General features: G+C 33.7%; 6 protein-coding genes across 7 annotated transcripts; 2 read left to right on the plus strand and 4 right to left on the minus strand.

The window, feature by feature from the left end:
* The first annotated feature begins 1,694 nt into the window (after positions 1-1,694).
* On the plus strand, positions 1,695-9,099 carry LOC147398683 (proline transporter 1-like). Its single transcript, XM_086447942.1, has 8 exons — positions 1,695-1,973; positions 2,224-2,448; positions 3,638-3,732; positions 6,768-6,954; positions 7,243-7,367; positions 7,479-7,694; positions 8,384-8,614; positions 8,733-9,099. The coding sequence occupies exons 1-8, from the start codon at positions 1,859-1,861 to the stop codon at positions 8,880-8,882; spliced, it is 1,344 nt and encodes a 447-aa protein (XP_086304068.1). The 5' UTR covers positions 1,695-1,858; the 3' UTR covers positions 8,883-9,099.
* A 13,018-nt stretch (positions 9,100-22,117) lies between these two features.
* Positions 22,118-28,335, plus strand: LOC147398684 (proline transporter 1-like). The gene is made up of 8 exons (XM_086447943.1): positions 22,118-22,380; positions 22,628-22,852; positions 23,609-23,703; positions 26,032-26,222; positions 26,576-26,699; positions 26,800-27,015; positions 27,671-27,901; positions 28,026-28,335. Exons 1-8 carry the CDS (start codon positions 22,266-22,268, stop codon positions 28,173-28,175), a joined length of 1,347 nt encoding a protein of 448 aa, XP_086304069.1. The 5' UTR covers positions 22,118-22,265; the 3' UTR covers positions 28,176-28,335.
* A 2,722-nt stretch (positions 28,336-31,057) lies between these two features.
* LOC147398685 (Pentatricopeptide repeat (PPR) superfamily protein) lies at positions 31,058-47,569 on the minus strand. The gene is made up of 13 exons (XM_086447946.1): positions 47,311-47,569; positions 47,073-47,208; positions 46,787-46,949; positions 44,794-44,859; positions 44,610-44,707; positions 43,101-43,218; positions 42,799-43,005; positions 41,485-41,561; positions 37,788-37,878; positions 36,493-36,558; positions 36,275-36,352; positions 35,979-36,080; positions 31,058-31,456 (listed from the first exon to the last, which is right to left on the minus strand). Exons 1-13 carry the CDS (start codon positions 47,333-47,335, stop codon positions 31,352-31,354), a joined length of 1,332 nt encoding a protein of 443 aa, XP_086304072.1. The 5' UTR covers positions 47,336-47,569; the 3' UTR covers positions 31,058-31,351.
* A 3,923-nt stretch (positions 47,570-51,492) lies between these two features.
* LOC147398686 (glycosyl hydrolase 5 family protein-like) lies at positions 51,493-54,823 on the minus strand. The gene is made up of 4 exons (XM_086447945.1): positions 54,334-54,823; positions 53,631-53,878; positions 52,722-53,242; positions 51,493-52,166 (listed from the first exon to the last, which is right to left on the minus strand). Exons 1-4 carry the CDS (start codon positions 54,745-54,747, stop codon positions 51,634-51,636), a joined length of 1,716 nt encoding a protein of 571 aa, XP_086304071.1. The 5' UTR covers positions 54,748-54,823; the 3' UTR covers positions 51,493-51,633.
* A 4,179-nt stretch (positions 54,824-59,002) lies between these two features.
* LOC147398687 (glycosyl hydrolase 5 family protein-like) lies at positions 59,003-64,015 on the minus strand. 2 transcript variants are annotated; one of them, XM_086447948.1, is made up of 4 exons: positions 63,525-64,015; positions 61,515-61,756; positions 60,385-60,905; positions 59,003-59,836 (listed from the first exon to the last, which is right to left on the minus strand). In XM_086447948.1, the coding sequence occupies exons 1-4, from the start codon at positions 63,936-63,938 to the stop codon at positions 59,427-59,429; spliced, it is 1,587 nt and encodes a 528-aa protein (XP_086304074.1). In that variant the 5' UTR covers positions 63,939-64,015; the 3' UTR covers positions 59,003-59,426. The 2 variants fall into 2 exon arrangements, with proteins under 2 accessions (XP_086304074.1, XP_086304073.1); XM_086447947.1 differs by having other exon boundaries at positions 61,509-61,756; positions 63,525-64,013.
* A 1,133-nt stretch (positions 64,016-65,148) lies between these two features.
* LOC147398688 (putative pentatricopeptide repeat-containing protein At5g37570) lies at positions 65,149-67,540 on the minus strand. The gene has a single exon (XM_086447949.1). It carries the CDS (start codon positions 67,461-67,463, stop codon positions 65,613-65,615), a length of 1,851 nt encoding a protein of 616 aa, XP_086304075.1. The 5' UTR covers positions 67,464-67,540; the 3' UTR covers positions 65,149-65,612.
* Positions 67,541-72,089: the final 4,549 nt, after the last annotated feature.

Consider the following 72,089-nt stretch of genomic DNA (forward strand, 5'->3'; position numbering starts at 1 on the left):
TATATATATATATATAAAATGTATGTTTAATATTTCCATTTGGTTAATTAAATTTGTATAAAAAGAAAATGTTATTGTGGGTACTGTTAATTGATGTAATGTGAGTTTTAAAATGTTTAGTTGCTCATCCCTAGTTATATGTACCAGTTAATCGTAGTTTCTTCTATAAAATTTTACATATTTTAAAATGATTCAGTATGTTTATTCGTTCATGTCAGGAGAGGTTATTGGCAGAAATTGTTTGCTTCCCTACTGGGTAACTATTGTTACTCATCATTTCCTTCTTCATTTTTTAACTTAAGATCCGGAGTTCGACGAGACATGTGTGGAAAACGAGTGATGACTATTTGATAGGTTAGATAGACGACCAGAGTCTGTTACCTGGTAAGTATTGGGGCAATACCCCTTAGTAGTGTTAGTTCATTCAGCTAGTATTATGGGTCTTATATTGAGCGTTATGACTTTTGTTAGAGTGAAGAATATTTGTATAATCTTATATTTTATTTATTCTTCCGCACTCTGATTTATCGTATATTATTGGATATATAGGCTTCCGCTCGTATTATATTTTATATGTATATATGTAGGATAATGTATGTCGTTTATCAGTTGCATGTTGAACGCCTTAGAATGCTAACATAAACAGAAGAGACCATGTCAAAATTTCAAGACGCCATCTTATGCTTTAAGATCTGACATGGGACTTTGTGTTAGCGTTTGACGGGACGCCACAACAAATCTTTGACGAACTCAATCAAGTCAATAGGTGTATGAGCAATGATGAAAAGCAAAAGAGCAGAAGAGAGTGGAGATCAGAACAATGTTTTTGTGAGTCCAACTATGCAAAGAAACCCAACGGTTTAATGAATTAAAGAGAAAGAGAGACTTTGAGTCTTAATTGGCTCGTTTATAAATGTTGGATGATCCAAACGCTCAACAAAAATTAATTCTAACGGTTATATAGATCAATGATAGAGATGAGATTTTTAATTTTGAAATTTGCACCCTTTTGCACGCGCATCGCATGTGTACTAAGGGTTTTCGACATGTTGGCCCCAATGTGTGCCCATGTGCACGTGAAGCCTAGTCTCTTTCTCACTTACACTCAAACAAGTAGGAGAGTGATAATATTTATTAATTGAGTACAAGTTTTATATTTACACGATGTGAGACTAAATATTTAAAGAATTATCTCTACAACTCACAAGAGAAAGAAAATCAAAGAATCTCTAACTTTTCAATTATCATAAAAAAAAAAAAAAAAAAAATATTTTCTTAATTGAGATTTCACAAAAATAAAGAAACCCTACACCAACCACACTCACTCAAGAAACAAAAAAAGATCTTGAGTTAAATTCTTATACCGACAAAATCCAATAAATAATATTAACCTACACGTGCTTGGGTAACTCATCAGTACTTGATTGATATGACCTAAGTGGACCCCCTTAAAATTAACAGTGTTCTATCAGATAGAATTACAATTAATATTGAATTCTACATATGAATAATGCTGAAGTGATCTCAATCTCGATGTAAAGCGTCGTCTATGGTTACCGTCCACTTTCACTTCAAGATTGACGAAGTGCGATATGAGGTTCCCTCTGGAGTCATTCCAGCACGACTCTTAAGCCAGCATTGCGCATAGACATGCCACTAATGATAGATGGATGATTTAAGGACGTATGGTACACCACAATCACATGTGATTCATATGGGCTGACTCTAACAATGTCTCTTATTTGTATCTTCAACCAACACATGTTCTTCATTTGTTCTCCTATGCTCTCTCTCAGACAAAGAAGTGTGTTTGCTTTGAGTCTAAGATCGATCCAATCCAAATTGTATCCTCAAAGCAATGGATCTATCGGAACCCAAGGAAGGGCAGAATAATACCCACAAATCAGAAGTTTTTAGAGTTGAAGCAAGAGAAGTAGATGGTGGTCTCACCTCTGCACATACCATCGACCATGGTCAGTTTCCATCTTATCTCTCCTCTTAAATATTTTTAATTTTAAAAAGGTTTTGATAAAAAAAATCTTCATATGGGTCCTTCGAATTCTTTTACAATCTCTCTTCATGGGTGAACATAAATCTAATCATTCTTGGATTGTAGATTAAACTGGTCTCTTTAAGGGTACTAAATATTTAAGCAATATTCTTCCAATGTTTTTGTAGAGAAATATTTTTGGGTGGATTGATGGGTGTTTGATTATGTTTCAGATACATGGGTACAAGTGAGTCTCTTGTTGCTAACAGGCTTCAATTGTGCATTCATCTTCAGCTTTTCAAACCTTATGTTGGTGCCTTTGGGTTGGGCTTGGGGTTTGATTTGTCTCATAGTTGTTGGCTGCTTCACTGCCTATGCCAACTGGCTCTTGGCAGGATTTCACATAATTGATGGTCAGAGGTTCATAAGATACCGAGACTTAATGGGCTTTGTTTTTGGTGACTCTCTCTCTCTCTTAATAATGTTGTCACGTTGTTGAATTACTTTGGGTCACGTTAAAAATAAATCATTAATTAGGGTCTGGTCCACCTTAGATGCATGCCGTAATATCTCTCTCAAATCATATTTAAATTAGTTGGAAATATTTTTACAAATGTCTATGGTTAACATCAATGTAGAGAGAGACGAAAATTCCAAATAATATGTTAGCTAAAAGAGATCTGATAATATGACTCATCAGGTGGTACATCAATCTACTCCATGACGGGGACAATTTTAAGACTTATAGATCTGTACTTCTCAGAATACAAAGATCATTGGAATACACTTTGTTTTGGGGAAGTGCATTTGTGTATCCCAAGATGTACAGATCTATGATTTTCGAACTTATCACGTCAGGGAGTCAATTTAATATGCCACGTGACGAGTCACATTATCACAACTCTAGTTAAGAAAGGAAATTCTAGCCACCATGCCCTCTAAATGGGTCTGAGGGACGGTTTTCCCTATGGAGTAGTAGTCCCTGGAAGAATCTAAATAAAATTTTATTAAAAACTAAATTAGAATTACTTTAAATATGGGGTCAGGTTCAAGGGCCATATGAGAAAACATATGAGAAAACTTTCGCTTTTAATAAAATTTTAAAATATGAGTTAAAATTTTGGATTGAGCTGATTTTTTGTGAGGATGATCTCTATGATGGGAAGATCATCCAAAAAAAAAAAAATTCAGCTCAATCTGAAACTTCTAACCCCATTAAAAGTGATTTAGAATGTGGACCGTCGATTTTTTACCATTTTTTATCACTAATTTGTAAATCACTTTTGATGGATTTAGAAGTTTCTGATTGAACTGATTTTTTGTGAGGATGATCTTCTCATCATAGTGACCATCCTTGCAAAAAATCAGCTCAATCCAAAACCTCTAACCCTTATTTTGAAAAACGAAAGTTTTCTCATATGTTTTCTCATATGGCCCTTGAACCTGACCCTTAAATATGATGCTATTTATTATTTTTATGATATAAAATAGATAAATATTATTTATTTTAATTCAATGAAGAAAAAATCCCCCCAACTTGAGGAGTTAGTTTTACCAATTATTTATTAATAATGGTGAAGATGAGTGGTACTTTTTTATAGGGGATTCTAAGACTTAAGACCAACAAGGTTTGTTTTGTCGTGGCAGGAAGAGAAATGTATTTCATCACTTGGGTCCCCCAATTTTTGACTCTCCTTCTCGGAAATATGGGTTTCATCCAACTTGGAGGAAATGCATTAAAGGTATGAGTATACATTTTTAAAATATATATACATACATACATACATGTGTCCAAGTATGGATATAAGTCGAAGGACATGCCATATGGCATGCATTTTACATTTGGCCGGTCAAATTTGGGCCTTCGATGATAGTTCATTTTCAAACGTTTAATCATAATCAATTTTTTATTTTTTATAAATATGATTTAAACCATGAATTCAAGAGGACTGAGTTATTATTATTATTTTTTTAATGTGACGTCTATGGATTGTAGAACAAGTGCTACAGGAACCTATAAAAAAAAACACGTTATAGAGGATCTACTCCCACATACATACATGATGTACATGGATAAATATAAGTTAAATGGCATGCCATGTGGCATGCATTTGAGAATTTTCCTAGATGAAGTTTTTTATTTTTAAACATGATTGTTTTCATATCTATATAATATGAATTTAAATAACAAAAGTAATTTCTTTGAGATATAGATAGAATGGAGTCAAGAGAGCAGCCAAAATTGCTTCTTATTTAACTCATTTGTGTTGAAAATATTGGTAAAAACTACAAACATAATATTCATGGATTTAAGATTTGATCTTGATCAAAAACATAATAAGCGGGCCGAAAAATTATAAACATTAAAATATCTGGATTCGCTTTTCCGATAATTTGTGAAGAACACTTTGATGTCGATCTTGATCTGAGAAGAGTAGATGTGCTATCCCAACTTAGCCTACCCTTTGATGATGAGAATCTCTATCTTAATAATAAAGTAATCTGTGTTTAAAGAGAAAGGGGACGATCATGTATTTATAAAAAAAGGATACTAGGTTTTCTACTCATTGTAGAATTCTAGTATTAGGTGAATACCATTAAAATTTTGATATGATGTTAACTAACTCATCATATTTGATGTTGGTAACTATTTGCCAGATTATAAACATGATTTTCAATTTTACCCTTAATGTTTTAAACAAATTACAATCCAGTATTTATAGAAAATTTATATATGTGAAAGAGTCACAAAATAATTTTAATAATAAAAGTAATAATAATAATTCCAACAGGAAAATCTCAACTCCAATCATCTACAAGGCGTGACTTCTTCTTTGCTACAATTACAAGGAAAAATAATTTCAAATCTTACCACGTTTTTCCTTATGTAGATAAATAAAAATGACTTTAATGCCCTTGTTGTTATCAATTCATCATGCCATCATCATCACATCATCATTGTCATTATTAATTTGGTTTGGGAAGAAAGGACCAGGAAATTTTAGGTCATTTTCATTAATCATTATTAGTTTATAAGTGAAGATTGAACTCAAGGGGTATGTCATTGTCATGAGTTTGAAAATATTGGGGGTGTCTCTAATATCCACCAAAAGTGAAGGTGCCACATGTCATTAAAAAAAAACAAAAAAAACGAAAAAAAAGATGGTTCCTTGGGTAAGTCAAGGCTCTAATTGAAAACGCCATCTTTTCGATGATTTCTTTCTTGATAACTCGTTCGGTCCTTATTGAATGATTGAAGTACTTTTTGACAATTCTTGTAATGTATGCACTCTAATAATGTACATGATATGTGCCATATCATTGTTTCAGTGCATCTCATCACATATTAATGATTTGAGCATCTAAAGATTTTGAATTAAAATCAATCAAATTTAAAAATTACTTAAACCAATCATGGATAGTAAGCATCTGCCATAAGAATGGGGCCAATTATTCCTCGTTAAAAAACATGGACATGTCAACACTAATCATCTCTATTGAACTGATAATCATTATGCAACTCTTTGTTTTAAGTTCACACTCATCAACGGCAACTCAACTTACAAGATGATCATATTTATCATCGTATCAACAACCACAACATGAAAAATGCCAAATATGATGGTCCAAGGCCGTTAAATTTCATAAAATTCGATGGATCAAGACGTCAAAATTTTCATTATCGATTTTTTTTTCAACAAGTCAAAATCGTCAAATTAATGGAGGATGAGAGAAATTCGACGGTTCTAAGATGTGGAATTGGGGAACATAAATTTTTTTGATGGTCATGAGCCGTCGAAATTTGATTACTAAAATTTGTGGGCCTTCGCTCAATGAATTTTCCTATCAAAATTTTCAATTTTCATGTAGCGAACACAATGATTTATATATATATATAATGTTTTGGACGTTATTGATTACAACAATCTCTTAATGATTGTTAATCATCATAAGTTTGAAGTAAGGTGGTAGAGTATCATAGGATTTAATGTAATAAGATGGTTGAAGAATAAGATTAAGATTGTGATAGATCTGATAAGATTTTGAGTTTGCTTATATTTACAATTATTTTCTAGTATTTTAAATGAAGAAATTTCCCAAAATGTGATTAACTTTTGATGAAATTTCAATTCTGGCTCACAGTTCTTTTTAATTCCCAAATCATGAAGTGTGAGATTGCAGGTTTTTCAAGTGACGATCTCGTAGGTTTGAAGTTACCATCTCGCAGGTTCGCTACTTTTAGCGAGATTGTCACTATGTAATTGTCATTTTGACAAAAAAAAATAATAATATATCAGTGAGACTGTCACTTCAAACCTGTGAGAACGTCACTTGAAAAACCTGCGATTTCGTTGTTCATGTTTTGAGAATTAAAATGAACAGTTATCTGGAATCAGAATTTCGTCCTATTAGCTCACGAAATGGTAATTTACCCTTTTAAATATAATAAACCTTAGGACCCTTATAATTAAAGGAAAAAGAATCCATATAACTTCATTGTTCAAAAGTTTAGAGATGAACTTTGAAATGATTTATCCTTTTTTGGGCTTCAATTATTTTATTTGCTCTACATTCCTCAAGAAATTGTAGATTTAGATTGATTGATTGATTTGATCAAACGATACATTTTGGTGTACAATCCATTGAGGTAATGTAATCCTACCAACACAATACAAAGCACAAACATAACATTCTCTTATTGAAGAATGTTCATACATATTTCTACTATATCCATCTTCGTTCTTTTGAATTAAATTCAATATTCTATTATATGCAGGAGATCAATTCAGAGTTCAGTCTTTCCCCATTGAGACTTCAATATTACATCATTATGACTGGTGTAGTCTTCTTCATATTCGCATTTTTGGTTCCTACAATGTCAGCAATGCGACATTGGTTGGCAATTTCGGCCATCATCAGCTTAGCTTATGTTATCATCATCTTGGAAGTTTTAATAAAAGATGGTATGTATACATAAATGTAAGAAAATCGAAATAGCAAATACAACACAATAGCATAAAACACAGATTTACGTGGTTCGACAGTGCGCCTACGTCCACGAAACAAAACAAAAACAATAACTAATTTCTCATAAGTTTTACAGACTTAAAGATCTCTATTTATATAACCGAGAGCTGCCTCTACATCCTGCAGCTCTGCACTGCGTAGTGCAACAGAATACAAGACATTTACACAACAATACATACATATGCACATCCATATAATATTAACCTAGTATGCATTTTTTGTAGGAAGGTCTAACACAAATGTAGACTACAAAATTAAGGGAAGCAAATCAGACAAAGTCTTTAATGCATTCGGAGCAATTGCAGCAATCGTCGTCTGCAACACCGCAGGCATGCTTCCAGAGATACAAGTAAGGATTTCGGATCCACGATGGATCAAAAAAAAAAAAAAAAGTTGTTGAATGACCAATATAACTATATTTGATAATTTGTTCTAACATAATTTTGTCATAAAAAACTAGTCGACCTTGCGTAAGCCAGCAGTAAAGAACATGAGAAAAGCCTTGTATCTACAATTCACAGTTGGGCTTTTAATTTACTATGGTGTGAGCATAGTTGGCTATTGGGCTTATGGTTCAGGTGTTTCAGCGTATCTCCCTAAAGACCTAAGTGGGCCCAAGTGGGCTAAGATCTTCATCAACTCTACTGTCTTTCTCCAGGGTATAATCTCCCAACAAGTAAGGTTTTCTCTTATTTTTCTTCTTTAAACCTAAATTATTTCATCAGATACCCATTTTAGAATATTTAGCATAAAAGGTATATATACCCATTCTGATATTAATATTTTTTTTCCAAAATGGTGCCCGCATGTTTGAATTTATTTTTTATAAGCTTATTATGAATTTCAAATAAAGTACATTTTTATGAAATTCAAAAGATATACCATAAAAATGGGTATGACATGGTAATTTTAAAATTTTATGTGTCCCTTTATGTACTTTCCCTTGAGGACATATCCTGTTTGGTAATATAATTTTCTAACAAGAAATGGTACTTATTTTACTTGCATTTATTAAAATTCATTTTTAAATCCTTTCATTTGCATTTATTTAAAGTTGAAAAAGAAAAATTTAAGTAAATGGAAGTACAAGAGTTACCCTATTTGATATTTAAAAAAAAACATTACAAAACAGGAAATATCTCACATATTCTAATGTTGTGAGAAAATTTGGCTTCTCAAGTTCAAGTGTGATGTATCAAACATGTTGGCCACATCGATCCATCGTTCACATTTGACCTCTCAATGAGTAAAAACGAACATGGCCTTAGCCCAACTAAAAAAACAACCTTGCATATTATGGATGATAATTATATTATTTTTATTTAGAATCTCTAAATTTATGGTCTCTCCCATGGATGAATTCAGATATTTCTAGCACCAATAAATGAGGCTCTCGATACCAAGTTCTTAAAACTAGACGAGAAAATGTACTCTATCAATAACCTCAAGCGTCGATTCCTTCTACGTGCACTTGTCTTTGGAACAAACACCTTCATCGCAGCTGCATTTCCTTTCACTTTAGATCTCATCAACTTATTGGGATCATTTACACTCTTCCCATTAACCTTTGTGTTCCCAAGTATGATCTTCATCAAGGTAACTAATTACAAACCATAACATGCGATTTGAATCATATTGTACGTTAACAATCAAAATTAATTCCATGGATTTGAACTTAAAACTCTTCTTTCCATCTCCTTTTAATTTTCTACAGCTTAAAGGAAGGACAGCCAAAAAGGAGCAGAAGTTATGGCATTGGGCCAACATTGTTGTTTTCTCTCTCTTTACTGTGGCAACTACAATCTCTGCCGTCCGATTAATTGTAAATAATATAAAATTTTACAAGTTTTTTGCAGATATTTAGAGCCCATTAATCCTAGATTTTATCTACAATAAAATTGCTCTAGGATGTAATATGTACTACTTTTAATCATCCATTGTTATTGATCAATTTATAGATTAATTATGGGCTAAGACTTCTTTTTATCTTATTTTAAAAACCTCCTAAAGGTGTAAAATGTATTATCTTTTGGGAATCTACCAGAATGTATTGTATGTGTCAAATTTATGGTTCGAGACAATATTGATATTTCTCTTGCCTAAAACCTTGTCTCGAGGCGAGATTTTAAACATTGGATCTAAATACCCTCATCTTCAACTTGCAAACCAAAATCCTAGATTTTTTTCCCCAAAATTAGTTATGTTCAATCTCCACAGTAAATAATTTTTCCCTCATCTTCAACCTTTGTATTTTATCTTTACATCAACCTTCTAACCTTGAACAAGATAGGATTTTTGGAGAGTGAAAGGCAATGAAATTTGGTTTTTTTTTTTAAAAATCAAGGATTTCTACCCGGAGTTAAGCTGAGGTTGAAAATGATGGATTGAAGATGAGATTAATAAGTTTAAAATAATTGACCATAGAAGTTGAAGAGCACGAAGTTGACATATTATTGGTAGAAAAATCAAAGAACATTTTGTTAAAGGTTGAAGATGAGGGCATGTAGGCCATTTTTTCATTAGCCTATAAGAGATGCCCAAGATCAAGGGGACATGTCATCAGTTTCAAATATTCACCAAAACGTGGATAGGGATATGACTAAACTCCAACTACAGTGGAGTCGGGTACACACTACACCCCCCCCCCCCCCCCCCCCGCCGCTTAATATCCCTCTAATTTTACTATCTTTCCTCTCTTACGCCCTTTTACAATAATATCCCAAGAGAAAGAGAGGATTTTTTTGAAAGAAAATAAATTCTAAAAGAAAGTGAAAATAAGTTATAAAATAGAGGAAGATAATATAGAGGATTTCCTTCAAAGAAGAATAAATCCAAAGATTTTAAAAAAAAAAAAAAAAAAAAAATTGAAATTGAAGAAGAAAGTGAAAAGGGGACGATCATGGGTGATGTTTTGTATCAGATTGAGGTGGACCATTTCTAGATGACTAATCAAGAAATGAAATTTTTTCTCAATTCAGATTTTGAGAGAGATATTTTCACAATAAAAGTTCTCTAAAAATAGTTTAAATGGACTTCATCAGACACCTGAATTGCCTAAAAATTCCTCATTAGGCAAAATGTTTTCAAAGTTTTATGTTTCATTTACATTAAATTTTGTGCCTATAAAGTTTTGTGCCATTTCTTAAGAAAAATTAAGTGACTTGCTGGGGCTGGAGGATGAACAAACATAAGGGTAGAACATCGATAAAGAATTTTCTTAATCTTAATCTTTGCCCAGCGTGTGTAATGGTTGGGTGGGTCCATAGTCTAAGCCCAACTTAACCAGAACGCCTGTCTCCAAATTTCATGGGCCATAGTCCGGTCCATGGGGGCGGGGCATACCAGCTTAATATGTATTTAACAATATTGGTAGTTTGGCTTCCTCAAATGCACATGTATTACAAAAATTAGGATTTATGCATAATTAAAATATTTTATAAATATTTAATAAAATATTTAAAAAAGTTTAAATAGATAATCTAGTTTTATATCGTATTTCAATATATTTTATGTATGATACTAATACTTTGACAATTTTTTTTTTCCGAACAAGATTCCGAGAATGAGAAAGCTCGACCCATTACCCATACCTAGAGTTATGATGTAAATGCAACACCTTACAATGAATCGGGTAACGGTGGGGATGCAGACAATGATGATGATCCACTCGTAGAGTTATGGTGAAAATAAACATAATAAAAGGATAGTTTTATAATTTTAGAAAATTAATTAACAAGGTTATAAGGGTTGTGGGATTTTAATTGATGAAAATATTTTGATAATTAAAAAGTAAATATAAATAACGTGTTATAATAAAAAAAATGACATGGTAGTATTTTATTTTTTATTATATGATTTTTTCCTACTTGATATCAACTAAAAACTCCATGAATATTTGTTTCCATGGCAAATCGTCTGATTTTTGGTGTGCAAGTAACCAATAAGAGGACCAAACATTCAAAGATTATTTGGCCCAAAGAGTCGAACATGGGACATGAAGGAGACCAATAATTATATTAGGGTAGCCAATTAGAGTAGGATTTGATTTCTTTCTTCTATGAATATGATGGACAATAAGGAAAAAATAGTTCTTTCTCCATTAATTTATTTTGTTCTTCATCTGTGGTGTGTTTGGATTAAATTCTTACAAAGAGATATCGTAAAGTAATGTAGTTGAAGTAAAATTAAAATATAAAGAAAATGTGAAGTCTTTAATTTTTACCCTTTCTCTACATGTATTCCATTCATTTTTCATATTTTTATACAATTTCAATGACAAATAAATGATTCATACCGTAATGACACGGTTGACGTGGCATGTGCATAGAACCATATATCTTTTTCTTTGTGATACACAAGGAAAAGATCTATGGTTCTTTGCACAAGCCACATCAACAACAACAATTTTAGCGAGTAGTTTATCATTATTAATAATTTTATTCTCTAAAATTTGATTTATTTGAAGAATTTATTGTTTATATTAACTTTCAAGTGAGGAATTATAAGTTAAATTTATAAATAATTGTCTATTTTATTAGATACTCATTTTTTTTTCTCATTCAAAATAATCTATCTTACCTGATGGCGGGGTTTTTGTCAGGTTGGCTATGGTTCCAAGGATCTCATATCCAGAATTGAAATCGGAATTGAGATTACATTGAGGGGTCTCATTAACGTGTACTCTAAAGAGTTTACTGTGATTCTCACAAGTCTGACGTGGGATGTGCACATAACCATAGATGTGTTTCCTCAAGATACGAGTAAAAACCATCTACGGTTATGTATGCATGTCCACGTCAAAATTGTGAGAATCACAGTAAATCCTGTGTCACTCCAGCACGACTCTTCTTTTAAAAACAATGTGGATCCAAGAATGTCATACGACAGTAAATAGAATTACAAATGGGTAGATCACATCATTAAAATTTGGGGTCTTGTTAACGTGTGCCCTTAGGGCACACGTTATAGTGAAATAAATGCACTTTAGAAATTGGATTTTGTATCAAAAATATCCTTTAAGAAATTTCTTTTTACTCAAATACCCTCAGATTCCAATATTCAAAGTGTATTTTTTGCACTTTGGCATGTGCCCTAACAAAATCCATATATGAGTTCTTTTATAGTGAGTGGAAGTGATAGAGTTTTAAATGCATCCTTATTCAAGTAAATACCGATGCCTCATATCCCAAAGATTCTTTCATATAAATATAACCTTACTCGTATACGTCTCTCAAGCTTTACGGGATATTTTCAACACATAACTACAAGACATAAATTATTTTTTTTAAATTAATATCTCTCATTGATCTTCACAACAAGCTCAATCGTTAACATGGGTGGAGCTTGGATTTTCTTGTAGTGGGGGCAAATTGTAGTTCATGGTACAATGGAAGAGCTTGGAGATGAATGATTTTGGGGGAGAAATTCAAAGCGATTTTTTGTTAGAAGTTGAAGAAAATGATACTTGTCATTTTCAATTAATCTATGGGAGGAGGCTCAAGTCAAATGGGGTTGTAAAAATTCGAGGGAGGTGAGGGAGTGAGGGCAAGTGTGACTTGTAATTAGTTGAAAATACAAGGGGTTTTGTGGGGGCAATTGCCCCCACAAGCTCCTTACTAGCTCTGCTCCATGATCGTGAACCACTAACGATGTCGATGCTTGATGACCTAAGAGGCAAAATCGCTGCTTTTAAAATTTTAAAATGGTGAATTTGTTTTCAACGGTCAATGAATTTTAAAATAACCCACCTTTTTCTAGAGGTTTGAAGTTGAAACAAGAGTAAAAAAAACTTTTCAAATTTGAAGATGACTGGTTTTAATAAAAAATCAAAGATTTTCTTTTTGGCAATTTAGAGGTTGAAGATGTGGGCATTTAGATCATTTTATATTAGTGTTTCAGATGGATAAGACCCAGACCAAGTGGAATGTTATTAGTTTGAAAAGTATTGGTATTTCAAAATTGACAAAAGATGGAGGGGGCATGTCTTAATCATCCTTTATTTACTTTGGACACATCTCATGCCCTACCAAAATGTAGAGAAATCGATCCAATAATAATAAATAGGAAAAAGTAAATGAAGATGCAATCAGACATGAAATACAAAATTATTTACGTGATTCCTTCAAGATTGAGGTACGTAAATCCCAAGGGATTGGCTCAATGGCAATTTTAGACCGATAAGCAATTAATGCTCATAGGTCCTGAGTTTGACACTTAGTATGAGCATTAATTCCTCAAGGCCCACACGTCAAGGCGTATCCTCACTTACCTGATGCGTGTGATGTGCGGGCGTTGCATGTGCCCTGAGACTAGTTCTTGGACAAGATCATGATTGATAGACTAGGCAAAGCCCAAATATGGACTCCGTCCATTGTCTATAGGGATACCCAGTTATCAAAAACAAAAAAAAAAGGATTGAGATATGTCCACAGATCACATTGATTCCACTATTAAGAGAAAATTTATAGTTACAAATTACACTTTTCATTGAAATATAAGTAGGATTTTACATAATATCAATCAAATTACGAAATTCTTGGAAAATTTTCTCTCGGGGACTCCGCCCCCGAATCCCCACCTTCCAAGCAAGGGGACCGCTGGCCCTCCTCCAACCCTCGAACGAGCTTGACAAACGAGATGTGTGGCCTTATTAACAGTACCTCCTTATTTATCAGTACCATTAGATGCCACAAACCTCAACACAAAGGTCTAATTAATATACATTCTAGATTAATTAATAACTAGGATTCTAAAACATTATAAAAGATGTAACTGAGGAGCATTATATCAACTCCCATACTCTTCCCTAATCTAATAAAAAATCTCAAATAAGACAAACAACACATCACATAAAATCAAGAAGTAGTGTCTATCCTTCCACCCAAAGGGAGACTTTGTCACACTTTCTTAACAATAACACAATACTTTGTGGGGGAAGACTAGAAAAATTTGAGAATCAAACCACAAAAGTCGGCTTCGATTATCCTTTTCTAATATGATTTATCCTTCTAGAAAGAAGTGTCTTTGTAAGTCCGGATCCACCCACTAATTAAGTGGGCACCAGACTCACATTTTTAATTCTATCTTTTGCAAAGAAGGTAAAAGGTATTCAATATTTTAAAAATCTTCTCATTTTCTCTAATTTTATTTTATCACTAAACCTATTTTTAATATGGTGATGAAGGGAATTGAGTTTTTGTGAGGAGGTGTCTTGTATTTAATTTGTGATTGAGATCTCCCCTTGGACTAGTGGGTATCCGGGGCGTCATCCCAGGCCAAATTTTTTGGGGTACATAATGGAAACTATTGTGTTTTAAGGTATTTATGTAATCAGGCCGAAGTATAAATATATAACTTAGACCTATATATATAAGGTGTTCTTGTTGGAAAAGAAAACACGTATCTAAGAGAGATGAGAAACATAAGGGGTTTTGCTTTGTAAACTTTACTAGATATAGTGAAGAAGATCGATCTAGTGCCTCCGAGGACGTAACCCAAAAATGGTGAACCTTATAAATCTGTATTTTTGTGCTTGTGTTTGTGCTTTCTTCTTTATTTTGCATCGTGTGCTTGTTTTCTTGTCGATTTCCTGCAAATTGAAATGGCCAAAACACCAATTTATCGCTTCGTGTACAACAATTTACATCAATAAAATAGTTTATAATTTTCTTTAATCTTGAAAGTATATGGGAGCTATAAAGAAATATAAGGACAACCTTGTTAACAATGGAGCATGGATGAACACAATCCAAGGATGACAATTGGATTGTTTTTTTTTTTTGGGAAATTTGGGAATAGTGATCGGTATATTGTTGACGAATAGTGGATACATATATAGAACACGAGCTTTATTATATATCAATGAAGCAATGAGCGTTGTTGGATCACGTAATTTTTGCCAAAGCATTTGTTTCGCATGTGATATTCATGACTTATTAATAGTAATATTCAAATTATTATCTTAATACATATGCAATGACCAAATAACAGAGTGGACTCTTGATGAATGCAACTTCCGGCCAAGTCCAGCTTTGAAGCAGTTAGGTAGCTTCAAAATGTTGACATGACACGTTGAGTTTTGTATTTATTTCACGGCCCTAGGTTTTGGTTAAAATTTTGTTTTTTTTTTATTGTTGAAATTTTGGGTTTTAATGTTTTCAGGTTCAGTTTTGACTTTTGGTTCTCTGTTCGGTTTGAGTTTCAGGGGTGGAAATTGAACCCAAACTAAAATATTTCGGTCTTGATCTCAATTCTGTTTAATTGGGTTTCAACCTTTTTCTTGTTTGGGTTTTAATCGGTTCGGATTCAGTTTTTGGTTCCCCGTTTGATTCGGGTTCAGACTGGTTTTCAGGATTGGAAACCGAACCTTGACCAAAATATTTCGATCTCGATTCTGCTCAATTGGGTTCCGATTCGTTTTTCAGTTCGATTTCGCTTCAGATTTCTGGAAATGGGTAATTTGTACATGCCTAGTTCTACCAAAATTTTGAAGATACCTGTAAAAAAATATATATGTATATATAATAATCTTCGGAACACATGCACATGTTCTACAATCATTTAATAATTGTGGCACTTAAAATTAAAAACTACCAATCTCATTGATCAGGGAGTTAATATAAGCATCATTTAAAAAAAGTTGGTAACCCCGAGGGGTTAGTTCAATGCTAATTTCGAACTGATAAGTGGTTAATTCCCAATTGAGTTTGTCAAAAACTTATGTATTCTTCTATTTTAAAGTTTAAGAACTTGGCATCTTCAATTTCCAATTATTTTTTAGTGTTTTAGACTAAATCAGATCGTACATAATTCAATTTAACAATTTGAGTGTAGACTTTTCTTTATCTTGAAGACATTTATTCTTTGACCCTTTGTGTACTGTGATTTTAATCAGTAGGAGAGAATATTTATTTAAAAGAAATTGAATCTAATTCGAGCCTAGAAATTATTTAATCCTCTTCATCGAATTTAACCTGATTTCTATACAAATTTCCAACAGATGATACCAAGACGAATCAAAAAAAATTATCGCCGTTTCAAACGAGATTTAAAACCATGCTTACAAGAGGGTTCTCATTTTGTTATAGTAAGAGGTATTGAGTAGTTACTTTAGATTAAGTAATAGACAATCCCGATCACTCTAGCAAATGGTCATCAATCTAACAGGGACATCTTCGAGGATAGGTAAAGGATTTAGAATCATGAGTGTTAAATAGGTGGATGTATTTCTCAAAATATTAAAAATCTCTCACATGCATCGTGATTTCTAAATATAAGCGGCTTTACATTCTGTAGACTCATCGAATAGCGGTAGTACACAAAAAATGAGGACATTTTTGTCATTTTCCAATACTCTCAAAAAATATCAAGGTCAAGGGATCAATGTCATGAGTTTAAAAACATAAGGATATCTCAAATATTCATTAAAATGTGAAGGGGGTATGTTTAAATATTAATAATCCTTGCTCCTGTAAACCAAGGATGCTCTATTGTTGGTCTTATAAATTTCATGTTGTGAAACGTTGACCCACACCCGCCGGATTCGTTTTGAAGAGTTCTATTTAAATATTTCAACAAACTTTTAAAATTTTTAAAAATCTTGAAAGAGTCTCTCAACATATTAATTTTAATAATATAATATATACTAGTATTGTGAATTGGAAAAATGCAACTATAGATTTTTCTCCTTTGACTAAGTCGCAGTCCACAAAGAACGACAATTAAAAAGTCCATTTTCTCCCTATCACTCTCTCTTCTACATTATTTTAAGAATAATGGTGCTGAAGTGGCCTCAAGCTGGAATCTCATATCACACTTCTTGATGGTGAAAGTGGATAAGAGTCATATCATAGATGTTGTGTAATTCGTATCTCGGTGAAAAGTATCTAAGATTTTCATACACTTTCACGTCAAGAAGTGTGATATGAGATTCCAATCTGAGGTCACTTCAGCCTTATTGGTTTAAGAAAAAGGAGTACTTTCTTTATTAAGGTAGTGATGAAAGTTTCCTGATCGCATCACGTTGTAGTACTCAAAAACATTATTCAATGCCACAAGACTCTAAGAAACGGAATTTTAATAACTTAGATTTCTTTTTTCAAAAAATAATTATTTTAAATTTTAAATTTGTGAGTCAATTTGCAACACTTGAGATCAAGCCAATTTTTTTTTAGTTTGAGTTTTTCTGTGAAATCTAGGATACTGTGGTGTTGGATTGCCCATTGATTCGTGATAATATGACGACCCTTTTTGACAAACATTCCCATAGCAGAACAATAGATCATTTTTCTCGAGTTATGTAAAATCATAAATATTTTTCTTATGTATCCCAAGGTAAATGATCTACGGTTCTGTGATGGGGGCGTCCATTGTCTCTACTAACTTTAAAATAAGAGTCAGACCTCTAATTTAATAAGAGTTTATTATTTTATGAAGTAAATTACAAAATGTCTTTGAAAGAGACGACTAACTACATGAAGAAACCGAGAAAATCGCCATTTTAATATTTCAGAGTTCAGACTTCGATGGTCATTTTTCAGAATTTCAGTATTCTCCAAAGGGGAAAAAAAGAGTTGACGTTTAGATCCCGGAATCACCGAATCTTTATGGATACCAAAAACCCCTAAACTTGCCACGTGGAGCATATTAAGGCCCATTTGACCCTGTGATTTACTCTAATTCACCTTTCGGTGCTAAGTCATGATTTTAATAGATGGGAAATGTTCAGCACCCTAGATAGAGATAGAGTTGTGATAATCTGAGGCTCTCACATAAGCCCCCATCATAGGATTGTAGATAGTTAACCTCAGGATACATAGGAAAAAGATTTATGATTCTACGTATCCAAGGCAAATGATCTACGATTCTGTGATGGGAGCGTATGTCAAAAAATCATTTTTTCTTAGAGATAATTCCCAAAAGACTAACGATAAACTGACTCGTAATTTCTTGATGTGGCATGTGAACAGAACCATAGATCTTTTCCTTGCGTATCCCCAAGAAAAAAATCTATGATTTTGTGTAGTTTTAGTGCGCCAATTTATTGCAACTCTTCTCAAAATATGTGCAACTTTTGCTCTAAATCCCATTTCAGTACATTGTTCATTTTAAACCCCATTGGCAAACCGATCTTTGATAAGTTTCTTAGGAATGGTAGTTCAACTGTTCCAAACCCCGCGAAGCAATGAATTTCTTGGGACCACCATCCAGAGTCCAGTTGACCCTTAACTCAACTAATTGCACATAGGACTTTTCGGGGGGGCGGTGTGTGTGACCGCGGGATTAGTCTCACCCAAAAGGTAGGGAAACCCATGAGAAAGGGGGAAAAATGTTCATTTTAGTTTTGAGTATTTTGTAACTCAACTTGACATGATAACTCAAAAACTCACTGAGGTGGCATGTTTAAAGAACTGAGGACTTTTTGCCTCGGAATACACAGTTGCACATCCTAAAAAACATGTGCAGTTGTGTATCCCAAGGCAAAAAATCTACGATTTTGCACATGCCACATCTGTAAGTTTTTGAGTTATTTGATAATTTAACTTTCTATTTTTGTTAGATAAGATCATACGGTCATTGGTTAGTGGCATATCATCAATTTGGGAACAAATAAGGGGAGCATGACTAAATTACCCTTGTAAAAATGGAACTATTTTGGTATGTGGTTCCCACAAAGGAGGATGGGCCGATGAGAAAGAATGCCGCTTCTCTCATCATAGTTCTTGACCTCCTCCTTTGTGTACTCTTTGTTTAATTTAAGGGAAAATTATTATGGAGGGATTTCTTTCTAAAACACGCTAATTTTTCTAAGGCAATTAACTTGGTGGGCCACTTAGCAAACTTTTCTTTTTTTGACGCTCTCTCACTCCCTTTCAATCAATAACATCGATGATTCAAATTATCAAGATTGGCAAGTCAAATCATTGAGATCAACCTTTGTTCCAATCATCGATATCAACTTTTTTACAATCGTTGATCTCAACATCTTGACATGAATCATCAAGATCAACTATTCAAATTGTTGAGATCAAATATTTGACTTGTTAATCTCCACGATTTGTCTTCATCATTTTATTGAGTAGTGGGGAATTAAAAGAGAAAGGCTTTACTAATTGGGTTGTTAAGATATCACCCAAAACTTAGGGTGCATTTAGAAAAACATCCCCATCATAGGGTTTATTAAGTAATTTTTCCTTAATTTAATATAATTTTTCAAAAAAAAGAAAAAAAAAGTTTGTCACTCAATGAAAAAACAAATGCACATGTCGTGTTGGAAGGCACTGATGTGGAAATTTTGTATTTTATACCCAAAAGTCAAAGTTCCGTCCCATGAAAATTTCCCAACGTGCAATAAAATAAGTTAGGAGTCCATCTTGTTTCGATCACACAATAAGAGAAAATAAATCCTTGTAACTAACTTTTAATATGTTCCGCCATTCAACAAATGATTTGCATGGATCAAGCTTTGATGTATGTGATCATAAACATTATTATGAATGTAATTCACAATCTTTTTATATTAGAGTATGGTCCAAAGTGGAGGAGCATGTTAATTAACCGAGCTGTGATAAATCAACGCGCTAAAGACATGTGGTATGTATGCAGATGACATGATAAGGGCACAAAACCATAGATCTTTGTCTTCGAGATACACAAGGAAAAAGATCTAACTTCGATGTCCATGATAATATGTATGCAATTGTGTGAGGTAGGATGGAGATTATAACCATCTTTATAAGCCTCATTAATCATTTATGTATCATAAGGACTAGACAGTTTATACAAATACAAAGAAAACACGATTCTATACATTTTGGGACAAAGCATTAATTTCTTCCACATGTCACTTGTTATGTTTGTGCCCAGTGTTGTGTTGACGGTATTATTTAAGAATTGTGATAACCTGACTATCCCATATGGCAAACTCGATCAACTATCCTGATGTGACAAGTTTGGGAATTGTAGATTCGTGCTCTTCGGGGTACACAACTACACTTCCCCATAAAAAAGTGTATCTTGAGGAAACCATGTATCCCAATGAACACAGATCTACGGCTCCCAAACTTTTCATGTCAGGTAGTCATTGAGTATGGCACGTGGGGTAGTCAGATTATCACGACTCATTAGTTAATGGGGGCAGAATGAATTCTACAAGTATTTGTAATTTTGTTGGGGTGACTTTATTGAAAATTTCCTAAAGCAATTTCATTTTTGTGCGAATTATATATAAATTCATATTAAACTGGTATTACTATATTACGATTTTGAGGAGAAAGTTTTTAATTTTATTGAGAGGAAGTGAGGTTGAGACATTGTATCCCCTTTTCTTTTTCGTGAAAATAGTAAAATGATCTCATCTTTTCGCTTGTGGATGTTTGTAATTTTACCAAATCGAGTTAATTTTGTATCTGACAAAAAATCAGTTCATTCCCAAATTTCTAACTCATGACAAAATTTTATATAGTTGTGATTTTCAAACTCCCCCAAAACTCTCCCCACGGGAGTATGTGAAGTTGTGTATCCCGAGGAAAAATATATGATTATATGCAGAGCCACATAGGAAGAGTTTGGGGGGAGTTTGTCAAAAGGGGAGTCAATTTATCATTATTCTTTTCTATATGACTAATGATAACCCAACGCTCTTTTGTTAGACGCCCCCATACACTCCTTGATCTAGTAGTTGGAGAACTATAAATCTTTTTCTTGTGTATTCAGAAGTAAAAGATCAACAGTTCTGTGATTGGGGCATACAAGGGGTGTGTGAATAAAGAGCGTCAGATTATCACGACTCTTTCTATGTTATATAATCAAGTATATGTGCAAGATGTTGATCCTAATGTATAAATCTGAATAAAAAAATAGATTATGTTAAATCAAACAATAATAATAGTTGGAATGAACTTATTAGTTTGATTGAGTGACTGAAACATAAAGAAACCACTATTCTTAAAATCAATTTCATCCTCTTAGGATGATATCCACAGTGCAGTCGATCTCAGGTGATCGATTTTTAAGATTCAACAGTCACAAGTCTATTAACTGCGCACTTAGAAATAACAAATCTTTGGCGAACTCAATCAAGTCAGTAGGCGTACGAGCAATAATGAAAAGTAAAAAAAAGTGAGATCAGAACAATGTTTCTGTAAATTCAATGTTGCAAAGAAGCTTAATGGTTTAATGAATTAAAGAAAAAGAGAGAGACTTTGAGTCTTAATTGACCCGGTTATGAATGTTGGATGATCCAAATGTTCAACTAAGATTAATTCTAATGGTTATATAGATCAATGATAGAGATGAGATCTTTAAATTCGAGATTTGCACCCTTCATGTGCACGCATCGCATGTGCACTAAGGGTTTTCGACATGTTGGCCCCAATGTGTGCCTATGTGCGCGCGAGGCCTAGTCTCTTTTTCACTCACACTCAAACAAGTAGGAGAGTGATAATGTTTATTAGTTGAGCACAAATCTTATATGTACACGATGTGAGGCTAAATATTTAAAGAGTTATCTTTACACTAGCAAGAGAAAGAAAATCAAAGAATTTTTTACTTTTCAATTCTCACAAATAACGAAAATATTTTTTTAACAAAGATTTCATCAAAAATGAAAAAAAACCCTACACCAACCACATTTTTCAAGTGAAAAAAGATCTTAGGTTCAAATTTATTCTCAAAAAAATCCAATAAATAATATTAACTATGAATCTTACATGTGTTTAGATTACTTATCAATACTTGATTGATATGACCTAAGTGGACCCCGTTAACATTAACAATGTTCTATCAGATAGAATTACAATTAATATTGAATTCTAAATATGAATAATGCTGAAGTGATCTCAATCTCGATGTAAAGCGTCTATGGTTACCATCCACTTTCACATCAAGATTGACGAAGTGCGATACGAGGTTCCTTCCTGAGGTCACTCCAGCACGACTCTTCTACTATAATCAACCAATTTGACCTTAAGCCAACAGGTGTACTACACAAATTAAATTCTATCATAAGATAGAATATTCCCAAGAGACCAGCATTGCACATAGACTTGCCACTAATGATAGATGGATGATTTAAGGACTTACGGTACACCACAATCACATATGATCCATATGGGCTGACTCTAACTACGTCTCTTATTTATATCTCCAAGCACATGTTCTTCATTTGCTCTCCTATGCTCTCTCAGACAAAGAAGTGTGTTTGCTTTGAGTCTAAAATCGATCCAATCCAAATTGTATCCTCAAAGCAATGGATCTAGAGGAACCCAAGGAAGAGCAGAATAATACCCACAAATCAGAAGTTTTTAGAGTTGAAGCAAGTGAAGTTGATGGTGGTCTCACCTCTGCACATACCATCGACCATGGTCAGTTTCCATCTTATCTCTCCTCTTAAATATTTTTAATTTTAAAAAGTTTTGATAAAAAAATCTTCATATGGGTCCTTTGAATTCTTTTACAATCTCTCTTCATGGGTGAACATAAATCCAATCTTTCTTGGATTGTAGATTAAACTGGTCTCTTAAGGGTACTTAATATTTAAGCAATATTCATCCAATGTTTTTGTAGAGAAATATTTCTGAATGGATTGATGGGTGTTTGATTATGTTTCAGATTCATGGGAACAAGTGAGTCTCTTGTTGGTAACAAGCTTCAATTGTGGATACATCTTGAGCTTTTCAAACCTTATGTTGGTGCCTTTGGGTTGGGCTTGGGGTTTGATTTGCCTCATAGTTTTTGGCTACTTCACTGCCTATGCCAACTGGCTCTTGGCAGGATTTCACATAATTCATGGTCAGAGGTTCATACGATACCGAGACTTAATGGGTTATCTTTTTGGTGACTCTCTCTCTCTCTCTCTCTTAATTATGTTGTCACGTTGTTGAATTACTTTGGATCACGGTCCACCTTAGATGCATGCCATAATATCTCTTACAAATCATAATTAAATTAGTTGGAAATTTTTTTACGAATCTCTATGGTTAATATCAATGAAGAGAGAGACGAAAATTTCAAATAATATGTTAACTGAAAGAGTCATGATAATATGACTCATCAGGTGGCATGCTCAAGTCTACTCCTTTACAGGGACAAGTTCGAGAATTGTAGATCTATACGTCTCGGGACACACAGATTATTGGGATACATTTTTTTTTGTGGGGAGGGGAGCAATCATGTATCCCAAGATGTATAGATCTACGATTCTTGAATTTGTCATATCAAGAAGTCGATTGAGTATATCACGTGATGAATCATATTATCACGACTCTAGTTAAGAAAGGAAATTCTTATCTCCATGCTCCAAATGGGTCCAAAGGGGCGGGTTTCCCTATGAAGTAGTAGTCCTTCCATAGATGATCCAAAATAAAATTTTATTAAAAATTAAATTAGAATTATTTTAAATATGATGCTATTTATTATTTTTATGGTATAAAATTGATAAATATTATTTATTTTAATTCAATGAAGAAAAAATCCCCCCAATTTGAGGAGTTCCATTTAACGATTTTGTTATTAATAATAGTGAGGATGATGGGTACTTTTTATAGGGGAATCTAAGACTTAAGACTAAGAAGGTTTGTCTTGTTGTGGCAGGAAGAGAAATGTATTACATCACTTGGGTTCTGCAATTTTTGACTCTCGTTCTTGGAAATATGGGTTTCATCCTACTTGGAGGAAAAGCATTAAAGGTATGACCATACATCTTTAAAATATATATTAATACATGCCATATGGCATGCATTTTACATTTGCTTGGTCAAATTTGGGACTTCAATTATTGTTCATTTTCAAATGCTTAATCATAATCAATTTTTTTTTTTTTTAAATGATTTAAACCATAAAATCAAGAGGGTTGAGTGTTTTTTTTTTTCTTGTGACGTCTATGGATTATAAAACAAGTGCCACAGGGACCTACAAAAAAAAACATGCCATAGAAGATTTACTCTCACATACATACATGGATTACATGGCATGCATTTGAGAATTTTCCTAGATGATTTTTATTTTCAAACATGATTTTTTCGTATTTATATAATATGAATTTAAATAACAAAAGTAATTTCTTTGAGATATAGGTAGAATGGATTCAAGAGAGCAGTCAAAATTGCTTCTTATACTTTTTCTTTTCCTACAATTACAAGGAAAAATAATTTCAAATCTGACCCTTTTTTTGTCTTATATAAATTAATAAAATGACCTCAATGCCCTTGTTGTCATCAATTCATCATCCCATCATCATTGTCATTATTAATGTGTTTTGGGAAGAAAAAATCAGGATATTTTACGTCATTTTCATTAGTTTATAAGTGAAGATTGCATTTAAGGGGTATGTCATTGTCATGAGTTTGAAAATAGTGGCGTTGTCTTTAATATTCACCAAAAGTGCAGGTGCCACGTGTTTTATAAAGAAGACGGTTCCTTCAATAAGTCAAATACTCTAATTGAAAACCCTTTCAATGATTTCTTTCTTGATAACTCGCCAGTCTTCATTGAATGATTGAAGTACTTTTTGACAATTCTTTTAATGTATGCAATCTAATAATGTACATGATATGTACCATATCATTGTTTCAGTGCATCTCATCACATATTAATGATTTGATCATCTAAAGATTTTGAATTAAAATCCATCAAATTTAAAAATAACTTAAACCAATCATGGACAGTAAGCATCAGCCATAAGAATGGGGCCAATTATTCCTCTTTCAAAAACATGGACATGTCGACACCAATCATCTCTATTGAACTGATAATCGTTATGCAACTCTTTGTTTTAAGTTCACACTCATCAATGGCAACTCATCTTACAAGATGATCATATTTATCATCATATCAACAACTACAACATGAAAAAAGACTATATTAGATGGTCCAAGGCTGTTAAATTTCATAAAAATTCAACAGACCAAGACGTCAAAATTTTCATTATCAATTTTTTTTTTTTTTTTGGAACGAGCTGAAATCATCAATTTAATGAAGGATGAGAGATTCTACGGTTCTAAGCTATCAAATTGGGGAACATAAAATTTTTTGACAGTCATGAGCCATCGAAATTTTATTATGAAAATTTGTTGGCCTTCGCCCGTCAAATTTTCCTATCAAAATTCTCAATTTTCATGTAGCGAACACAGCAATTTATATATATATATATATATATAACACGTTTTCAACGTTATTGATTACAACAATCTCATAATGATTGTTAATCATCATAAGTTTGAAGTAAGTTGGTAGAGTATCATAGGATTTAATGTAATAAGATGGTTGAAGATTAAGATTGTGATAGATTTGATAAGATTTCGAGTTTGCTTATATTTACAATTATTTTCTAGTATTTTAAATAGAGAAAGTTCTCAAAATGTGATAAACTTTTGACGAAATTCCAATTATGGCACACTGTTCATTTTAATTCCCAAAAACATGAAGTGTGAGATTGTAAGTTTTTCAAGTGACAATCTCGTAAGTTCGCTACTTTTAGCGAGATCATCACTATATAAATCAACGAGATTGTCATTTTGAATATATATCAGTGAGACAGTCACTTCAAACCTACGAGATCGTCACTTGAAAAACCTGTGATCTCGTTGTTCATATTTTAAGAATTAAAATGAACAGTTATTCGGAATAAGAATTTTGTCCCATCAGCTCAGGAAATGATAATTTACCCTTTTAAATATAATAAACCTTAGGACCCCTATAATTAAAGGAAAGAGAATCAATATAACTTCATCGTTCAAAAGTTTAAAGATGAACTTTGAAATGATTTATCCTTTTTTGGGCTTCAATTATTTTATTTGCTCCCCATTCCTTAAGAAACTGTATATTTAGATTGATTGATTAATTGATTGATTTGATCGAACAAACACTTTGGTGTACAATCCATTGAGCTAATTTAATCCTACCAACACAATACAAGGCACAAACATAACATTCTCTTATTGAAGAATGTTCATATATGTTTTTACTATCTCCATTTACGTTCTTTTGGGGTTAACTCAATCTTCTATTATATGCAGGAGATCAATTCAGAGTTTAGTCTTTCCCCATTGAGACTTCAATATTACATCATTATGACTGGTGTAGTCTATTTCATATTCGCATTTTTGGTTCCTACAATGTCAGCAATGCGACGTTGGTTGGCAATTTCGGCCATCCTCACCTTATCTTATGTTATCATCATCTTGGAAGTTTTAATAAAAGATGGTATGTATATATAAATGTGAAAAAATCGAAATAACAAAGACAACACAATCGCACAAAACATAAGGATTTATGCAGTTCGGCAGTGTGCCTACGTCCACGAAATAGAACAAAAACAATCACTATTTTCTCATAAATTTTATAAACCTAGAGATCTCTATTTATATAACCGAGAGTTACCAAAACATGTAAAACTCCCCAAAAAATAAAAAATTCTTAAGAAAATATTACACCCCCGACAGGGGCACTACCCCCTGCATCCTGCAGCTTTGCGTAGCGTAACATAATACAAGACATTTACACAACAATACATACATATGCACATTCATATAATATTAACCTTGTTTGCGTTTTTTGTAGGAAGTCTAACACAAATGTAGACTACAAAATTAAGGGAAGCAAATCACACAAAGTCTTTAACGCATTTGGAGCAATTGCAGCAATCGTCGTCTGCAACACCTCAGGCTTGCTTCCAGAGATACAAGTAAGGATTTCGGATCAAAAAAGAAAAAAAAAAGTTGTTGAATGACCAATATAACTATTTTTGATAATTTTTTATAACATAATTTTGTCATAAAAAATAGTCGACCTTGCGTAAGCCAGCAGTGAAGAACATGAGAAAAGCCTTGTATCTACAATACACAGTTGGGCTTTTAATCTACTATGGTGTCAGCATAGTAGGGTATTGGGCTTATGGTTCAGGTGTTTCAGAGTATCTACCTAAAGAGCTAAGTGGGCCCAAGTGGGCTAAGATCTTCATCAACTCTATTGTCTTTCTCCAGTCTATAATCTCCCAACAAGTAAGGTTTTCTCTTTTTTTTCTTCTTTAAACTTAAATTATTGCGTCACATACACATTTTAGCATAAAAGGTTTTTAACCATTTTGACATTAATTTTTTTTTTTCCAAAACGGTGCCAACATATTTGAATTTATTTTTATAAGCTTATTATGAATTTCAAATAAAGTACATTTTTATGAAAGTCAAAAGATATACCCTAAAAATGGGTATGACATGGTAATTTTAAAATTTTACGTGTCCCTTTATGTACTTTCCCTGGAGGATATATCCTATTTGGTAATATAATTTTCTAACAATAAATGGTACTTATTTTACATGCATTTATTTAAATTTATTTTTAAATCCTTTTCATTTGCATTTATTTAAAGTTGAAAAAGAAAATTTAAAGTAAATGGAAGTACAAGAGTAACCCTATTTGATAAAATAAAATAAAAAACATTACAAAACAGGAAATATCTCACATATTCTAATGTTTTAAGAAAACTTGGCTTCTCAAGTTCAAGTGTGATGTATCAAATGCGTTGGCCACATCGACCGATCATGTTTGACCTCTCAATGAGTAAAAAACAAACATGGCCTTAGCCCGACCAAAAAAACAACCATTATTTTTATTTAGAATTTCTAAATTTATGGTCTCTTCCATGGATGAATTCAGATGTTTGCAGCACCAATACATGAGGCTCTTGATACCAAGTTCTTAAAACTAGACGAGAAAACGTACTCTATCAATAACCTCAAGCGTCGCTTCCTTCTACGTGCACTTGTCTTTGGAGCAAACACTTTCATCACAGCTGCATTTCCTTTCATGGGAGATTTCGTCAACTTATTCGGATCATTTACACTCTTCCCATTAACCTTTGTGTTCCCAAGTATGATCTTCATCAAGGTAACTAATTACAAACCATAACATGCCATTTGAGTCATATTGTTTGTTAACAATCAAAATTAATTCCATGGATTTGAACTTAAACACTTCATTCCATCTCCTTTTAATTTTCTATTTTCTACAGCTTAAAGGAAAGACAGCCAAAAAGGAGCAGAAGTTATGGCATTGGGCCAACATTGTTGTTTTCTCTCTCTTTGCTGTGGTAACTACAATCTCTGCCGTCCGATTAATTGTAAATAATATAAGGATTTACAATTTTTTTGCAGATACTTAGAGCCCCTTAATCCTAGATTTTATCTACAATTAAATTGCTCTAGGAGTAGTAATCCTCCTTTAAATTAAGGATGTAATATGTATTACTTTTAATCATCCAATGTTATTGATCAATTTATAGATTACAAAGAAGATGGTAACCACACATAGATTTTGAATTATGGGCCAAGACTTCTCTTTATCTTATTTTAAAAACCTCCTAAAGGTGTTAAATGTACTATGTTTTGGGAATCTATCAGAATGTATTGTATGTATTTGATTTTTCTGTTGCCTAAACCTTGTCTTGAGGCGAGATTTTAAACCTTGGATCTAAATATCCTCATCTTCAACTTGCAACCCAAAATCCTAGACTTTTTTTTCCCCAAAATTAGTTATGTTAAATCTCCACAGTAAATAGTTTTTCCCTCATCTTCAACCTTTGTATTTTATCTTACATCTACCTTCAAACCTTGAACAAGATAGGATTTTTGGAGAGTGAAAAGGCAATGAAATTTGGTCAAAAAAAAAAAAATCAAGGATCTTTTACCAGGAGTTATGGTGAAGTTGAAAATGATGGATTGACGATGAGATTAATAAATTTAAAATAATTGACTATAGAAGTTGAAGAGCTTGAAGTTGAAATATTATTGGTAGAAAAATCAAAAAAAAATAAAAATTGTTAAAGGTTGAAATGCCATCAGTTTCAAATATTTACGAAAACTCCCCCCTCCCCCCCTTCTTTTAATATTCCTCTAATTTTACTATCTTTCCTCTCTTACCCCTTTTTCAATAATATCCAAAGAGAAGAAAAAGATTTTCTTTGAAGAAAATAAATTCTAAAAGAAAGTGAAAATAAGTTATAAAATAGAGGAAGTTAGCATAGATGATGTCCTTCAAAGAAGAAAAAATCCAAAGATATAAGAAAAAATGAAATCCAAGAAGAAAGTGAAAAGGGACGATCCTGGGTGATGTTTTATGATCGGATTGAAGTGGACCATTTCTAGATGACTAATCAAGAAATGAAGTTTTTTCTCAATATAGATTTTGAGAGAAATATTTTCACAATAAAAGTATTAAAATAAATATTAATAAACGTTGATTAATATTTATTTAGAATTGATTCAAATAAAATTCATTTAGTTTGTTTTAAAATAATTTTGAAAGTTACTTTCTGATTGGAGTATTTTTTTGTTAAAGTAAAAGTAAATCTTTTTTATTTAGAACATTTCTATTGGTTGATATCTTTTCACATGGATTGAAGATTGTAAGAGTACTTTTTTACTCTTTTTTTAAAATAATTTATAAATCCTACATTGTTTTCTAAATTTTTTGAAGGGATTTTTAAACCTATAAATGAGAACCTATTCTCAATTCTTTCTTCATTCCAAAGACTCTCTCCTTGAGAGTTCCTAGTGACTTTTAGCTATATGAAAATTTTAATAATTATTTTTTATTTTAACTATATGGTGGGACACACAAATGCCTTTGAGGAAGAAAATACCTAAAAGAAAGAAAGAAAGAAAGAAAAGATTACGAGAAGAGAGGGTAAGACAAAGAAAAGAGTGATTCAATGTCTGAGTGTGTACTCTGATCAAACTGAGTTGAATCAATCCTAGAAATAATATTTCTTCTACTTTGAAATTTTGAACACTCTAATTCTTGAAAGATTCTTCAAAGTAAACTTCACAAGATTGAAAAAGAGACACTTGTTGTTCATTTAGTCTTATTTGGTGTGCTACAAAGAAAAATAGTGTTACAATAGAATAAGGTGTTGTTAGTTTGCACTATTTTTCAGTGTTTATTGTTGAAAATAAAAAAATTCAACATTTTTTGTCAAATAGCGCATTTGTTTACTCCATATTTTCAACGCTTATTGTCGAAGTAAGTGAAAAAAATTCAGCACAATTTTGATGCGTTATTTTTGTGCTGAAGCGGTAAGCACTTTGTTTTTTCAACACGGACAAGTATACCCTTATACTTAAAAGGATATTACTTCTTATATCCCATAAATAAGTATATAAGCACCTGACAAATTAATAAACCCACGAAATGCTCTGTCTTATTTGGGTTGTAGAGATCATCCTCACCAAAAATCAATTCATCCCAAAACTTCTAACCCCATCAAAATAAGTTCAAGAACCGTAAATCGTCCATTTTTTTTTTAAAACCAATTTTGACATAGTTAGAAGTTTCGGAATGGGCTGATTTTTTTGTGAGGATGATCTCTAGATCATATAGATCACTCTCATCAAAAATTGGCTTATTCCAAAAACTTTAATCCATATAAGACAAAAAAAAAAAAAAAAATTGACTAAGGTGTGAGCTGCCCTTATTAATTCGTAAGACGATTTTATAATTACACATCATTCATTTCCATCGAAAATTAAGTTCTTTTAATGTTGGCTTTAAATTTTGATAATTTGTATGACATTATTATTTTTAATTTGAAATTTATAAGATTTTAGAAATAAAAATTATTACTTAAAATTGAAAATTTTAATATTACTTAAAATTGAAAATTTTAATATTACTTATTATTTAAAAATGAATTATATTTTAATTTTATAAAAAATAATATATTTTATTATGTTTAATAAGAAATTGGCATTTGAAACATGCAACAATGTATAATATGATTGTAAAGGTAAAAAAAATAATTTACCAGTTTCAACAATGTATAACAATTATAATTCTACGAATTTATCACTTAATTTTAATGAATTCAACACCATTTTAACATTTAAACAAACAATCTTTTCAGCACTTAAATTCAGAACTCATAAGTTTCAGTACTTAATCCTATTAAGCACTTATTTTTTTTCAGTTTAACAAATAGCACCTAAGTCTAAATAATTTAAGTGTAACATAACAATTTAAAAAAAAAAAAATCTAAAAAAAAAAATCTTACCAAACAAAATGGATTTGTCATAAATAATTGCTCATGTTTGACTAAACCTAGCAAAAGAATAACATTAGGATTTTCCTACCTGGCAAGAAAATCATTTTTCCTGGGGTCCCTCAGTATTTCCCTTCAAAATGCACATTCCTACACCTGCAACCACACTCACCCTTTGAAAATTGAGGCCCTCTAGTTACAAAATATACCCCAATTTCTGGGTTTAATTATTCCCTTTTGAAATGGCAATAACACCTAATGAAACAGAACTACATCAAGTTAGCTCAAAAACAGGCACTTATTTATCCAACTTGAGGGCCCCTTCCTGGTCCAAATCTACTGCGTATGTTGTCAAGTGTCCGAGCAACCACTAAGAGCCGTGGGTCATCTGCCGGTATCTCACGATCCTGAAAATAAAAATTCATAAACTTAAGGACTCGTACTTACAACTTGGCTTTGGACAGAGTGGAAGAAATTGGATCCGTTATCAAATACCCAGAAATAAGATAAATAACAAAGACAGGATCCACAGTAATTGCATGCATACATCTTCACATTATAATACATGGGCCATATTTTACAATATGTAATGGCCTTCATTAAATTAAGGGACAGACTAGCTGCACACCAGTAGTGGTTGGTTGCACCCCAATCTTAAAAAATACCTTTTTTAGGGGAAAAAAAAAAAATCTCTCCTAACCTACAAGTTGCACTTCATTAAGATAACTTGTTTGTTCATCTCCTTTATTCTAGGTGCGTCCTCTTTATTTTAAGGTATGTAATTATTTACTGATTAATTATTTGAAGTAAAATGATTTTCTTTAATGGACATGTGTTTTGATCTATTGAGGAAACTGATAAAAAATTGGCCCAGTCTCTTTTGCATAAATTTATGAACAAGCAATAATTTTTGTAAGCATGATTGAAGGAAAAAACGAAGTGCACCATTTTTTCTTTTTTGGAGTGCAATCATACAAATGGAGTGCAAGAGGGAATTTACATGTGATGGAGTGCAATTGGTAATGTAAGGTATACAACTAGTCGGTCCCTTAAATTAATGAGCTTTGGTAGATGGATAGTGTCGTTTTGTTTTAGCCACCAAAGAACAACACGAGGACATTTTAATCCAAATATGTTTATAGTTCAGGTAATAATGGGGGGTTTGGGGCATTATGGATCGAGTGGGTGATGAAATGCATGTCTTTGGCCTCTTTCTCAATTCTGGTGAATGGAAGCCCAACTGACTACTTTAGAAGTTCTCATGGTCTAAGACAAGGGAACCCTCTATCTCCATTCCTATTTGTGACTATGGTGGAAGCGTTGGGAAGGCTTTGGAGAAGGGCTTTGAACATAGGGGCTTTGTTAGGATTCTCAACTGGGCCAAGAGTGTCGCATTTGCAATTTGCGGATGACACCCTAATCTTTAAGAATGCCTCAATAGATCAGGTTAGGTTCTCGAGGGGAGTGCTTTGCTGCTTTGAGGCAATCTTTGGGCTTCATATAAACCTAGGTAAGAGCAAGTTGTTCGAAGTAGGGGGAGTTACTTAGGTTTTTAGAAGGGCTACAATGTATGATTGCCAAAGGGATCACTTTCCAACTACTTAACTAGGCCTTCCCCTTGGAGCAACTTCTAGGAGCAATGCCATCTAGGATTCAGTGTAATAGAAAGGATGGGTAAGAGGTTAAGCTCTTAGAACGAAAGGTACTCAAAGGGTGGGAAGCTACCTTGATTAGCACTTCGTTAAGTATTCCATCATTTGTCCATTTTCTCTATCCCAAGGGGAGTCGAGAAATGATTGGAGAAAACGATTAGAGAGTTTTTGTGGCATGACAAAGAGGGGAATAGAAAGTATCATTTAGTCAAGTGGAAGGTGGCATGAGCGCCAAAGAAAGACGGTTTAGGCATCTAAGGGTTTAGGATCACAAATTTGACACTTCTAGGAAAGTGGTTGTGGCGGTTTGGGGAGAGGTTGAGTTTGTGGAGGAGTAATGAAGGTGAAATATGGGGAAAAGATTTTTGGTTGGGAGAGCGAAGAGGTGAGGAATCCTTTTGGTTGTAGTATTTGGAAAAGTGTTATGAGGATTTGCTCAGAGTTTAAGAAGTGGTTTAGGTTTAAGGCGGGGTGAAGAGGGGAGGGGAGATAAGGTTAGGTTTTGGGAAGATTGGTGGACTGATGATAGGGGGCATCAAATCTTGAAGAGTAGATTTTAATTTTTATTTAAATTTCTGTTTTAGGACTTTAATTTTATGTTTTTTGAGCTTCTTTTGATGTTTTATTAACCTATGGACTTAATATAATATTTAGGAGCAGTTTAGTAACTTTAATTTGTCTTTTATTTAAGTTTATTAGGGTTGAAAAATTAGGAGTGAGAAAGTTACGAAAATTAAGTTATTTATTTGGTGCTTTAGTTAGATTATAACTCTTAGATTTATTTTCTTTATATAGATTGTATTAAGGATTTAAAAAAAAAAAGAAAAAAAGAATGAAGAATGTTGAATAAAAAGAAAGCTTGAGCTTAATCTTTCTAACAATGGGTGTGGTGTGAGGCCATTTTGAAGTGAGTCCAATATAATATTCTTTTATTCTAATCTCTATTTTTATTTTCTATTTTTTGTTTTTCTTGATTTTCTTTTAGTTCCTTGTTCTTAATTTTCTAGAATTCTTGATTCTTGAAACCCATTTTATTCTACCCTTGATCTTTGCCCATTTTCTTTAACCCTATTTCACTAATCTCTTTTCAAATCTTTAACTCTTAATCATTTCCATACCCTTAACATTTAACCCATTTCTCTATCCTACAATAATTGAAATAAAAAATTTATTTTACCTTTTTTGGTTTACCTATCTTAACCCAATCCTCCCCTTAACCTTTAACTATTTTCTCTATCCTACAATAATTAAAATAAAATTTTCATTTTACCTTTTGGGTTTACCTATCCTAACCCAAATGGTAAACCCAATCTCAAATCCTTATTCCTTACCCAAAATCCTAAATCAAATTTCCTCTTCTTCCCTCATCGTCCTGCATCAAGTGGTGTTTCTCCCTTGTGTTTACAATTCCCACGACTTTACAACTTGTTAACAAAAAAAAAAAATTGTCAATCAAAGCCTTTTTAATCCATAATAGAAGTGGGCCCTCGTGGGATTTAGGGTTCAGGAAGGATTTCAATGATTGAGAGATTCATGAGCTAGCAAAACTGACTAACCAACTTGTTCATACCTCAAGGGAACCCTCATGAATTGATAGGAGGGAGTGGTCTTATAATAAAGGTAAATGCTTCTTCGTGAAATCATTTTTCTTGCCTTGCAAAATTCCCCTTAATTCATTGCCCATTATCCAGTATCATTGGTTTGGGGCTCTAAGGTGCCTTCGAAAGTATTTTCTTTTTCTAGCTTGCCTCCCTTGGAAGAATTCTTATTGTTGATCTTCTAATCAAAAGAGGTTTCACGATGCCAAATTTTTATTTCTTATGCAAAGCCTATGGTGAGTCAATTAATCATTTGTTGTTGCATTGCCCTTTTAGTATGTTTATTTGGTCTCAGTTCTTACTTCTTTTGGATATCCCTTTGGTGTTCCTTTGTTCTATTCTCAGTCTTTCAAGATTGGGACTAATCACTGTTCTCTGAGAGAAAGAAATTTTTGGTGGAGTTTTCTTCCCTTTGCAGTGTGCTGGAGAATTTGGTAGGAGGGGAATGGGAGAGCTTTTCAAGGGTTGAAGCTGAAATTCATGAAATTATAATCAAGATTTTAGAGCTAATGTTCTTTTGGTCTAAACTTTGTCCAGAGTTTAAGGGTGTTTTCTTTGAAGATTTTGTTTTTAAGTAGAAGTTTGTTGTGTGTAATTAGCCTTCTGTTTTCCACCGTAAGGTTGGTCATCCTGACTACCTTTTTGTATGTTCTCATCTCTTGTGAATAAAGTTTTTGCTTATAAAAATAAATAATGCTTTTGCTTATTCAAAAATCACCGACGTGGCCTCTATGAACACTTGACAAGCCAATACATAGTCGAGTACGTTATTTTAATTCCTTGCAATCATATATATATTGGGAATGTTAACGTCCAATACTTTAATGGGACTAGGACGTTAGTATTGTCCAACACTTTTTTTTTTTTCCAATAATAAGCCTCCTCGTTTTGTCTTTTAGTGAAAAAGATAAGGGTGTATTGATCTTTTATACAATAAATGCTTGTTTACATAATAAATGCCATGAACATTTAAGTATTTTAAATTAAATATCTTTTTTGTAGTAAATTCTTTGACAATCAATGCTAACATAATAAATGCATTTATTAATGGCATAATAAATGTTTATATCGTGTAAAAGATTAACATGCCCTTATCTTTTTCACTAAAAGACAAAACAAGGAGGGGTGTTATTAAAAAAAAAACTGTTGGACAATATATATATATAGGTCCCGTTCAGCACTCAACCATTTACCCAACAATTTGCCCAACATGTTTTGTCCTACATGGGTTAGAAGTTTTGGAATAGGCTGATTTTTGGTGAGGATGATCTCTATGGTGAGGAGATCATCCTCACCAAAAATCAGCCCATTCCAAAACTTCTAATCCCATCACAAATGGTTTACAAAAAATGGACGGTCCATGATTTTTCAACTTGTAAACATAGGGTTAGAAGTTTTGGAATGGGCTGATTTTTGGTGAGGATGATCTTCTAACCGTAGAGATCATCCTCACCAAAAATCAGCGCATTCTAAAACTTCTAACCCATGTAGGATAAAACATGTTGGGCAAATTGTTGGGTAAATGGTTGGGTGCTGAACATTTCCCATATATATATATATATCAATGGGCTGGCAGAGAATACAAGAGTACAGAGGTGAGGTAGTGTCAAGCAATGGCAGTAAACACTCACATCAACAAAGAAGCTATCTCTGTACGCTAAAAAGGTAACAAGACTTACCTTTAAGCCGTAGTAATAGGCTTCCATGGCAGGAAGAGAAGGATTGATTTTTCGGGTTTGCAACAGATCCCATATGTAATTGGCAGTGGTGTATCCACCCGTCTGCGTAAAATCATAAAAACCTTGAATATTAGATCAGCCAAGCCACCTTTTCTTAGTTTGCAAGGCATCAAGAAACACAAATTCAGTAAGCAAAATGAAAAGAAAGTGCTTTTGTTCCTTATCAGCGAAAATTGAATATTAAAAACAAGGAACAACCGAGGGTGGGAGGGGGGAGGGGGAAATTGACCGATTACCTTTTCACCAGCGGCTGCAAGAAGGAGATCAGTTCCCATCTTTGGACTCAAGAAGAAGTTTCTCGAAGTCATCTTTTCCTGCATGACACATCAAGTGTATAGTTATATATATATATATATATATATATATATATATATATATATATAAAAGACCCATTAAACAATCCAAATAACAAGTTATAAAAATCCATGTCAATAATCAGAAAATCCAATTTTACCAGCATATCTTGAGCAACTTGCATTCCACGTGGAGTATACCCAACCATAGCTCCTTCTATCATTGTCTGCAGAACACAAGTTCAAGAAATTAATTATATGTACATTATTTCTTTTGGTTTCAAGATAAGTAGAGGCAATTGTGGCATTTTGTCCAACAGTGTACACAAAAGTATACCAGTGAAATATGTTATAAAATGCATGTTACAAGGGTAATAAGGAAGAAAGAATCATTTGATATGCCATGGATGGGTTAGAAGAATACAGTTAATATGCGAGCTGAAGAAAAAGACAAGTACACTCCTGACCACTCTGTGAATAGTTGTTCTTGGACGCTTTTGGAAAAAAAAGGATTCTAACTGTTCTGGAATCTTGTCAATGCATAAATAGAGAAAACAAAACAGAATGCATTGAAACGAGTTCATCTCTATTCAAATTATCCAAATGGATGTATGAAGTTATGCTCCTTTATCTCACTATTATCAGTTAATTAAACAAGAGATCAACCCCTACTATATTTCAATATCTTATTAAGTTTAATTCAACCAAACAGAAAGAGAAAAAAAAGACTCCACTAACTGCAAACATTGAATTTTTTGAATATTAGTACAAATCAATTTAACTTCAAAAATTTTGAGGCGTGGAACTAATTCACACGGGTCCAATTCCAATGCAAGTAGAGAAAATGTAACACCATGTTCCCTGATGTCCTAAATACTTTGGGAGTCTGGCCCACTTAAAAAATTTCCAACCCATAGAAATATTTAGAGAGCTGCTATTGGGACCCCCAACATTTACTTATTACACCCCAATTCTTAAATTATTTACAAACCCCAATTAAAGATTAAAACACACCATTCAAACATTACAAAGGTTTGGCTCAAGTTATTATGTCAACATTACAAAACATTGTAACATTCATTCAAACAATTTCAGTAGTTGCTTATAATTAGGCTCATATAAATCTTAAAACCCAAAAATAGAAAACTAGCAAAAAAACAAGAGAGTTTATTTTTAATTGGAGTGTAATAGTAAAAGTTGGGGTGCCAATAGGAGTTCTCAATATTTATCTTCTTCTCTTTTTTTTTCATTCAATATGTCTATCAATAGAATTATTTAACTATACATGGCCTCCATCACCAAAATCAAGAGGTAGATTGCTAATCCTCACAATGTCAGCACAAAACACTCAAGTGCCAACATTCAAGAGCATAATGAGCAAATCGCTTATAAACCTTCTGGAATCAAGGGTCAGCATTCGCGCAGAATCAGCAGAAGTATTGTTTTAACCACTCACCACATAGAGTTCCACCACAGGTGGCTTTGAACTCAAGTAGTCCTCAAAAGTCTTTAGAGCACGATCAATATCTCCAGAAAGTAAATAGCACCTGTTTGACATGGTGGTTAAACAGTAGAAAAGTTATTCAACCCCAGCATTTGAATATTAAATACTCCAGAGACCTACCGCTAGGGAAGATACAAGTATACAACAAAGAAGCAACTGAGAAAGCATCGCATGGCAAGCATCTTATAGAAAAATAATATTGTAAATGAATACTTCTTTTTTTATAAGTATGTTGTAAATAAAACAAACGAAGCTAAGGAGAGGTCAGCCTCATTGGCACCAAAAACAAAAAAGAACAAAAAGCATCCATTTTATTTAGCAAAGGCCTCCAAATTATTTATGAAACCCAAACAAGTTACAACTGCACTAAATGTCAGTCAATGAACAAAAACTATCTGTAGCAATCAAAAGCATTGCAGGTTCACATAATAATAGATTAAACCATCTAGTATGTTTATTGGAATATCCCCCCATCATTCATTGGAAAACAAATAATTGAAAGCAAACCATGTAATACGGAACGCAAATCAAGTCAACATTGGATTAGTTATTTATTTAATTTTCTGTTTTAGGACTTTAATTTTATGATTTTCGGGTTTATTTTGATGTTTCATTGGTCTATGATCTTAGTATAATATTTAGGGATGATCTAGTAATTTTAGTTTATCTTCTATTTAAGTTTATTAGTGTTGAAAAATTAGGAGAGAGAAAGTTCCAAAAATTAGGTTATTTATTTGGTGTTTTAATTTGATTAGGACTCTTGATCTATTTTCTTTATATAGATTGTATTAAGATTTGTTTTTATTAAAAAACGAAGATTTTGATGAATAAAAAATGAGTTTCTTTCATGGAGTGAAGTGAATTCTCTACCATTCTTGATGTGATTTCAAGAAACCCTTAGTGTGACTCTAAGGTTCTATCTTTCTATCACTTTTTTTTTTCTTTTAATTTTTAATTTTCTTTTTTATTATTTTGCTTTTGTTGATTTTCTTTTATTTCCTTGTTCTTGATTTTCTTGATTCTTGAAACTTACAAACTTCAACCCTTAATTCTTTCCCCATTTTCTTTAACCCTTATTTCATTAATCTCTTTTCCAAATCTTTAACCCTTAATCATTTCCATAACCTACAAACCTTTAACCATTTTCATTGGGATTATGGTCATACCTACAATCATTGTTTTCATTTTATCTTTTGGGTTTATCTAATCCTAAACTAAATTCCCTAAACCTCTATATTTTCTTCTCTCCTCTTATCATCTTGCATTGGATTTTGTATTAGAGCTAAACTTGGAATAGATAGATATGGTATTGGAAATCAAAATCAGATTTGTTTTACCTTCCGTGAAGTCATTCAGAGTAGTATGCAATGATAAATATGAGAAAATTTTGATTTCAACAAGTTTTTCTGAGAAGGTTTTTGCAGAATGTTGAAAATAAGACTTATTGTGGTTATCGTGATTACGGCCATGTCATTCGTTCTATCAGAAAATTTTTATCCATGGTGTTGAGTGCAAGGTGGTTCCTCTAAAAGATTGTCATATTATGTTGGGTCGAGGTTGAATTTCACATATACAAGCTACGTTTGATGCAGAGCGAAATATTTTACATGTTACTTAAGGCAGATAATATCTACTCAAGGTATGTTTATGAAAATCAACTCCTGTGGTACCATCAGTCCATGAGCAAATTGAAGAAAAATCATATCAATCATCCAATTTAGAAGATAGTGTGCCTACAACTATAAAATCAACGCAAGAACAATATCATGAAGTGGAATATACGTCAAAAGAACCTAAAATAAGATCTTTTAGAGACAACATCTACAGTTTTTGTTCATGATGTATTAGTTCCATCACTACCTCAAACCGACTTAATCATCTCAAACGAGTACAATGGAAACTTTGTCAAGATAGAAGATTGCAATTTGAGTTATTGGTTCAACACAACATTAAGACACGGAGACAAATCTTCGCCAAAAAGGATGAACCACAAATTGTCATGATCATTTTCAAGTATTTTAAAACTTGAGGACAAATTTTCTCCAACTAGAGGAGAATAATGCAGAACGCAAATCAAGTCAACATTAGATTAGCTATTTAGTTAGCTTTTTGTTTTAGGACTTTAATTTTATATTTTTCAAATTTATTTTGATGTTTCATTGGCCTATGGTCTTAAAATAATATTTAAGGACATTTAGTAATTTTAATTTATCTTTTATTTAAGTTTAATAAGGTTGAAAAATTAGGAGAGAAATTTCCAAAAATTAGGTTATTTATTTTGTGTTTTAGTTTGATTAGGACTCTTGATTTTTTTTTTTTTTATATAGATTGCATTAGGGTTTCTTTTTATTAAAAAAAAAAAAATTGATGAATAAAGAATGAGTTTCTTTCATAGAGTAAAGTGAGTTCTCAACCATTCTTGTTGTCATTCCAAGAAACCCTTAGTGTGATTCCAAGGTTCTATCTTTCTATCCCTTTCTCTCTTTTTTTCTTTTAATCTTTATTTCTCTTTTTTATACTTTCGTTTTCTTTGATTTTCTTTGAGTTCCTTGTTCTTGATTTTCTTGATTCTTGGCACTTGACACTTACAAACCTCAACCCTTAATCCTTTCTCCATTTTCTTTAACCCTTATTTCATTAATCTCTTTTCCAAATCTTTAACCCTTAATCATTTCCTTACCCTACAAACCTTTAACCATTTTCATTGGGACTTATTATCTAAATCCCAAAAAAATAACCTACAATCATTGTTTTCAGTTTACCATTTGAGTTTACCCAATCCTAAACCAAATTCCCTAAACGCCAACATTTTCTTATCTCTTCTCATCGTCTTGAATCACCTTGACTACTATAAATCTGACATTTGCAGTATTTTGACTGAGGTGTTAATGATCCAATATAAATCAAAGTAATGGCACTTGTTGTCTTTTGATATCATGACAATACCAAGCAACCTTAAAATCAATGAAAAAGCACAAAATAACCATTCCTTGTTCCTCCATTTTAGTGCATGGTACGAACTCGACCAAACCCATATTGCCCATTGAAAATTCTAGAAACCAATATACATTTATGTATATGTATAGGGTCAGGATCCCTTGACTCATGAAGAATGACTCGTGGAAAAAGCACATGATCCCAACCATTTAGACACAAAATCCAATGGTTGAGATTCATAATTGGGATACGTATCTCTGAGATATCTGTTATCAAGATATGCATAAATTTCAACTGTTGGACTTCGTATCTTAAATGGTCGGGATCATGTGTTTTCTCTTTCTTCATTTTTCATTCTTCATGAGTCAACGGATCCTAACCCATAACAAGACAGAAGAAATATTCAACAAAAGACTGAAGCCACACATTACATGCCACCACCAAAAAAATATGTTACAAAAAGAGAATTAAACAGACATCCAGTGCCATAAGATCTCCATTGTTTATGCATTACAGAGATGGACACATTAGTAAAACATGAAAATGGAACATGGGGGATGCAAGTCTAATGACAACTCAAGCTATGTGCACCCAAATTCACATAATAAAATAAAGCATACTTTTGGAACCAAATCTGGAATAACAGAATCTTAGACCTCATCAATGTTAACTTGCACTTTTCTTCAGAAACGAATTACCGATATAGAGTTACCTCAAAATTTGCATCATAATAAAGACGTCATAAGTTCTACCATCCCTCTTGAGAATCTCCAAAATTGTTTCCATTGCCTACAAAATATTGATGAACATACAGAATTAACGGATAAATAAGACAGACAAGAGTAAAATGCATTTAACAGGGCAATAAATGCTTGTAAAGTATTTCAACATTAATAGCCACGGAAAGAAAAAAGTCAGATTGATAAATTGCAATGTTTATCACTTGTCAAGAAAAAAAATTGTTGTTTGAAATACAAAACAAGAAGTCGATATCATCAAAAACACAACAGGAAGGAAACAAATCATCATCAACTAGACATCAACGCAGCAGACAAGATCCCATCTAAAAAATAAAATCCTCAAAGAAAAAACCCTTAATTCTTTCTGTAAAGCTGCTCCAAAGAAAAAATTGTTAAAATATTGATAATGACCTCGTGAACCAGTCGTTTCTTCCCGTATAAGATCTTCCTATTCCTCTCCTTTCCAAAGATCCTAACAAACCACAAACAGAATCATTCTCCAGAGTATTCTCTTTCCAGGGTTACAGGTCACGGTTTCCCAACTTTGGAAGAAAGAAGAAACCGATTGAGGACAATTTCCATTAATACCAAGGAAAAGGATAAGTGGGTAATATAGGTCGAACAAGGTTACAATGAATGAGAATATGATTACCAAATTTTCCATTAGCTTCATATTAGAAGAGAGTGAAAAATAATCATACCGCAAGAAATGACGTGATCCTTAGTCAAACCATGGTTGCATTTAATAACTTAATAAATTAGTATATGGAGGGTGGACTACACCAACCCTTTCTCAGAAGTGACACCACCTTACGTGTTAGGATGAGTGCCAAGGTGTGACCACATGTCAATACGTGTGCCCTGTCCATGTTACATACACAGCATAGGCCATTTTTAAACTTCATTAAAAAAAAATTACTTGCCTGAATACCACAATCAATATATTGTTTTCTATGAATGCAAATTATTTCATTTGTTCCTATTTGCTTATACTTTCAATAACCTTTTTATTACTTTAAAATGTAAGCTTGCCCCTTTACACTTTATCCCTTAACTACTCAGGAACCAAGTTCATACCCACCAAACTAAAACAGATTGAGTCCCCCTCATTTTACAAATAACATCCATAGAGTCAAAGACTCAGAAAGACTTTTTGTAATACTCTCACCCCAGGAAGAAAAATAATCAAAATTTCCGAGAAACAATCACAAATATGAAGAAATAATAGATATGACATCTTATACAAATCCTAGGTTAATAGCATAAAACAAGATGTTTCAATATACCTCTACACAACGAAGATCGGCACAAGCATGAAGTGCAACATGATAAACCGTTAATTGCCTGTTTAGGAATCCACGTCTCTGAACAAATTCTGCAGTAGGGATATTATACAACTCTTCCTCAGAAACACCCATCATTACATTTTCTGCACTGTCACTTGAAGCGTCAACTGAAGACCAGCCTTTAGACTGCTCAACAAGCTCGATAATCTTTTACATGAAATGAAAACCAAATAGAAACACATAATATTATTAAAAACTTGGAGTATAAGTCTTGGTAAAGCAGATATTAATTACTCACGTACTTTCGAAGGTGTCTCATCTGTTATAGGTGTCTTGTTCTTATGTGCAGCTATAAGTCCAGCATAACAAAAATTGTTTAAACCAAGACCAGCTGCAGTCATATCACGAACAATTGCATACCTGTAATATTTCCAGAGTCAGATCATTGTCGATCAATTTCAGTGTGTTCAGGTGGCAGCCAAAAAATTTACTACGACACACCAACAATAAAGTAGGGAAAACCCACTTCATTTGCAGAGGTGATTTATAATCTATGAACTCGAACACTAAGCTAAATTTTGAATTTTTCCTCACTTTGTTTTTTATACAAACGAAAGTATGAAACTAGGAAGAAGGATGGTACCAGGGTGCTATTTTTGGATGAATTTTTTTTTTCATTTTTTGATAGGTTTACGTGTGAAGGCATGATTTTTTATTCTTTAGGATTGTGGTACTGCCACAAACAGACTTTACCACCTCACAGAGGTGACATCTTCACAAACAATTTAGTGATGATATTATAGTACTTAATTGTCTCTCCATATCCTACTTATCAAAAATGAAAATGGTTACAATCATAGTCACCAAGTCGAGGTTTGGGAATAAAGTCAGCAAGGGAAAATTTCAAAAAAAATTGGTAAAATCGGAAAAAATAAAACTAGGATTTGGCATATGTAATTGTTCGTATTGGGTGTTGTTCTCCTATTCAGTGTTTTAAAGTTCCTAAGGCGCACTTGAGGCATTTTGGGTTCTTGAGATGAGGCGTAAGCCTTGAAAACCCTATAATGAAGCAATATCTTTATGGGATCACCATAATACGCTACAATAATCATTCACAAAACCCCATCTTGATGTCATCCATGCATCCACAAGTAAACACATGTCCACAACATATTCAAGGTTTATATTATTAGAAATATAAAAAAGATAACAATCATAAATCCGAGTAAGTTCATCAACCGGTCAAAAACATCAAAATCAAAGTCATCCTTATCATCTTACATTTTATCAGTAAAATGGCCATCATCATCTTCATCAAGGTCATATTATCTTACTAGAACATAAATGTCATATTTCATTTTCCCCAATTTAATTGCCAGTTCACGATTTAATCATGAAATTCATTATTTAATCGCAATGTTCGTAAAAGATGCATCTTACTGAAAAGTCACAATTAAATCAGTGAAGAAAAAGTCACGATTTAATCGCAACTTTTTCAACAAGTTTGAGAATTTGTTGATAATGATTACAATAAAAAACTGATGGAATATTTAAGGGGTGGGGGGACATACTACTTTCCAGACATCATAATACTTATCAACACATTGGCAACAATGAAGGGATATAAATTGGTAGCTCACAGATCAAATAGTCCATACTTTCCACTAGTTGGGGTACGGAGTCCACACCCCATCAGTAGCATGGATCCTAACTGAGATATCCAATCCGTAGACCATTTATACCACAGACTACATCGTCTAAAGTCAACAATAAAAAGGAGTTAATTCTAGACCATTAAATAGATTACATACACTCGATCTATCCGCCCTGCTGCAGCACACGCATTGAGTAGACATATGTAGGTTTGACCATTTGGTTTCACCTCATTTTTCTTCATTTCTTCCAAAATCTTCAAGTCAAAGATATTCCAAACGAGTTAGAAATATTATGCTTTTCCAGTATGAATATATATGAGCTTTCTAGAGAGAAGCTTACTCGAATTGCGGGATCAGAATTCTTGCATTTTCCACAGGTTGAGATCAGGAAGTTATATAAAGCTACCTAAGAAAAAGATAAAAAATAGTCCTCATAATCATATACCAAGCAGAGAGTATTATACAATAGACAGTAACTAATACAGAAACAATTATGTGAACCAATGGAAATTTTAGAAACAGTAAAAAATGCTGAGATGATCAAAAGATGCATGATGTAAATTGGACTGCATTAGAGATTTCATCCACTTGAATAAATTGGATTTATTGCTCAGCCACATGCAAATGTTTCTACCCAAGAGTTCCACCATGGTATACAGAGCGCTAGTGACATCATTGTGGGTGAGCAAGTAATGCCTCTATCCAAATTGGTATCCAAGAGACAGTAAATGCCTCCATGTTACCCAAAATACATATTGGATAAAATAACCTTGTTATTCCTAGTAAAAGGCATCTTACAACTAAATATCTAAAACACATATTGGAGAATATTCACCTTGACAAATGGACAAAAATTCACATACTCTACTTACGTTCTCAGAATGGGCTGAATGGTTTTTTGAAATAAAAGAAAAACAAGTAAACCACGCTTGCAGAAAATCTTACAGTAAGATAAATGGCTTTTATCCAACATCAGCTCACAACAATCCTCTCTTCTAGTTTTTATCGAGAAATTGAAGAAGGCATACAATGGTTTTGTCGGGTCTGCTCATACAGTAAGTAAGCTAAGTAATTATATGATACTGATACTGAATTCAGGTCTTTTTTGGTGCAACTTGAATCATGATTCCTGAATTTATATGCAGATCAAGATCGAGGAAGGGAAATCTTTGAATCATTGACTCAAACCTATTGTCAAATCCTACTCAGTGGAATGTGAATCACCATTGTCTGAAATTGACAAAAGCTTTCATTTCAACCAGGCAAAACACCATATATTTATGGTACAACTAAGTTTGAAGGGGAAAAAAAAAATTTAGGCTGTCTTGTAAATGAAATTTAAGTTGCAGGGCAGTGATGTATACATGAATTATATAAAACTGAGTTTGGTTTGACTAAGATTTTAGGGAGTCAGAATAATGTGTGGATCATGTATCCACCTCCTTAAGGAAACCTAAGCCCTTTCTAAACAAAAACCTTGCATTGAAAAGTCTAGGAATTACATTCCACATGTTACATTAGAGCAACTCCAACCAGGCTTTAAATCTCTAAATTTAGAGATGAAGCCCTCCGAACCAAACTCCAACCGGACTTCATTTTGAAGATTTGGACTTTATATCATTGTTCACGGCTTTATATATAGAACCAAAAGAGATTTTTGATGCCCTTGGCACTATCACTGTTCATCATTTTCAGAATACCTATTATATTCCACCTTCTTTTTTTTTTGGGAACATGTTTTAAATACCCTTTTTATCCCCACCTTATTATATTCCCCTATTATTTCTGTGAGTGAGTGAATAGTGTTCCAGAGACTCAATAGCGATTTTGAAACCTGGGCTGGTTGGAGTTCAAAAGTGGTTTCAGAGGCTTCAAAATAAAGAAGATGCCAATTTGAAGCCCCATGTTGGAGTTGCTCTTAGTGACAGCCAATATAATCTGTTATCAAAGGCACCACTTTTATTTTATTTTTACACGGAAAAGGAACACAGAGACTTCAATATTCAAAGCCCGTCTTACTAAATCAAACTGAGAACAGCCAATCCTAACATTGAATACCTACTTTCACAAACTAACCATGAGAAACTCGACAGCTTGTATGACGCTGTCATGCAGAGAAAACCCAATGCAGGCTTCACACACGAGTTCTATCAACAAGTAGAATTAACTACACTTTTTTTATAGATTAACTGAGTACTGATTACAAGTCACAAACTCTTTGTTTTTTGTTTTTTTTTTTTTTTTGATTTTTTTTTTTTAATTCAAACAATAACTTGTCCTATAAATCCAAAACTAGCAACAATTATCACTTTGAGGAAATATCAAATACTCACATCAGGAACCAAACCCATTGCCTTCATCTCATCCCTGAAGAAGAAAGCGTCTTGCAATCGAGCTCCTTTCATCGTCCCGATGATCAAAGAATGGAATGTGTCTCTCGAAGGCTGAACGCCATCGAGAAGCATATCGTCGTAAGCATCTCTCAACAAAAAATGTCTGAAATAAAAAAAAACAAAATTAAGGGACCCAAAGCATAAAAATCAATCTTTTTCAGATTGATGGAGAAATCAAACCTAGAGTGTGTGTCTGTGTGTGTGTGAGAGAGAGAGAGTGAGTCACCTTCGCTGAGCTGTTAGAGATCCAAGAACAGTGTTGTACTCTGAGACATTACTAGCGTAATTCCTCTTCGCGTATTCTTCAGCTGAAGCAGCAAAGTTACGAACTCCAAGAACTCGAACTAGTGATCTACGATGTCCTGAAGAAAAACCCATCAAAAATAAATTAGAGAGAGAGAGAGAGAGAGCTGGGATTTGAAGCTCCTTCGATTGGATTCGACGTGGTTTGGTTGAAAAATTACCAGAGATGGCTTGAATCAACTTCATGATTGATGAGGAGAGGATTGGAGCGATTGGGTTCTTCAGATTCAGATGTAGTGAGAGATATTCCTCCTCCAATTTGGTTGTTTTGGTGTCATAGGTCGAAACAAAATCCTTTCCGAAGTCCGAACTCCGAAGAACTCTGAAGGGTTTAGGAAGAAAATCCTAGAAATCTTCGAAAAAAGACCAAAAATATATCTTTTGATCAGTGTATCTCAACCGTAGATTTTTGTGATATCGTGTTCCATGATGAATTGTGTCCAATGGCTAGAAATTACTGTTCAGGCTCATTATTTGTGTGTGGGAACAACTACTTGCAGATCGAGGCCGCACTCCAAAATTCATTTTTTTTTAAAGTATTTTAAATTTAAATAATGATTTTCTGACAATCTGACATAAGCCCCTGTCTCACAACCGTAGATCATTTGCTTTAGCATACATAGAATCATAAATCCTATTTATCCCGAGGCAATGATCTATGATTTTATGATGGGGGCATATGGACATATGGGAGAGGGGAGAGGGGAGAGGGAGGCGCCTGATGATCACAACTCTTTAAAGTTTTAATAATTGCACCCTCCTCTCTTCATGGACTGACCCAAATCAGATTTTGTAATGAAATTGATTTTTTTTTCTTTTTTTTGGTAAGATCAATAGGTTTAGGCAGACTCAAACCAATTAAATCCTCAAGACGAAGACGAGTAAACCTCTTTTGTCTTGAAAGAGGATAGGAACAAGGTTACCACAAAAAAAAAAAAAAAAACCTACTATAAATCTCAAAACAACCTATATATTATTTTGAGCAAAGGCAAGAAGGTCAGCAACCTTGTTGGTCTCTCTAAAGAAATGGTTGAAGGAGGCTTCCTCGAAACTTGGTAGGATACTCCTAATTGACAGAACCAAGTGTTGGACATTCCAAGAGGTACTCCAACAATCATTTAACACGTTTACAATCACTTATGAGTTGGATTAAACCCATATTCTGCTACAACATTTAGTAATAGCCAAATCGAGATCTTCAAGGATGCCTTGAAATTCATGGTGCAAAACTCATATAGGGAGATCACATCTTCATGATTTTGAATAATTGATCCACGACCTCCTCTAGTTGAGGAGAATGAACCATCTATGTTGAGCGTCCAAACTCCCATGTCTGGCTTCGACCAAGAACAATACAATCTCCTTATGTGGACAAAGGTGGCCTGAGCTCTGAAGCACTCATGAATGATCAATTGAAATAATAATCTTCTATGTCTTCTAGAGAATCATCCAAATTGATCCAAATTTCCTTCAAAATTTTGTTAAGCACTAAAACAGGGCTACTGAACTTATTTTGATAAATTTTGTTGCACATTTCTCTTCATAAGTGATAAATAAACGCCCAATAACCCACTTGCTTCACTCTTTGGATGGTTGAATCTCCTTGAAGTTGGTGGCAACTTATTCAATCTCTTCCTACCCATCACCTGTGACTTTATTAACCAGAATTCTCATCAGAATTTCAACCCATAAAACACCTCGCATAAGGGCAACGACTGGACAAGTGGTTTGTATCTTCCTCGAGAGCCAGTACGTTGTGCCAACCCTCACCCCCGACTCTTTTAACTTCAAAGTTTTTAACCTTCCTTTAAGGGCTAACCATTTAAAACTATATCTTGGGATTAATGGAACCAAGGAAAACCTTACTGTTGATTTCACTTTGAATTTGCAGACAACGTTTCTCCACTCCAAGAAGCCTCCTGTGGGACTTTTAGCAACAAAAAATTATTGTCCTTTAATTGGTGAGATCTTACCCATCTTAGCCAAGGAGTATCCTAATTGGAAGCAATCATCCAAGCATAGGGAGCAATTGCAACATAATTCCACCCTGCTATGCTGACCAGGCCCAACCCACCTTCTTTGAGAGGTTTGCAAACTTCGCTTCATTTCATAACATTGCCACTTTTCTGATTGTCTGGCTCATACCATAGAAACCGAACGCAGATCCTCTCCAGCTCCTTCACAGTTTTGGATGGAAGGACGAAGCAATTGCACTAATAAACTTTGATACTAAGGAGGACTAACATGACTAATACCAATCAGCTTGCATAAAGGAATAGGGGTGCAACTTGGTTCGGTTTGGTTAAGTTTGAGGTCAATTTGGAACCAAACCGACATAGGTTGGTTCCACTAAATAAGAATTAGAACCAAATCAAATTCCATTGGAACCAAACTAAAGTCAGTTTGGGTCGGTTCGGTTCTATGGATTACTAATATTCTATAAATTGTAAGTAATACATTTTAATGAAAAAAATAAACATAAATAAACATAAAATTTCATACAATAAATCACAAATCTATCCATAAAAAGTCATTATTTTATTCATAAAAGTTCACTAATATATATCTTAACTCCTAAAATAATTCATAATAATTATTATATACATATATATTTATTTATTGCATAGAGGTTTAGTTCTTGATTTGGTTCGGTTCTGTACAAGTTTGATCCAAGAACCGAACCAAATCGACTAGTTCAACATTTTCATAACTCAGAACCAGATCGCAATTTGTTCCAAACCGAACCAAACCATCTGAAAGCTATCGGTTTGGTTCGATTCTCGATTTGAACCCGACCAAATTGCACCCCTATAAAGGAGGATTCATCCTAAAGTTTAATTTACTTTTCCATGAAAGAATTGATAGTATATTTGATTTTAAAGTATCTATTTGCTGGGAATCTAGAGATACTTGCTCAACACAATTACAAAGAAAATGACAAAACAAGTAAAGATAAATCAAAGAATACTAAGATGCATGTGGTTTGAAAATGATACTTACGTCCGCGGATTGATCAGATCTTCTTCACTATGAGAATCAAATGAGAACAATCCCAAATTCAAGCCTTTAAACTTTTATACTCCAGGTCTCTCTTAAAAGCTAGAAGCAGAGAATTCCTAATAATCAAAATCGTCCCATAACATCGTGTTATTTATAATATTATAAAATAGGAACTTGCCCTAACCGTTAGATTAAAGTCAATCGATGGTTGGGATAAAAGCCACATAGATAATAATATTTTTTATTTTTAATAAATATAAATCGATACAATCAAAGTTTGACTATGGACCAATCAAATTGGCAAATTTTCAGATTTGCGTTTAGGTTGGCAATGATACATCGATGGGAGTCGACTTTGAAGCAAGATGCTTGATTTTGGCAAAACCATCTCCTTTACATGACATGTAATCCCTTGTCCTTTCAAAACATCCCTCCACATCTTAGTGAATATTTGAAGCCTAAAGGAAAATGAACCCAATCCCATCATCGTCATCCCTATCATGATCATTCATCGTCATCCCTATCATGATCATTCATCGTCGTCATCATCCATAACTAATGGATTTTACACTACTAAGAATGCATTCTTAGCATTGTAACCAAGTGACCCCTAATGGATTGTGCTTTTATGGTATCCATGATTGTTGCGTGAAAATGGGCAAGAAAATGGTTTTCCTTGAAAAACACGGTGACCCCCACACTCAAATCTAAAAACCAACTCTCTTGAGATTTTCTTAGGTACAATCAAACAACCAAATCATTTTTCACACAAATTAATAATCCCCTGAAAAGGAGTTCTCTGCAAGGTATGTATGATTGAAGCGACTTCATTTTCAAGGGAATATAAATTCCTTAGGCTAATGGCCATGGGAAAATAAATTCCATCCTTTGATTACACCTTGGAAAATGTTTAAAATAGAGTTGGTTTTTAGTTTTGGTGGTGGGGGACATGGGAAATTATATTCCCTCGTAGGATGAAAACTTGCTTTGGGCATAAAAATACATAATTATACATCTGAAATCAAATTTTCCATTTTATCTTGGTTGGTATGCTCCATTTAAGCAGCCATTTTACAAAGTAGAACTTTCATAACTAATGCTTGACTCACTCTGTAATTAGTAATAAATCATTTGTTACCACCCAAGAGTTGTTCAGATGGCCAAAACCACACCTCAAGAAGCGAAGGTATTCTTGAATTCAAATCCCAGGAGTGGCCACATCCTATAGGATTTATCCCAGAAATTACTTGGGGAGAGGAGGGGAGGGGACTACATGTGCTCAGAGGATTAGTCAGGTGCTCTATGAGGCCCAGATATCTTGGTTCAATAAGTAAAATAAATAAAGAAATCATTTGTTATTTTTATTTATAAGCTTTATATCACCAAATGATGTTAATTTTTCTTTTCTTCCTTTAATTGTTACATGGTGTGCTGCAAAGTGAAGGTTTTCAAACAAGTAAAATTTCAAACTTACAATCTATTTTTCATTGAATGCTTCTTCCCGCATCTTTGTTTCCTATAAATTCCAATTGTAATTGGCCTTCTTCCAACGAATCTGAAAGAGACTTTCTTGGCAGAGAAAGTTTCAAATTAGATGAACTTCTTGTGCTAGTGATAATTTTGAACCATTGGCTTGCAGGATCACACATACTCTCATTCTTCACACATTTACATGTATTAGTGACAATGGTATTGCTCACACCGATATCCAAGCATACGATGGTACCATCACCAAGCTTAGATGAAAGATGCATCTTAGAGTCCGATGTTGCCTCCCATTTCGTATCAGATTCTGAGCACAGTACCCCAAGCTTAGCTGGTTGGCCCAAACCATCAGCTTGAAGACAGAAGTATGTGCCCTTTATTGTTAATTTCTTTTGTGGGGTGTAACTCCATTTTTCGGCTTCAGTGCAAGAACCTAGTCTCAGTGGTTCGAGCAGAGATTTTCTTAGAACACAAAGTCCAGTTGATGGATGGAAAATTACTTTGTATGGGTTTGCATCCGAAAGACCTGGCCCTGCATTTTACAATAAAATTTGCATGTTTAATATCTTCACAATAAGTTTAGTAGGAAATTCTGATGCTTAGAATTAGCAGATAGAATTGAGAGAAAATTACCAAAACCATACATGAAAATTGAAAAATTACCAAAATGGTGCACTGTTCAACTCATTTACCAAATTGGTAAAATTTGAAATAAACAGTAATTTCTGCAATTTTTTGTACCAAAAATACCCTTTTAGCTTTGTTGTATAAAACAGTATACATGCCCCCCCTTTTTCAAGCAAACAGATAGAAATATCATGGAAATGTTAGTATAATGATGTTTGCTTCAAAAGAAAAGCATCACAATAAGGCTTTGATGTCGAAGATGAGAAAATTGGGATTGGCTCGAAGAATTCTGTCCCTCAATTCATTTTTGTCTAAATTCACATCTTATGTTAATTAATAAGTGTGTTCATATTTACTCTCACTACTTCAATCCAAATTCTCTCTATTTCAATGTGCATTATTCACCCTAGACATCCAAACAGACTATATATATATACAATAATGTAAAACAAAGATATACCTTGAAATGGAGATTGTATGGCTAAGATCCTTTCAATGAAGCTCGAATTTCGGGTCCCACACCAATCCCAACTCAACACCCCATAAGTCTCATCCATACCCATCGCCCCTTCTCTCAAACTATAACTCCCTACTAGAGTCCATAGTGCCCATTCAAAGTCTAGTTCAGCTGCGACACCAACCATGCAATTCAAATACCTATTATCATTCACATTTGTGCCTCTTTGATCCACCCCAAACTCACTGAGAAACAATGGATACCCTTGTTCCAACAAAAATCCTGCTCTTCTCATCAAATTATTTACCACAGTTCCACATACTTGGTTTGGGTTCCCCGTCTCCCAATCCTTCGAATCCGAGAAAGCGTACCAATGCACCTCGAATACTAGCTTTCCCGTAAATGTCAAGTTCACTGGTTGCTTAGCGAGAAAAGTTAAGTCTTTGTCATAATTCAATCCAGAGAGAATTACGAGAACGTTTGGATTCTCCGCGTGCACTGCTTCAGCTCCTTTCTGCATGTACCTAATGTCATGGAGATATTCAATTAAGTCTCTATGATTTCACGGGAAAATGGTTTTCCATGTTAGGATTTGATTTTCTTGAAAAAACATTTTTTTTTCCAACTTTGTGCCATGGGTCTCATCGACTAGACTCTAGCAGGTCAACAATGGTTTTTCATTTCTTTTCTTGATTGTTCTTTTTTATTTCCAAATGGCTGGCTTCAAAGGAAGTAGGATTCATATTTGATAGATCCCGAGGGATGTAGGTTCTAAAAGAGTGAGAGAACAATTAAAAAGAAGAAACAAAGACGAATTAAGATAATATGTACAGATTTGAAGGTATTTAAATTAGTCGAAAAAGTGACATTAGACTTTAGACACAACTAAATGGAGGAATAGTGGTTGTTTACCTGTACCAAGTGGTGATGTTCTGCTTGGACCCTCTTAGCTCATTTCGAAGGCTCATTGCAACCACATTAGTCGTGCCATTGAACATGCTAGCCACTTTGGTGAGACCCTTGAGCCATTGGTCTGGGTCGAAGAACTGATCACCAAAGAAGCCATTGCCATCATAGCTGCTGCAACACCAACCTGGCTTGCTGATGTGGTTGTCTAGTATAACCATCACATTGTTATCGGCAAGGTTTGTCACCACAACCTGGAATTATTATAATCTCTAATTAAATTAAGGAACAAAACTTGTTGGGTGGTTCAATTTTAATAGTGTTTATGATGTTACTTGGAATAATAATAATAAAATTCATTGAAGGTTAATAATGATAATAAATGGTTTAGTCAATGTAGTAGGGAGCATCTATTGGAGAATCACCTAATCCACAATTTAAAAAGGGTATCTCAAAGGTGTGTTTGGCTGGAATTTAAAGTCATAAATCTTATAAAAATGAACAGTTGAGGTGACACCTTATCCTCACTTCAAAAAAAATCTAATAACCGAAGAGCCACCTCAAAGTTGGACAACTTAAACCTCGTTACCAAACACACCCTGACATAAACATGTGGAGAAGAAGACTTGTGAGAGAGAGTCTCGTCACCACTCATTCATCATTCCTATTGAATATGATAATAAAATAAAATTGAAAAAACAAAATTTACCTGAAAAGCTTGGATTAATGGAAGATCAAGAAGAGATGGATTGTTGACTTTGATGCCAGCAATGGATTCAACAAGACCAAGGCTTTGAAACGATTGTCGAACAGTGATCGTAGAAGCCGAATCATTAGTGATCAAAAACAGAGGCCATGTGAACCGAACACAATTGAATCCCATCGAAATGATCTTCTTCGAGATCGTGTCGACAGATTGCTTGTTTAACCCCTCGGCAACCATGGTTTCTAGGTGTGACGCCCAATTCACGCACGCGAGCTTAACTCGATTCCCTCCATCATCGACAATCCACCTTAAATTGGTGGAAAGAGGCTGAGCTATAACTGGCTTTTGTAATTTAATATATAGAGAGAGGATGAGAAAAAAAATAAAAATGAGAGAGGGAATGTGTTTCTTGTTCATGTTTTGAGATTTTTTTTTTTTTGGTGAAACTTGAGAAGAGTGGGAATGGAAGGCTTATTTATATATATATGAGTGTTGGTTCCTTCGAATAGTTGTTTTAGTTTTTTAGTTTTATATTAGATTAGGTTATGGGTTTTTCAATGATTGCTTATCTCATCAATGGAAGGTCTTTTTGTCATTTTGTGTGGCTGTAGATAAGTAACATGAAAATGGGGTATAAATTGTTCATTAATAATTTAAATTTGTGACCTCGATGTAATGGGATCAACGTCATCATCATGAATAAAATACTCCTCAGACGACTAATCATTTATTTACCAATCCCATTAGTTTACTATGTCTTTCAATTATGGGTAAATTACCATTTGGTGAGTTGAATTTGAAAATTTTACTATTCTAATTAGTTTAGCCCTGTTTGATAATGTTGATAACTTTTTTTGTCAGATTCTACGACTAAAAATAATTATTAGAAACAAATATAAAAAGTTGGAACATTGAAAATTTTATTTAATAGAATCTTGTAAAAGTGTTGTGTTGTTTATCAGAATTTAATAATTATTGTTTAATACAGCTGTTGGATTCTATTATATTATGATGAAATGATCAGAATACTCTTAATATTGATAATATACTCATAATACATAAAAATGATCAGAATACCCTAATAAATTTATAATTACATTATATATATCAAATAAATTTATATTAAAAAATTATAAAAATAATTTATAGTATATCTTGACCCAAAATTCATGTTGTTTAAGTGTCCAATTTGATTTCGCACATTTTGAATTCTTATCCTCCATTTGACAATGGAAAAAAAATGAACCACTTCCATTTGTGTTTACAAACTGAAAAAAATATACATCGACCAAAATACTTATGAAAATTTCAAACATCAAAAACTATATAAAAACAAATTTTAGAATTTTTTTGTCATCAATCGAAGTATGAACCTCAAGATTTTAGATTTTTTATCAACTATAATCCATTGGGTAAGAATTAGGATACTCAAAACAAAATTTTCCATCAATACCATTGTAAAATTTTTATTACAATGCTGATTCTCCAACTGGCAATGGTCAAAAATTTATCATAATGTTAATTCCATCAACAATGATGCTCATTTTGAGAAATAAAAGACAGCTCTTTAGACCCTAGAAACAAATTTGGAGCAAAAACCCTAGAAATGAGAATCTTAAAACCTAAATATCTCTAGAATTGTTAAAAGAAATAACTTGAATGAACATGATTTCTCAAAGACGAGCTTAATGATTTTGTAATCGAACAAATGGTAGAAAGAAATCAAGGTTCGAATTTGAAACTGAAAATAAAAACTTCGAATCTTACCTATAAGGGAAAATCAAACTTAATTGAAATTGAAGAACTAATTGAATTGTTGAAGAAGTTGTAGAAGAGAATCTTAATCGGGCTTCACACAAAGTGATTGGGAACATGCACATACAGTCTTGCTATCGATCAGAGATGCCTTTGTCAATGGCGTCGATCGGAGATACCTTCTTCATCAATGACGTCTATCGGTGGGACTTGGTTTAGATTTTAGGTTGAATGAAATTGATGTCTATCGGTGGGACTTGGTTTAGATTTTAGGTTGAATGAAAGTAGGAACTGAGAGAGAGCTTTGGTATAGGTCGTGAGACTTAATTTGTAAATATTTTATTTGATGAAGGGTATTATGGTCATTTCACATGAATTATTTTTTAAACCCAATTGTGAGAAGTTCCTATAACTCGCTTGTTAAAACTGCAGTCAGAAACCATAAAAAAAGCTATCAAACACAAATCGTGACACGAAATCAATTTTTAACTGCAAAAATTATATAAAAAAAACAGGATTGTGAAGTCCTATCAAACACTACCTAACTTTTCATTTTAATTACTAAAACTTGAACGTGCCAAGTGCCAAGTGACAAGTTTGTTGGTTTGTATAATGACAATCTTGCTAAATGTAGTGAAACTTACGAGATAGTCACTTTAAAACCTCCAATATCATTATCGTTCACGTTTTGGGAATTAAAATGAATAGTAAGCCAGAATGGTAAATTTATCAAAAGTTAGTCACGTTTTCGTAAATATCTCTTCGATCATTATCATCATGATTAAAGTCTTATTTCCAAACATTAGGGGTTGGCTCAAGGAATCTCATTCTTTCATTCATTGTTTTAAATATTGAATCAAGGATCAAATCAAATATTTGTCAAATTAGTATGTTGGACCACGGTTGACCTTGATACAATTTGGTTGGGTCGACATAAGTTAAAATTCGCTCACTCCATTTTCATTTTTAAACTGTGAATAGGAAATTAATGAGATGGCGCGTCACAAAAGTCAAAATTGGATGAGATGACGAGCACACTTTAAATTGATAAATGATCACGCCTTTGCTTCTGAAAGAAGAAGCCAAATGTGGAAAGATGCCAAATCCTAACTTCTAAGTGTTGTTTGCTTTTAGAGAGAAACACATCTAACCTTTAGTGTGTATGTGATGCGTAGAAGGCAAGGAGCATTAGTTTGTTACTTTGTTGGGTATTTTAAAAACACATGCCTGTAAAATTGGTGATATTCGGTTTACCCCTTGCAAAATGCATGATTAGGTTTACCCCCTTGACTATAAGTCAATGCTTTGTTTTTTTTTTTTTTTTTTTTCAAAATTTTGATTTAGTGATTTGACAAAAAAAAATTAAAATTTCACCATTAAATCATCAAGAAAGAGCAATGTTGAGTGTTGACTTACGCTCAAGGGTAAGTCTAATTTTGCATTTTGCAAGGGGGTAAACCTAATATCACTAATTTTATAGGGGGTATTTCTAAAATACCCTATTTTGTTTTAATATTGGTTATGTTTTCTTTGCATTCCTTATCTCATCCATTAAATCTGTTTGAACTCTTTGACTTTTATTGGGGTGGCTGGGACGCCCTTGATGATGGGCAATGAGTGTAGATTATGTGATGCTGATGGCACACTCTATGATTCAAAATTGAGTGTTATTTCATAATGCTTCCACAACACATTATGGTTTCAATTGACGTCAGTAAGAAACATTGAACCCAAAACCTTGAATGTTTTGGAATGTTTCAATCGATACCATTTCATGTTTTTCTCCTGACTGAAACATTATTTCTATGTTTTTTGGGGTCTTAATTAATAAGTTATAACTCTCTTTTCAAACCTCCAACTTGTAATTTACTTCTACGTGAGACAATAACAACATTTGTTATACATGAAGAGACGCCTCAATTGAATTTCTCTTAAATTGTCTTCTATTAAGGAAGTCGTGAATTTTCATAAATTGAATTTTCCCCGTCGATCAGACCAGTTGTTACTAACTTGGTCTACCCTGCTGCTGGGCAAGACTAGTTCGCTCTAGGTATCACTTAATTTGCTAGGACACATGTACAGTCTAGATAACATACGATTATTATCTTCTAAAGTTTTATAAAATAGGAATATGCCCTAAGAGTTAGATTAAAGTCAATCGACGGTTGGGATAAAAGCCACATAAATAATAATATTTTTTTATTTTTAATAAATATAAATTGATCCAATCAAAGTTTAATTATGGACCAATCAAATTGGCAAATTTTCAGATTTGCATTTAGGTTCGATGGGAGCCGATTTTGAAGCAATATGCTTGCTTTTAGCAAAACCATCTCCTTTACATGACATGTAAACCCTTGTCTTTTCAAACCATCCCTCCACATCTTAGTGAATGTTTGAAGCCTAAAGGAAAATGACCCCAATCCCATCATTTTCATCCCTATCATGATTATTCATCGTTGTCGTCATCAATAACTAATGGATTTTACACTACTAAGAATGCATTCTTAGCATTGTAACCAAATGACCCCTAATGGATTGTACTTCTACGGTATCTATGATTGTGCATGAAAATGGTTTCCCTTCAAAAACACGAGGACCCCCACATTCAAATCTAAAAACCAACTCTCTTGAGATTTTCTTAGATACAATCAAACAACCAAATCATTTTTCACACAAATTAATAATCCCTTGAAAAGGAATTCTCAGCATCGTATGTATGATTGAAGCGAATTTGTTTTCGAGGGAATATAAATTCCTTAGGCTAATGACCATGGGAAAATAAATTATGCCCTTTGATTACACCTTGGAAAATGTTAAAAATAAAGTTGGTTTTTAGTTTTGGTGGTGAGGGAAATGAGAAATCATATTCCCTCGTAGGATGAAAACTCGCTTTGGGACTAAAAATACATAATCATACATCTGAAATCACATTTTCCATTTTATCTCGGATGGTATGCTCTGTTTAAGCAGCCATTTTACAAAGTAGAACTTCCGTAACTAATGATTGACTCACTCCGGAATTAGTAATAAATCATTTGTTACCCCCTAAGAGTTGTTCAGATGGCCAAAACCACACCTCAAGAAGCGAAGGTATTCTTGAATTCAAATCCTGGGAGGGGCCACATCCTATGGGATTTATCCTAGAAATTACTTGCAGAGGGGAGGGGACTACACGGGCTATGAGAATTAGTCGGGTTTTCAAACAAGTAAAATTTAAAATTTAAAATCTATTTTTCATTGAATGCTTCTTCCCTCATCTTGGTTTCCTATAAATTCCAATTGTGATTGACCTTCTTCCAACGAATCTGAAAGAGACTTCCTTGGCAGCAAGTTTCAAATTAGATGATAATTTTGAACCATTGGCTTCCAGGATCACACATGCTCTCATTCTTCACACATTTACATGTATTAGTGACAATGGTATTGCTCACGCCGATATCCAAGCACACAATGGTACCATCATCGAGCTTAGATGAAAGATGCATCTTAGAGTCCGATGTTGCCTCCCATTTCGTATTAGAGTCTGAGCACATTGTCCCAAGCTTAGCTGGTTTGCCCAAACCATCAGCTTGAAGACAGAAGTATGTGCCCTTCACTGTTAATGTCTTTTGTGGGGTGTACCTCCAATTTTCGGCTTCGGTGCAAGAACCTAGTCTCAGTGGTTCGAACAGAGATTTTCTTAGAACGCAAAGTCCGGTTGATGGATGGAAAATTACTTTGTATGGATTTGCGTCCGAAAGACCTCGCCCTGCATTTTACAATGAAATTTGCATGTTCAATATCTTCACAATAAGTTTAGTAGGAAATTCTAATGTTAAGAATTAGCAGATAGAATTAAGAGAAAATTACCAAAACCATACATGAAAATTGAAAAATTACCAAAATGGTGCACTATTCAACTCATTTACCAAAATGGTAAAATTTGAAATAAACAGTAATTTCTGCAATTTTTCGTACCAAAAATACCCTTTTAGCATTGTTGTATGAAACAGTATACATGCCCCCCCTTTTAAGTAAACAGATAGAAACATCATGGAAATGTTAGTACAATGATGTTTGCTTCAAAAGAAAAGCATCACAATAAGGCTTTGATGCCAAAGATGAGAAAATTGGGATTGCTCGAAGAATTCTGTCCCTTAATTCATTTTTGTCTAAATTCACATCCTATGTTAATTAATAAGTGTTCATATTTACTCTCACTACTTCAATCCAAATCCTCTCTATTTCAATTTGCATTATTCAGCCTAGACATGCAAAAAGACTATAAATATACAATAATGTAAAACAAAGATATACCTTGAAATGGAGATTGTATGGCTGAGATCCTTTCAATGAAGCTCGAATTTCGGGTCCCACACCAATCCCAACTCAACACCCCATAAGTCTCATCCATACCCATCACCCCTTCTCTCAAACTATAACTCCCTACTAGAGTCCATAGTGCCCAATCCAAGTCTAGTTCAGCTGCGACACCAACCATGCAATTAAAATACCTATTATCATTCACATTTGTACCTCTTTGATCCACCCCAACCTCACTGAGAAACAATGGATACCCTTGTTCCAACAAAAATCCAGCTCTTCTCATCAAATTATTTACCACAGTTCCACACACTTGGTTCGGGTTCCCTGTCTCCCAAGCTTTCGCATCAGAGAAAGCGTACCAATGCACCTCGAATACTAGCTTTCCCGTAAATGTCAAGTTCACTGGGTTCTTCGCGAAAAAAGTTAAGTCTTTGTCATAATTCAATCCAGAGAGAATTACAAGAACGTTTGGATTCTCCGCGTGCACTGCTTCAGCTCCTTTCTGCATGTACCTAATGTCATGGAGAGATTCAATTAAGAGTCTCTATGATTTTGCGGGAAAATGGTTTTCCAAAAAACAAAGGTGATTTGCAAGTGTATGATTGTGCATTTCATGAGAAAATCATTTATTTTTCCAAAGAAAATGATTTCCAATCTTAAAGTATTCTTGGAACCGATCTCCAAAGATGTCAGGACAGAAAAATCCCAATGTTATTCTCTCTGTTATCCCAACGTCTAATACTAGAAAACCAACTTCTTTCGACATTTTACACTTTGGCAAATATTTTCTATGGGATTTGATAATCTTGAAAAAACATTTTTTTTCCAACTTTGTGCCATGGGTCTCATCGACTAGACTCTAGCGGATCAACAATGGTTTTTCATTTCTTTTCTTGATTGTTCTTTTTTATTTCCAAATGGCTGGCTTCAAAGGAAATAGGATTCAATTTGATAGATCCCGAGGGATGTTGGTTCTAAAAGAGCGAGAGAACAATTAAAAAGAAGAAACAAAGATGAATTAAGATAATATGTACAGATTTGAAGGTATTTGAATTAGTCGAAAAAGTGACTTTAGAATTTAGACAGAACTAAATGGAGGAATAGTGGTTGTGTACCTGTACCAAGTGGTGATGTTCTGCTTGGACCCTTTTAGCTCATTTCGAAGGCTCATTGCGACCACATTAGTCAAGCCATTGAACATGCTTGCTACTTTGGTGAGACCCTTGAGCCATTGGTCTGGGTCGAAATACTGATCATCAAAGAAGCCATTGCCATCGTAGCTGCTATAACACCAACCTGGCTTTCTGATGTGGTTGTCTAGTATAACCATCACATTGTTATCGGCAAGGTTTGTCACCACAACCTGGAATTATAATCTCTAAATAAATTGAGGGACAAAACTTGTTGGGTGGTTCAATTTTAATAGCGTTTATGATGTTACTTAGAACAATAATAAAATTCATTGAAGTTTAATACTGATAATAAATGGTTTAGTCAATGTTCTATTGGAGAATCACCAAATCCACACTTTAAAAAGGGTATCTCAAAGGTGTGCTTGGTTGGAATTTAAAGTTACCCATCACAAGTATAATCTGGTATAACTCATGATGGTACCTCCTAGTTCATTTTGGAATTATCTAGCACTGAATTTCTTTGGAAAAGTCATAATCAAAGCCTTATTCCAAAATTTGGGATCAGTTACAACACATTCTGCTCCTGCATCAAATGGGGTTTCTATCAAAAGTGTTCATTGTAATTGCACAGCTGTTGAGATCATAGATCTAAAAATCGTCCGATATTGAGATATTTTGTCCCGATATCTGGTCAAACCTGGTCTCATCATCCGTTTGGTCTAGTTTTTAAAACATTGTACAATATGATTTGCCGGATATTTAAAAAATATCAGTCCAAGTTAACAAAACTTGGTCGAGTTAACCAATTTTTGCAATTTAAAAAAAAAAAATGATCTTGTGAAGTTATCATTTTCTAATCTATCATATTTTATTATAAAATTATAATTATTTGAATATAAATTTACATTAATAACTAGTTTTAAACTGAGCTAAACAAGTTATCTCGTCTAAAACAAGTTGACTCAAGTGAATCATTGCTTTCTGCAAGGGAAAGAGAATTTTTTCTCACGGCACTACTGCCATTAGACATGGCTAAAATGTTGAAATCAAGCATACTCTGCCCAAAAATTTTATTTTTAATATTTCAAATCTTAAAAAGGTCATTGAGTCCACATTGATTACTACATTGACAATCTAACATCACATCCTTATAGATTTCATGAAAAAATTTTGATTAAAAAATTTCTATTTTTTTTCCATGATCCAAGGTGTTGAAAATGGACAACCAAGAATCAAGATTTTAAATTAAAATTCAACAGTGAAAAGTAATTTTTTTTTTTTAAAGTCATAGAATTTCACTCTCTACAACCCATGTAAACAAATTATATTTTTGAATAATGCTGAAGTGACCTCATGTTAGAACCTCATATCACACTTCTTGACATGAAAGTGAATGAAATCAAATAGTGAAAAAGCATCTATGCTTACTGTTCACTTTCATGTCAAAAAGTGCGAAATGAGGTTCCAGCTTAGGGTCACCCCAACACGACTCTTTCTTTTTTTCATTGTGGGCAAGGGAGAGAATTTTTTTTCTTTTTTCTATTTAAAAAAAAAAAAAAAACTCTTGGAAGGGATAAGATGGAATGCAATTATATCAAGAGTCATGATAACCGACTCTACCCATGTGGCATACTCAAAATACTCTTTTGATGTGACATGTTCTAGAACCATAGATTTTTGCCTCATGATACACATCAGTACATCGACATAAATATATACAGTTGTGTATCCCGAGGCAAAATGATTTATAATAAAGTATTTTGAGTATGTCGCGTGCGAACTTAGAAAATCATAAATCTTATAACAATGAATAGTTGAGATTGACACCTTATCCTCACTTTAAAAAAAATTTAATAACCGAAGAGCCACCTCAAAGTTGGACAACTTAAACCTCGTTACCAAACACACCCTACATAAAGTTGTGGAGAAGAAGACTTGTGGGAGACTCTTGTCACCCCTCATTCATCATTCCTATTGAAAAAAAAAAAAAAAATTTACCTGAAAAGCTTGGATTAATGGGAGATCAAGAAGAGATGGATTGTTGACTTTGATGCCGGCAATGGATTCAAGAAGACCAAGGCTTTGAAACGATTGTCGAACAGTGATCGTAGAAGCCGAATCATTAGTGATTAAAAACAGAGGCCATGTGAACCGAACACAATTGAATCCCATCGACATGATCTTCTTCGAGATCGTGTCGACAGATTGCTTGTTTAGCCCCTCGGCAACCATGGTTTCTAGGTGCGACGCCCAATTCACGCACGCGAGCTTAACTCGATTCCCCCCATCATCGACAATCCACCTTAAATTGGTGGAAAGAGGCTGAGCTATAACTGGCTTTTGTAATTTAATATATAGAGAGAGGATGAGAAAATAAATAAAAATGAGAGAGGGAATGTGTTTCTTGTTCATGTTTTGAGGTTTTTTTTTTTTTTGTGAGTGGGAATGGAAGTCTTATTTAGAGAGAAACATATCTAAACTTTAGTGTGTATGTGATGCGTAGAAGGCATCAAGGCAAAGAGCATTAGTTTGTAGGGTATTTTAAAAATACCCACCTGTAAAATAGTTGATATTAGGTTTACCCCTCATAAAAAGGCAAGATTAGGTTTACCCTTTGACTATAAGTCAACGTTATTTTTTTTTTTCTTGATGATTTAATAGTGATTTGAAAAAAAATTAAAATTTCACCATTATATCATTAAAAAAAAAAATGCAATGTTGAGTGTTGACTTACGCTCAGGGGTAGACCTAATATCAATAATTTACAGAGGTATTTCTAAAATACCCTATTTTGTTTTAAGATTGGTTATGTAGGCTTTTCTTTGCATTCTTTATCTAATCCATTTAATCTGTTTGAACTCTTTTAACTTTTATTGGGGTGGCTGGGACGCCCTTGAAGATGGGCAATGAGCCTAGATCATGTGATGCTGATGGCACACTCTATGATTCAAAATTGAGTGTTATTTCGTAATGTTTCGACGACACATTATGGTTTCAATTGACATCAGTACGAAACATTGAATGTTTTGGAATGTTTCAATCGATACCATTTCGTGTTTTTCTCCTGACCGAACATTATTTCTATGTTTTTCGGGGTCTTAATAAGTTATAATACTCTTTTCATACCCTTCAACTTGTAATTTACTTCTATGTGCAACAATAACAACATTTGTTATACATGAAGAGACGCTTCAATCGAATTTCTCTTAAGTTGTCTTCTATTAAGGAAGTCGTGAATTTTCATAAATTGACTCACTTATAATTTTAATTTAGTCTTTCTACCAATCCATCTCAACAATCTCAGAATCCACACATTGAATCTTACCATTTGAAATTAACTAAATTTTAATGCATAGGTCCATCAATAAGGAAGCCAACATTCATATGTCAGAGCTCTAATGTGGTGTGCAAACGCTACCAAGATACAAAATTTTGATGTCTGAGATATACATTTGATCTTAAAAAGATTTTTTATTAAAAAATTCAAATGTTTAGATTGAGACTATCTGAAACACTTCTGAATATTTAATGTTTTGTTCTGATCTCAATTGAAACTGAAACATGTTATTCGAGAGATGGTACGAAACTTAAAACCATGCTACCTTGATCATGCAAATTTTGATGCTGTTTTCTCATGAAAAATGGTTTTATTTGTAAACTAAAATTGGTATAGAAGAGAGAAACAGAATGTATGGTCTCATGGAGTTATGCTTGAGGAGAGCTAACAAACAAGAAAAAAAAAGAGGATAATTACAATAAAAGAGTTTGCTTAGATTACTCCATGTGAGAGAAGCTTTATTCTCCAAGGCTGCCTGCCAAAGAATTTCTCCCTTACCGAATGTGGTGAGAACTTAAGGATCTGTCATAAAAATTGTCGATTTCTTCCATTTTATTTGCTAATCCATTGAGCAAGGTTTTGGTACTAGAGTTAACCGAGAGAAGAAAGAGTGATCCTCTTTTAGTCCTTGAGCATTCCATCCACCCAAATGGGTTCTGCATGCATAATGAGTTTTATCGAAGAAGTTTCGAGTGTTACAAGAGATCTGATGGGGTCAAGTCAACTGCATCCAGTCATGTCAAGTCAAGTCAAGTCTTCACTTCAGATCTAGATCCCCAGCTATTAACCTCAATCCAACTACATCCAGGAAGCTTATTCACTCCTCTCTCCCTCATCTCTACCCGCACTCTCGCAGCCTCATCCCATTGCTCTCTCGAAGCATAAATACTGGCAAGAAGAGCATAATTCCCGGTGTTCTCGGGCTCCAACACTAAAAGCTGTTTAGCTACACTTTCCGCAATCTCAACATTACCATATGTTCTACACGCTGCAAGAAGAGCACCCAATGCTCCAGCGTGGGGTCCCATAGGCATGGTCTTGACCATTTTGTGTGCTTCATCAAGTTGTCCAGCACGTCCAAGCATATCAACGACACAAGCATAGTGATCAACACCTGGCTCAATCCCGTAATCTTTTACCATACTTTCCCAAAATCTCAAACCGTCCTCTACAAGGCCTGTATGGCTACAAGCTGTCAAAACCCCGACAAATGTGATGTAGTCGGGTTCAATACCTTCACCTTGCATTCTACGGAAAACTTCGAGAGCTTTCAATCCGTGTCCATGAGAAGCGAGACCTGTGATGAGAGCACTATAGGAGAAAACATCGGGTCGTGGGATCTCCTCAAACAAGTGGCACGCTTCTTCCATGTTTCCACACTTCGCGTGCATGTCAACCAATGCAGTAAGGACTCGTTCATTCCGTTCGATGCCTTCTCTATCAATGTAAGATCCAATCCAATGAGCTAGCTCAGGGCCTCCTAGTTGTGCCAAAGCAGAGATCAAACTGGTCATTGTGACGGCATCTGGTTTCACTCTTGCTCTTTCCATTCTATGGAAAAGAGCCAACGCTTCACTGGGCTGTCCATTCTGTGCATACCCAGTGATCATTGCCGTCCAAGAAATCAAATTCCTTTCTGGCATCGAATCAAAGAGAACTCTTGCTAAGTCTACAAACCCATTTTTGGTATACCCAACTAGCATTGTTGTCCAAGAAACTACATTCCTTTCGGGCATCTTATCAAAGACGCTCTGAGCTGAATCTAAATCTCCACTGTTAACGTAACCAACAATCATTCCATTCCAAGATATAACATTCTTCATGGGCATCCGATCAAATACCTTTTGTGCCCCAAACATGTCTTCCCCAAGCCTCGCATGAGCCCCTAAAAGAGCATTATAAGACACGACGTCTCTCTCAGGCATTTCATGAAATACCCCATAGGATCTCTCCAATGAATTACATTTACCATACATATCGATCAATGCATTTGAAATAGGAACAAATATCCCGAACCCAGTTCTAACAACGCGTCCGTGTATCTCAGTTCCTTGATTGAGCACCGATAGAGCGGCACAAGAGTTAAGGAGAAAAGGGTATGTGTAGTTATCAGGCTTAATTTGATTTTGGATCATTTGGAGGTACAGATGTAGGGATTGGATACAAAGAGATGGGTTCTTGGAGAAAGCTCTGATAGTATGGTTGAAGAGGGAGAGGGTTGGGTTTCTAATGGAGAAGAAAATGAGATGGGTATAGCGAGGGAAGGATAGAGAAGTGTAGAGAGAGACAAGAGTGGAAGCTAAGGAGTTGTTTTGGTGGAGATTTAAACGGAAGATATGGGCATGGATTTGCTTGAGTTGAGAGAGAGAAAGGTTTGTTTTCAACAGAGATGCAGCTCTGTCTACTTTGTTGTTTTTATGGTGTCTGGTATAGTTTCTAAGAAGTTGGTTTGTTTTGGTTGGTAATGTTTCTTGCATCGCAGTATCCATCTTTGAAAGTTCGTTTGTGTTATTTTTTAAATTTCCCGGGGTTTCAATCAAAGTTGTGACCGTTGAAACACCAACATCTCTGAACCGACACCATACCATTCTTCTCTGCATCTACACATGACTTTTTACAAGTCTTCTATCTACTACCATCTTAAAGGTAAAAGGAGTTTTTTAAAGGAAAAATCATTGAATGAAATTTTTTAGTTTTTTTAGTTTGTTTTTTAAAGTTCAACATGGTTAAGGACTAACTACAACCTCAAGAAAAGCAAACATTCTTTTGTCCTGGGAGAGAATAGAAAGAGACCCACAATCAATTTCAAGACAACCCAAACTAACTTGAGAAAGACAAGGTCAGTAGTCCTTTTGACCTCTCAGTAGACATGACTAGAAGAGGCTTCTTGGAATCTTGGCAATATGTTCCTAATGGATAAAACCAAGTGAAGAACACTCCAAGGAGTCCAAGGAGGCTCCATCTATCATTCATCACATTAACTGCCAATTTGGAGTCGAATTGAACCCAGATTCTAATACAACCTTTAGTACTAGCTAATCTGAGCCAATGAAGGAGACCCTGCAATTCATGGAAGATTGAAGATAACTGATTTAGGAGCTATACACATTGCTATTGCAACTGTAGCTATGTGATTTTCGAGTTTGAAAGATTGATATTACGTGGATTGGAGTCGTCACCATTCATTTTTTAAAAAGGGTTTGAATGACAACCCAAAAATAATTTTGAAAAATTGGTATTTTAAGCATTGTACACTACCTCAAAAAAGGTAAAATTCGCTATTATTACGACATTAAACTTGACGGCCCAATTCTCACGTTTATTTGGGCCAGCCCAATAAGCCCAAGAAAAAAATTTGACAGCCCAAGCCTAACAAACCACCAAAACTTTTATTAAAAAAAGAAAAAAACAAACAAACACAGTCGACCTTCTTTACTATTTTTATTCTCGGCCTTCTCAGCCATCTCAACGAAAACGAAACCAACAGATCGAAACCTCAAATCGAAGAAGCTTTTCGTTTATTTCGCTTTTGGGAAGAAACGAAACCTCACATTCAATTGAAGAAGTTTTCTTTTCAGCCATCTTTACCGATTTTTGAGTTCAAAGAACTTTCTTCCATTTCAATCGAAATCAAAAATCCCTCTTGATTTGATTCGATCACTTTCACAATCAGGATTTGCGATTTCAATCACGATCTCTCAATTTCCCATTTCAACACCGAACGATCTCTCAATCTCACATTTCGGATCAATAACTCACTTCGTCAATAGAATTTTAATCTCTCAGAGCTTAAATTGAAGAAGAAATCAGAGTTCAAGTCAAAAACCCTAAGAACTGAAGCTCACTTATCAATGCCACTGATCAAACTACTCCAAATCTCATCTGTAAGTCTATCTCTCAAAAATCCTAAAAAAAACTCCTAAAAAACTACTCTTGAATGTTAAATTGAACTTTAATGATCATGCTATTCATTTGTTCATCAGTTCATGTTTGTTCCTCTGTTCATGTGTTGTTTCTTACTATGCTTGCTTGAAAGGTTCATGCATGAATTATGAAAATTCATAGAATTTGGCAAGTAATGCTGCTTTTTGCTGAAAACAAATCCATTATAGAATCTACAGGTTTTTAGATAACTAGGCTTTGACATTGAACTCAATTAGATTTGTCATGAAGTATGAATTTTTAAACTTAGTATGTTACTATTAATTTAATTTGTCTGAGTCTACATAAGAAGGAACAATGAAGTATGAACATTACCAAAATTTGGATAAAAACATAAAGGGATGCTTTTAGTAGACAACAATTTAAGGGTTTGGCAACCAAAAACTTTGGAGTGCAGTCTAATTCAACACTAAGACGAATTAAGATGTTTAAAACAATAAAAATTTAGGATAAATAGTTGAAAAAAATGTCCAAATATTTGATAAGGAAATGTTTTCTTTGTTTTGATGGTCTACATCATGATACAGATTGCACTATTGAGGGTAGTAACCAATGGTTAATATGGAATTTCTATAGGGATTTTCCAATGTCTAGTTCTCCCATGTACAACTCCTTATCCTACTATCGAGGTCGGCGACTTGAATCCTATTTCACTATTTATTATCTCAGTTTGAGAGGAAAAAAAACCTAGACTAACTCTTTTTCTTTTTTCTTTTTTACCTTAGCATATCCCTTTTATAAATTTGAGGAAAATGAAGTATAGAATCTACAAAAAATTAATTAGACATTAGTTTTGTAGCAATGGAGAAGTGACGTGTTTCCTGTATGTTATGTTCTATTTTTTAGATGGGTTTTTATGAAATTGTTATCCAAGATTTCATATATAAATTGCTGTTGTACCCCCCTGAGTTTGTCTGCTAAAACTTAAAAATATAGACCCAATCGATACCTGTATCAGTAAATACCTGCATCTGCACTTAGGCAACACTTCATTTGATAATGGCTGGTATTGGCACATTTGTTCAAAGTACTTAAGCAATGTTGCACTTGTCTTAGAATGTGGCGTCTTGCCAAACACTAACACAAAACCCCATGTCAAAACTCGAGGTATTAGGTGGCACCTCGAAATTTCGGTATGATCTCCTTTGTTTATGTTAGCATTCCAAGGCGTTCAACCTACACCTAATAAACGACGTACCATCTTGCATATATATATATATATATATATATATATATATATATATATATATATATATAAAATATAATATAATAATAGCGGAAGCCTACATACATCTAATAACGAACGATAGATCAGATAACGGAAGGATAACAAAACACAAAGTTATACAAACATTCTCACTCTAACAGAAGTCCTAACACTAAAGAAAAAATTCATAATAGTCCTGGACAAATTGACACCACTAGGGGCTATAACCTCAATACTCACCAAGTGATAAACTCTGATTGTTTATCTGACCCACCAGATGATTCTCACTCGTGCTCTATACCTGCCTCGCAAATCTTCGAATCTGAAACTAAAAGAATAGAGAAGAAAATGGTGAGTAACAATGGTTATCTAGCAGGGAAGCAAGTAATTTCTGTCAATAACCTCTCCTAATATGAACGAATAAATATATTAAATCATTTTAAAATATATAAAATTTTACAGAAGAAATTACGATGAACTGGTACATATAGTCAAAGATGAGCAACTAAATATTTTAAAACTAATATTATATCAACCAATAGTACTCAGTATAACATTTTCTTTTTATACAAATCTAATTGATTAAATGAGAACATTAAACTTGCATTTCATTTTATATATTAAAATAAGGCAACATATACATAATACACATGGTGGAGTAGTGAAATTAGAGAGTTGAGATTCACGACTGGATCTCTCCCAGTCGGGACATGATGTTATAATTTTTTATTGACTTTTAGTTCTTGATTTTGTGGTCAATTGCTGCATTTACCACGTTTGGTTGACCATTTATCCGGCTCAAGTTGGCCGTTTGACGTAACCGTAAGCAATGGGTATCTTTTCGATGTGTCAAAACATTCGACTATTATAGATTGTTAGTGATCACTGACTAATCATCTTCGTCTATGCCTATCAGGCGTACAGGTGATTCTCAAATATACAAACCATTTGTATACGACCACCTTTACATTACAAGTTCACTAGTAAAGATAGAGAGGAATATCATGGATTTCCGTTGTGACTCCACTCTTATACGCGTCCCATACCACGTATGAGCTTGGTGGTCCCTACCGTACATCCTAGGATAGTACACCACTCCAGATGATATGACGCACTATCCCTTCAGGCACTCACAGACTCTTTAACAGCTCACAAAATAGCTACATATATATATATATATATGGGAGCGGTTCAGTAGCCCCTTATGGTGCCACACATGGTGCCATGCATTTTTTGTAAATTACTTTTGATGGGGTTAAAAGTTTTGGAATAGGCTGATTTTTTGTGAGTATGATTTCTACGGTGAAGAGATCATCCTCACCAAAAATCAGCTCATTTTGAAATTTCTAACCCAAGTTTACAAGTTGAAGAATCGTGGACCATCCAATTTGTCACTTTTGATGGGGTTAGAAGTTTTGGAATATGCTGATTTTTTGTGATGATGATCTCCTCATCATAGAGATCATCCTCACAAAAACTCAGCTCATTCCAAAGTTTGTAACCCATGATTTGAAAAATGCATGGCACCATGTGGGGCACCATAATGGGGCTGCTGAACCGTTCCTTATATATATATATATATATATGTATTACTTTCATTTGAAAACAAAAGAGAAATTAACAATACAAGGTTGAGAATGGATATCCAGTTTCCTACCATGCAAGTGTGGCCAATCGGCCTAAAATAAATAACAGAACGAAAAAGTAAATAGCGCCTCACGCTAATAAAAAGTAAATAAACATGCAACCAGTAACATTATCCCTGGATATCCGTTCACCAACCTACACACAACACAACAATGTAAAATGCAGACATCACCTCTCGGGTGTGACTCTCACATTTTACCGTTTCATACCATTTTTCTTTTTTTTTTCGAGTTTTACCTTTTTCAATCTTATAAATAAAATATTCACTTTCTGATATTCATCAACTCAATTTGAGTTCATTGAATATTAAATCATTTTTTTTTCAATTATAAATTTCATTTTCATCAATAATATTGAAAATGTACAACACTTAGATCAAAATGGGGTCCGAGCGGTGCACAAGACCCAACTGACAGAAAGAGCCCATTGA

This window comes from Akebia trifoliata, chromosome 7, assembly GCF_017979445.1.
Source record: "Akebia trifoliata isolate Shusen 1 chromosome 7, ASM1797944v1, whole genome shotgun sequence".
Lineage (NCBI taxonomy): Eukaryota > Viridiplantae > Streptophyta > Magnoliopsida > Ranunculales > Lardizabalaceae > Akebia > Akebia trifoliata.

Coding starts and splice junctions, on each gene's coding strand:
- LOC147398683 (XM_086447942.1), top strand. CDS start 1,859: ATGGATCTATCGGAACCCAAGGAAGGGCAGAATAATACCCACAAATCA. Junction 1,974..2,223: donor TGCACATACCATCGACCATG/GTCAGTTTCCAT, acceptor ATTATGTTTCAG/ATACATGGGTACAAGTGAGT. Junction 7,695..8,383: donor AGGGTATAATCTCCCAACAA/GTAAGGTTTTCT, acceptor GGATGAATTCAG/ATATTTCTAGCACCAATAAA.
- LOC147398688 (XM_086447949.1), bottom strand. CDS start 67,463: ATGCAGAGAAGAATGGTATGGTGTCGGTTCAGAGATGTTGGTGTTTCA.
- LOC147398685 (XM_086447946.1), bottom strand. CDS start 47,335: ATGAAGTTGATTCAAGCCATCTCTG. Junction 36,353..36,492: donor AAGTTGCTCAAGATATGCTG/GTAAAATTGGAT, acceptor TGTGTCATGCAG/GAAAAGATGACTTCGAGAAA. Junction 31,457..35,978: donor CCTATTACTACGGCTTAAAG/GTAAGTCTTGTT, acceptor TTTTATTTTCAG/GATCGTGAGATACCGGCAGA.
- LOC147398687 (XM_086447947.1), bottom strand. CDS start 63,938: ATGAACAAGAAACACATTCCCTCTCTCATTTTTATTTATTTTCTCATC. Junction 61,757..63,524: donor CATTAATCCAAGCTTTTCAG/GTAAATTTTTTT, acceptor TTATAATTCCAG/GTTGTGGTGACAAACCTTGC. Junction 60,906..61,508: donor AACATCACCACTTGGTACAG/GTACACAACCAC, acceptor CCATGACATTAG/GTACATGCAGAAAGGAGCTG.
- LOC147398686 (XM_086447945.1), bottom strand. CDS start 54,747: ATGAACAAGAAACACATTCCCTCTCTCATTTTTATTTTTTTTCTCATC. Junction 53,243..53,630: donor AACATCACCACTTGGTACAG/GTAAACAACCAC, acceptor CCATGACATTAG/GTACATGCAGAAAGGAGCTG. Junction 52,167..52,721: donor CATACAATCTCCATTTCAAG/GTATATCTTTGT, acceptor TGTAAAATGCAG/GGCCAGGTCTTTCGGATGCA.
- LOC147398684 (XM_086447943.1), top strand. CDS start 22,266: ATGGATCTAGAGGAACCCAAGGAAGAGCAGAATAATACCCACAAATCA. Junction 22,381..22,627: donor TGCACATACCATCGACCATG/GTCAGTTTCCAT, acceptor ATTATGTTTCAG/ATTCATGGGAACAAGTGAGT. Junction 27,016..27,670: donor AGTCTATAATCTCCCAACAA/GTAAGGTTTTCT, acceptor GGATGAATTCAG/ATGTTTGCAGCACCAATACA.